The following is a 71609-nucleotide window of genomic DNA, read 5'->3' on the forward strand; positions in this document are numbered from 1 at the left end:
TTAGTGGAGTCTCCTCGTCGGAATCCAAGTAGTGATCGTAGTTGTGGTCCTTAATCGGACATGAGTTAGATTGCAACCCGGATAAGGCTGCTTGATAGGTGGAAGCTGCGTTACGGAGTCCGAATGGGAGTTTGCTCGGAATTTGACTTGATTCGGACGATGCAGAACCCGATGGGATAACCTACTGGGGTATTACGTCAATAGATCAACCAAAAGAATGCGCAATAATATCTACCACCAAAGGCAACCCAAAAGCATTATCTACCTTCAGTGCCAGATCAGTCATCAACAAAGATCTATGGAGACCTTGTTTTCTCTTGCTTTGGATTTGGAGATAGCATAGAACAAAAGCCTTGAACCTAAATAAACAAAGAAAAAAAGTACTGCAGTGCTAAAAATAAGAAATACCTCGTAGAAAAATACCAGTAATGGGTTTATGGGTTCCCACTCATCCTTGGGTAGCCACTTCTCTAGAGAGATTCTTGTGTGTTCCGGTGTTGTAGTTTTCTGCGCATGATACATAGCAACATAAGGGCTATTCCCCAACCTCATAATCGATAGTAATGTACATCTTCTGGAAAGGACCTCTTTCTGTTGCAAGTGTGACTGCCACGCTCATGCCATTAAAGAAGTTAGCAGTTCGGTTAGGCAATTAGTTGCCCACAGGAGGAAAGTAAAGCAACCGTGGAGAGTGAAGAGGCGTCTTTCTAGCTCCAGCACCAAGCACACCACACCAGTCATCAGCTAATCTGATGACATGGCAGGAAATTTAAGAGGGGAGAGAAGGAATTAGTTTCATCTAGATGAAATTCTTCTCGCACAAAACCAACTCTGAATGTGTCATGAAATTAAATGTACCCCATGCCGCTTTTTATGCGCTCTTATTAATGTTGCTTTGTCTAAGTTCAATACACTTATCAAGACTATCGCATTTGGTGACTGGCAGTCCACCTAAGGGTACCAAGATGGTTGATTTGTAAACAGAGAGGATCACAAGACCATGAACTACTTTATGGTAATGCAAGGCACAAGACATAGAGATTTATACATGTTCGAGCCGTTAGTGTAGCGTAATACCCTACGTCCTGTTTTGGGGGATTGTATTGCGCTCTGCACTTGGGTGTTGGTTGTTGTGTTGAGGGATTGGCCGTCCTCCTAGGGGTACCCCTACGTACCCTTATATACTCCCCTAATAACTCTTCTTAATAGGATAGACTACCAAGTAGAATTAATTATGCATGCACGCTTGCAGTAATTGTCGCACCTATTAGCCTTCCTTATTTAGCGAGACTTCCTCGGGCATCGATGGTGTGCCGTTTCTATAGTGAACGGTAATGAATGTGGACACTTTTATGAGTGCTGACATGAAAGGTTCAATTTGTATGAATGATCTTCTATAGGTACACTAACCGCGCTTACGTTACGTTAACAAAAGGTTAGAGAATTGACTAGTTATTATAGGAAGAGCCGTAAACTGTTGCCTCGCCACCAGCACTAACCCCGTAAGTCCAAGTAATTGGCAGTTTTTTCATTTGTGAGGACGCATAGGTCATGCATGCATCATGTTAAAAACTTGCAAATTGGAAATTGGAACAACTTTCCTATAGATGATTGGGAGGACTAATGTCACTCTCAAAAAAAATTTTGCCAAATCACCTAAGGATTTTCTAGTTGTCTCGAACTGCAGCTAACTACTGTCAGAATTTTTTTTCTCCGAGCTCTTAAATGGTCTTGGTTCCAGAATTTAGTAAATGATATGCTGTAAAAATTTCATAAATTTTGGTCAAGTGAAACTCGAGTTATGCTTCAATAAATTCCCGGGTTGACTCGTACCCAAAGGAGGAAGTTGCAGAGGTTAAGGCTGCAGGAGAAGAGGGAACAGAAGCTGGAGAAGCGAAGGAATGAGGCATTCAACACGAATAGACCCATAGTCCCTCAGAAGAAGGAGTGGAGAGTTAAGGCCGATACTCCCAACTCCACCAGTCAGACCTGCAGAAGGACCGGTCGGACCTAGTACGGTCGGCACGGTCAGGGCGGTCACTGGCGCAGTCGTCGTGGTTGATGACTCGGTCGGCGCGGTCGACGGCGCAGTCAGACCGGTCGAGGGGTCGGCGAGGAGCGGCAGCGGGGTGACAAAGTAACTGCGAGCGCGGCGGGGCGGAGCTTGAGCGACGGAGGCGGATGGGAGGGGTGGAGGTGGCGGTGGATGTGGAGGGGAGGTAGCGGAGGGGGAGGAGGAGGAGGAGGCAGAGGAGGCCGACGGTGGGCGGAGGAGGTGGAGGAGGGTGAGGAGGAGGAGGAGGCGGAGGGAGGTCAGGGCTGGCGGGGGAATTTTCTTTTTTTAAGAACGTTTAGCCTTATTATCACCTAGCGGAGGCGGATGGAGTTCCACAACATGGTGTGTCGGACGGGCATTTCATTGAAGTCCCTAGGGGCGTCCAATGGGTGGCTGTAGTGGGTGTACATCACGACGAGCGTCTGTAGCCATTGCGACAGCCTAGAGCACGACAACGAGGCGGAAGACCCCGTCACGGGTGCAGATGGCCAGCGTTTTTTTAAAAAAAAACTTACAGGTGGCCAGTGTGGTGGGCGTGATTGGGCTTATCACCAGTGGCGGAGGAGGCGGACGCACGAAGCGACAGGAATGGCGCCGAGTTTGGTCGAACCATCTGGAAACCAGAGTTGTAACGCTTGCACTGGACGGCTGAGATTTACGATGCTCGATATCTGACAGGCGAAAAAGGGAGAGACTTGGCCCAATCATTGCAGAGAAACTTCACCGGAGTTAGGTCTTTAAAGAAGATTGTAAGGCCTGATTGGTTTGGGGATCAAAATGTATCAAACCAAAATCAGGGTAAGCCTAATAATTTTGGCAGCTGTGTATATTTAGATGCATATAAACATTTATAAACCTAAAAAATTAAAACGACCTGCAATTAAAAATGGAGGGGTAAAAAAGAAGGCCCCGACAAACGCGTCAGCACATTCCTGCCTTTCTCCCCCGAATGAGTAAACTCCAATCCAAAATTTGACTGTATTTTGTTAACGGTTATATATCATAAGTTTCATAACAATAACCAGCTAGGGCTAATGATGATATGAATTTGGCCACAATTTTTGTTCTTGGGAGGTATCTGTGAGGTGAGAAAATGGGCAACATGTGTGGAAAATGCTAATACGCCTACTGTGTGGCATATTTTGCGTTGTATCATATACTTTCCGGAACAGTTGTAATTACCACATCTTTTTTCCCCAGCGGAGTCGCCAAAATGTGTTGGCGCCTTTTCCGACCAACACATGAGTGCGCTAGCTCGCGTGTAGATTGGAATTCTCCTCGTTGAAGCTCCTGCACCTGGCCGGTCAGATCGGTCAGGGGGTCCGATCGGGCCGGTCCTCGTAGGGGCACCATGAAAACCTACGTCCACCACCTCGGGAGGGACCCTTTCGGAGATGGCGAACCTAGGGTTGCTCTGAGATCGGCAGGCCAATTTAAACGTTCTCAAACGCCGCCGGGACAAAAGATGAAAGCAAGTGGGTTGGAAAAGCTAAGGTTTTGAGATAAAAGGGTAAAAAGATATGTTTGACGATTAGGTGATGCCCCTCAATCCAACTTACCAATATTGATACAAGATATGCTCAACTTGTGAACTTAACTGAGGTATATGCTTCCTATGTTCGTCCGTTCCAGTAATTGTCTAAGGCAACGCGAAATCCAGTTACTGTGGGCTAATAACAACCTATCTGTTGGTGTTTCTTGGTGTCTATGGGTGTGCTTCTGATTTGCATGCTTTTTTTGTTTGTTGTGTGATGAAATAAGGCACTATGTACATCTTTGCTTATTATTTCCCACTGATATATGGGTACGGACGTGTAATCATTAATTGTGCTATTCATTCAGCTGACGACAGTCAGTTGACATCACTTGAAAGTATGCTTGAATTCGTAAGGTGTCCCGTGCAAGTAGCGTGGCTACAACCGCAGCAATATTTTTTTCTGATCAAAATCGATCGTCCTTTTTTGTTGAAAACATAAGTATGATATACTTCACGTGATGTTAGACTTGAAAATTTTTGAGTGCAATATATGAGTAAGTATTCAATACTAACATTTTTTCTCTAAACATTAACTACCAACATAGTTTATCAGATAATGCAGCATTGTTTATCCGACATGCATAACCTCCTAACACTCAGACACTGAGACACACCATCCATTACCGTCACTGAATCTATGTCAGCGTGCTGAGCCAGGGTTAGGAACCTCCACTAACTCGTTAGAGGCAAACCCAAGATCTAGACTGCTTCTGCTTAATTCCATCACTAGCTTAATCCACTATGAAATGTAAATGCACAACACTCTTAGCAATTCGCTCATAAGATTCTTGAATTTGGCAAATTTTTGGTGCAATCTTCACTGCGAGAAAAACGACCTTTTGTCCAACATATTAGTACCGGCCACATTTCAACCCGTACTAATACCAACATTAGTATCGGATCCAATTTAGTAGCCACCGGAGACCTTTTAGTACCAGGTCATAACACCACCCAATACTAAAATGTTGAAGATAGGTTGCCAATGGTGAGGTGGAGCGTGGGGTCGATGACGGTAATAGCGGCGGGGAACTTCAACCCCCAGCCGAAGGGGCCATGGCAGGTGGCAGGGAGAGGTTGAGGCTGTAGAGGAGAGGGTGTTTGAGCTTTGGGGGTGGCGATTTGGATTTGTTGAAGGATAGCGGTGGGATTTGCTGCTCATTGTGGTTCAGGTGGAGGAACAAAGTAGAAAGAAAGAGACGAAAATGTGGCCAACACTTTCAAGGAAAAGCATGAGGTGACATGGAGGAATGCATGAGCGAGGGTGTGGATAGGCAACCCTTGAAATGGATTTCCAAGGACGGATCACGGGATGAACCATCCCTGGAAATGGGGCTATTTTTAGGAGCGGAGGGAAACATGGCCTGCATCTATAAATAAGTATTTTTAGGGGTAGGTCTTGTTTCTGTTCGTTCTAGGAAATGTACATTTCTAGGGGTACCCCACCCCATAATTGTAACACCTGGTTTTAAAACAAAACCAAGTGTTACCTATATGTATGCCAGGATCTAGTTTCATATATATAGTGATATCATCAGTGAATAATAGTAACAATATCACGTAAAAAAATATAAATAATGACTTACGAGTCTATCAGAGATATACAACTTAATCATGGAAATCAAGGCTCCAAACTTCACAAGCAATCGACTGTGGGTTGCGTACATCTAGAACTCAGCATCATCTTGAGAAAACATCACACACCTTCTTCTGAGCAGCAGTAAGTAAGGGTGAGTACACTTATGGTTGGTACTCAGCAAAACCATATTGTGCCAATCATGCACTCATCACACTACCGAGGTGTGACTACATAGGGACACTACAAGATCTTTACAAAGATTCCCTAATAAGTGGTAACCCGCTAAGGTTTCATGTCGAAGTAGAGCATAAACCTCTCTCAAGATTGCGAAGCTAACATAGAGCAGATCAGACTGAGGGTCGGGTTACACCTCATCAACGCCTCCCCTCTTGTCCTTTCGGTAAGATTACCTCAAGCTGGAGTCTCTAATTAATTAGCCAAGACCAGAGCCATATAGTCCTTGTAGTTGCACTATTTTCCTGGGTGGTTCTTCATGTTCCAATTAATGCATGGTATTCTTGTAAAATAAGAATAGATAGAAGGATGGTTAAGGACACCTACCTTTATCCAACGAAAAGTTACTCTTACTGCTCTTTAGCTCTTGCTCTCTTGAAACTCTTAATCTTCAAATCTTTTGAACAACTATCCTTCTATTTGAAGAAATCATCGGCACAAACATATAAGCAAACAAAAAAAGTACAATTAAGAACAATACACCAAAACAAAAAAAATCTTGAAAAGAGTATAAAGGATATGGCTCAATTCTAAGATCGCGAGGATGTAAGAAACGCTTAAAACCAAACTAAGGTTGAAAAGACAAAGCTATTGAGAGATTTGAATTATAAAAGAAAAAGAAAAGCCTACGTGCTTCATATATTTTAATAAAGAAAACAATGTAAAGATATTTTAGAGAAAAATCCTTATCAAGTTATATTTATATATGAAAAGATCAAGGTAGAACTTCGTCAAATTTTTATTTATAAACATTAAAGTACAATTTAGGCAAATTAAACATTTAATTTGAAAATAAAGTAAGAGCCGCAAGACTCAAGGAACAAGCTAAACCATTCAGTGGATCTTCGGGGGTCTAGATGCAAAAAGCTCAGAACTTTCTTCCTCATGGCCGACGGTAGCTTGTACAGCCAAATCACTGGCGCTACGGCGGCTGGGGTCTCCGGCGGACGGCACAGGAGGTGGAGGAGGTCCAGGGGATCTAGTGGAGGCTCTTACCGGTGGCGGAGGTGAAGGGGGGCGGCCGAAATTCGGAGGCGACAATGACCGCAGCGGTGGCTCGAGCTCCGCGCGGTGGCAACGCTCCGGTGATGGAGGGGCGTCGAGGGCTGGCGTCAGTTCTTCATCTTGGTGCAGGGACACTCCAGGTGGCATCAGCATGCTCCAGTTCGAACGTCAACCGCGACGAAACGGGCGGCCAACTCCTACGGCACTTTGGCTCTGGCGATCGATGGCGCACGGCGCTGCGCGAGCAGGCGAGGTGAGGCGCGAGGGAGGAAGAAGGGATGATGCGGAGCCTCAAGCTTGCTATTTATAGGGGCGTGGGAGGTGTGCCTTGGAGTGGCACGCACGATGAGGAAACGACGGCAGTGGCGCAGTCCGCTTGGTGGCCGGGCTTAGAAGGGCCAAGCTGGGCCAACTAGTGGCGGACGGGTCAGAGCGGGCTGACGCGAGTCAAGCCCATAGCCTCGGCCCAAACTGATAGGATAGGTTTTTTTATTATTTTTAGAAAATAATTTCCCGTGGAAGGAAAATCCAGATAAATCAAGATAATTCAATAAAAGCTACAAAAAATACTCTAAAAATTCCCAAAAATTTTAGGAAAAATCCTAGTCGTAGATTGGGACATGAGGAATCCAAATAAAATACTTGGAGCCCATGAAAAAGGAATTAGAGCCTTCTACTAAATAGATTTATTTCTAGGAAAATGAGAATAAATACCAGAAAGATCTGGAAAATTCTCAGGAGAATTTGGTCGTCGTCTAAATGCATTTTTGAAACTTTTTCACTCATGAAATACTATAATGCATCGGCAGGAATGCAAAACACGTAGAAACATTTTATTTCTTTCAAAATCAATGAATTGTTTTTCCTATACTACATTTCCTGTCAAAAAAATAAATGTTGAAATTTTTTTAAAATTATGAGAAAATCATTGTTTAATTATTATTTTTATTTAATCACATCCTAAAATCTAAAAATTTCAGGGTGTGAATAATCCACCCCTATAAATCCATTTTTAGAGGTGGATGAATTGCTACAGTAACACCTATTTTTTGGTTGGGGGGCTTCTCATCCAGCCAAAAAAATCAAGTGGCACCTAAAAATCATTTTTTAGTAGTGATCGTACACGCGCTTCACTGCCATGAACGCCGCCATGCATACCGCTCAACCAGCCGCCGGCGCCATAGATGGTGGCATTCCGGTTCTTTCCCCAGTGTGGCAGGCTGCCGTACTTGCCCATTGCCATCTGCATCTTGATCTCGTCCACGACGTCCAAGTTTTGCACTGCACTATGGACAAAATAGTGCCCATTATCATGCAGGGTTTTCCATGTGAATTGGCCCAAGGTACATTCAACTTATTTTGGCTGGCTTGGTCCCACAGTTTGAACCCAGATTTTGGATCTTTCCGCATTTAAATTGGTGCTGCTGCTGCATTTATTTGATAATGGTGCAAGATATGGAACCATACAACAAAGGTAACTCATCATTAATTTAGAAGGGTGCACAGATTCATGTAATAAATAATCTACACCACCTAAGATGTGTCTCTACCTCTATATAAACAAGAGCAATCAAAGCAATATGTGCATACTGGAACAAAATATCTACAGGCATACCAATAGTGTTCCTTTTCATATGGCAGTGATCAAGAGCAGCGCAGTGAGGTCTATGTGTGCTGCACTTTGCATTCTTTTGATAATGTCTTCAGCCCTCTCAGAGCTGGTGGAAGTTGTGTATCTAACTGCTTTTCTACTTCCCATGGTTTCATTATATTCGTGGGGTTTACTAGGTGCGATGTGGATTTCACGCACATGATCACGCTGAGTGTGACCCTATGGACTGATGCACTGATCCGAAATGCGAGGATGAATGTCAGAACAAAAATACTGACCTACCTATTGAACCTGAGTGCACCACACCTAAGGAGTGTTGCTGCACATTTTATCGGGAGGAAGATAATTCACTTCTTTGAATAGATTAAAATGGTTGCCGATGGCTAGATTCATTTCATGGATGCAGCCGATACCAGAATAGTACGCTTGCATGTAATGCATCCATAATATGTTTCTACCCAAATCTAATAAAATAAATGTGTCCCATTTGTCCTCTTTTCCTCTAGTGTTTTTTTTACTCCCAAATTCCATGCTAATAAATGCTGCATACATGATTTTATTTTAAAAACATTTCTGAATACATTTAATTTGATAAGTTCAAACACCGAGTGAGTCTTCTATCTATTGTAGGCTTATGTTTAGTGAAGTGTGCCGGGCCTACTACTTCGGTGTTGGGCTGAGCCCACATGAGAGCAGCTCCAGCGTTGCTCTTTTGAGGGTGCTCCAAGGAGAGAGAAAAATATTCTCCGGCAGCTTCACGCTGGATCAGAGGGTGCTAGGGAGGTGCTAGGGAGCAGCTGATGATGAGTTTTGCACCAGGCGCTACGCATTCAATATATTTTCTGAAGTAACGTGGTTGGATGGATAGGTGAGATAGTGGGAAGAAAAGCTAGATCAATGATTCTTTATTCAGCTGGATCAATGATTTCTGAGATGAGGTACTCAGCAGATTGAACCGCCACAAGTGCCCTTCTCTTCTTATCAGCCCGGTGTGCCTTGGTATTGTCTTCCTGAATAATGGCCTTATTAACCAGATTACTAGAGCTGTCGTAGTAACAACCAAACGAACTGCAGCTTAGTACCGAGGCCCCTTCTCAAGCAAGCCTACTTTTTAGCATGACAGCTGGCGTACCGAGCAAGTTGATTAACACTATTAGCATATTGGAACACAGTTTGATTTCTTTGTTTAAGTGACATGACCTCTGACGGTTTTCTTTAGGCTGTGGAAAACGGCTCGTACCAACTCTGCCCGTTGAGATGACCACACCCTGTTTCCATTACCCCGTTAGGAATGGAAACACAAACCATTATCTTGTACCCTATCTTAACTCTGAAGTCTTCTTGGAATAATTTTCCGATAACGGAAGTTTTATTGATTTAATAAATGTTACATCACGGTGATATAATTAACTTGAAATCCTCCCAGCATGTGCAAGCACAGAGCCTTACAGGCAGAAACAAATGCAGATGCGCTAATGACCATCAATCCGAGGACTCCGCCACCCATGCACTTAGGTAAAAAAATTCCTCGACCACTTTCACCAAGCACTGAGATGAGATGCCGCTGCAACGGACACATATGCCGTAGACTTTTGGAGCATAGCCCATGTACGAAGCTAGTGGATAACTCTAAAGATAACCTGCATTGGATGAGATAAGGGTTTGTTTTCAAATACCATAGCATTCTTGCAGAGCAACAATAACAACATAGTAGCAATCACCCCAAGTAAATAATGCCCGTCAACCAAGTGCCGAAAATATTTTCTAGGCTAAGGGGCTTGAGAAAGACTTCAGTTGCAAACATATCCGTATTATCCTCACTGAATGGTCATAAGTGTTTCCCTTCCGTTGCCGACACAAGACCATCCGACGGCGAAGGGTGACTAACGCCACTAGCTGGTAAACTAAGTATGCTGGAACTTGTCCACTAAGGTTAGAGTCTAGCTAACTCAGCATGGGTGCCCATATTTCTTAATTATGTTTCCGTTGGTTGATAACATACCCATCGGCATCCTATCGTCATGACTTAATGAATCCCAATATCTTCTAGACTAACGTTTACTTACATGAGTAGGGTGTGTATGCATGTGTGGTTAACAGGTATTTACTTTAAGGTCGGCTGGGCCGGCTTTCTCGATGTGTCTAATTATGCTTAAGAAAAAGAACCACTAGTGGAAAACTGAGTTTTAGTCCCGGTTGCAGACACGCATAGATGTCAAAAATCCAACCGGAACTAATCATTCGGACTGTAATAATAAAATTTGTTTGAAATTAAATACATTGCATTTAAATTTTCATGGGCATTTAAACCTTTTTCAAAATAAATTAATGAATCATAGGAGTTCGTTGTTGCATTCACGATGGTGCATTATTTTTGGTTGCTTGAATTCAAATTTGTGTTTGAATTCATCTGTTTGACTCTTTTAAACAAATAGGAAACCCCTTTTCTTTTCCCTCCCTTTTCTTTTCTTCCTTTCAGCCTGTTTCTTTCTTTGGGCCCACTTCCTTCTCTTTCGCCCAGCAGCAAAACTGAATATGCACTTTGAAGATAAACATGCGAACCATCAAAGGGCAGCAGACAACTTACATACGCGACGGAGCGTTCTAAATGGCAGAGTAGCCTTGCTGCCACGATCCACTAAGATCCAGCCCCACGTCGCATGAATTCCTCCCTCCCCCCTCCACCCCCGACAACGGCTTCAGGCTTGGACCCGCTACGACGACCAAGGACAAATGCGCTCAAGGCTTGGGAAGAAATTAACTTCCATTGTCGGAACACTTGTTAAGGATTACAAGAGACCATATCGCAAGTTTATCTTCTTAGGTATGGTCCACAATGGAAGAGAGATCTCCTAACTTGACCAAGCGGATGTACACACTATCATTTGGCACGAATCAGGCCAAGTCAGATAGGTGCTAGTGGAGTTCCATATTCCACTACGTCCGGTATGTAACTCATAATCGACCACCGGGGAGGGACATGTGTGGGATGGATCGAAGACAAGACAATGGCCAACACACGCATGGACATACCGGCCACAGGGTACCATTACGTGTTTGTTGGACCCAACACATGAAAATAGCTGCGTTGGCCATGAAAATGTTTCCTATAGGTCACACCTAGTGGCATCAAAACCATTTAGTGCCACTAACTGGTTGTGATGATTGATGTCACAAACGGTTCTTTGTGCGTAGCGAGTTTATAGCTGTAATTCAATTGAACCTGTTCTAGTACCTTGAACAACTAGTTCTTGATGAGTAGCCAGGAGTGACGTTCCATTTGTAACTATTTATTCTCTATTAGTCTAATGTTGTGATAAATGATTTGCGTTGTCAGTTTATGCACTTTGGCAGCCTGGATGTATGTCTTTTGAAGTATGTGTAACTTTCTCTAGAATTGAGGAACTTTAATTGACTAAGTGGTCTTGGATTTACAGCATCAACCACTATAATTAGCCATTGCTCCAATGGCCCATTTTTTCCGTTAATGCTATATGATCCGACACCAATATGTGTACAAACATAAGAGCATCTGACGAGTATCATTTTACGGTGAAGACATTGGATCCCCACTCGCACTAACACATTGCAAATGCGAAAAGCAGGACCGGGTCTCCCCCCTGCAATAAATGCCATTTTAACTGGTCCTATAAACTGTTTTCTAGTGGTGTGATGTAGTCTGTTGGAATCAGCACCGTGGAACCATCTGACATTCATACATTAGCTTCACCAAACAAATATTCTTCTGTGCATTAAAGCTTCATACTTCAACATGTACAAGTTCTCTATGTAGGATATTTCAGCTAGAAGATCTTCCCTTTCTTGAACTAGCCATTTGAGCATTATTCATTCTCAGGCCCATTGTTCCAACGGCTTGCACGTTCTTGGAATGTGTTATCATGGAATGCTAGGGGTATCGATTCGTAGACAAGATGGAATGTCGTCAAGAGCAAAATATCTGAATCCAACTGTGATATTGCCTGTTTACAAGACACCAAAAGGGAGTTTTTTTATGCTAGATATATTAGGAACTTCTATCTCCCACAGTTAGATTCTTTCGATTTCCTCCCATCTATTGGCAACTCAGGGGGAACTATTATAGTGTGGAATGGTTCCAAATTCAAGGGGGAACCTATCTTTCAAAATCTTTATGCCCACTTTGTAGATTTTCAGTGCAAGCTATCAGGGGAACGTTGGATCCTCACGAATATCTACGCCCCATGTACTCCGGAGGGGAAGCTATCCTTTATTGACTGGTTCAAAAGGGTTGAAATACCAGAGGAAAAAAATTGGCTAATAGTTGGGGACTTCAACCTTCTTAGGAAGCCGGATGACAGAAACAATCCGGGGGAAACAATCCGGGAGGAAATGTTCAGGAAATGCTTCTCTTCAATGAAGCTATTAGCAGGCTTAGGCTCACAAAAATTCAGCTCAAAGGATGCAAGTACACTTGGTCCAACAAACAGCAGAATCCTCTTCTGGAGAGGCACGATTGGTTCTTCATATCTAACCCTTGGACCATCTCCTATCCCAATACTTATGCCTCATCGCTGTCCAGTGACTCCTCATATCATGTTCCTTGTGTAGGCTCGATCTCTAATAGCATTCCACAGCCACAAGTTTTTAGATTTGAGAATTATTGGCTAGAACATGATCGGTTCCCAACCATTCTCCAACAAGGTCGGGCAACTCCACTTCTAGGCACAGATAGGGCAAAGAACATCGGGGCCAAGTTCAAAAACCTGAGGAAGGTTTTCAGGATCTAGAAAGCATAGCTCCCCAGTTTGGCGAAAGCAATCCAGAGCACCAAAGACACCATTCAACTCCTTGACATCATCGAAGAACTTAGAGATCTTACCCTGCAAGAATGGAACTTTAGAGAAGTCATCACATCACATCTGAATAGCTTGCTCCACCAACAAAAAGTCTATTGGCAGCAAAGAAGCTCCATCAATTGGGCCAAAATGGGGGATGAATGTACAAAATTCTGCCATGCAAGGGCCTCAGTCAGAAATAGAATCAATTATATCACTTCTTTAGTTGATGCCAATGGACAAATTGTCTCTAAACATGAAGCTAAAGCCAGGATTCTTTGGGAAGCTTATAAGGAAAGGATGGGGAGATTTGAATTTACTCACATGTACTTTGATCTTTCTACTATCTTGACATCAGATCCAAATTTGGAATGGCTAGAATCTCCCTTTATGAAAGCAGAGATCGACACAATTACAGGGGAACTTCCAAGTAACAAGTCCCAAGGCCTAGATGGCTTGAATGGAGAGTTTCTCAAGAGATGTTGGGACTTGATAGCTGAAGATTTTTATAGACTGTCTGAAGGTTTTCTTGACATAAGTGTGTGTGTTCAGAGCATTAATGCTTCATACATCACACTAATCCCCATGAAAGACTGTCCCTCTCAAGTGGGAGACTTCACGCCAATCTCCCTCCTAAACTCAACGAGCTAATAACTAAAATTCTAGCAGAAAGGCTACAACAGGTTATCTTAAGACTAGTGTATAAAAATCAGTATGGTTTCATAAAGTCTAGATCCATACAAGACTGTTTAGCATGGGCTTTTGAATATCTTCACATCTGTAAAGCCTCAAAGAGAGAATTAATCATCAGCAAGCTGGACTTTGAAAAAGCCTTTGATAGGATTGAGCACCAAGCCATTTTGGATATCTTAAAACATAAGGGCTTTGGGGACAGATGGATTGGGTGGATAAAGGACATTCTCAACACTAGAACATCTTCAGTACTCCTCAATGGTGTGCCAGGGAAAGTCTTTCATTGCAGAAGAGGTGTCAGACAGGGGGATCCTCTATCCCCACTTCTATTTGTGCTAGCACCGGACCTTTTTCAGTCAATCCTAAATAAAGCCAAAGAGGAAGGAAGCTTACACCTACCGATCCCTGAAAGAGCTGGACCTGACTTCCCAGTTATACAATATGCAGATGACACCCTTCTGGTCATGGAAGCAGATCCTTCCCTGTTGTTGCATCTCAAGCATCTGCTTAATCAGTTTGCGGAGTCAACTGGTCTTAAAGTAAACTACAACAAGACTGTTATGGTACCTCTGAACACTTCTGAGGATAAACTCCGACAACTTTCGTCAATGTTCGATTGCCATGTCGGAAGCTTGCCACTCACCTACTTGGTGCTACCACTTGGTGCAACAAAGCCTAACATTGAGGAATTCCTTCCATTAATACAGAAGGTGGAGCGAAGATTGGGAGGCATCTCTAACATGTTATCTCAAGGGGGCAAACTCGAACAGGTAAATTCAGTCTTTTCTTCCTCACCAATGTTTCATATGGCAACCTTAAAGCTTCACAAGGGGGTTATCACACAATTAGATAAATATAGGAAACACTATCTCTGCAGAGGATCTAATTTGAATTCTAGGAAACCCTCCAAGGCAGCTTGGCCTATGGTGTGCCTACCAAAACAGCAAGGAGGACTTGGGGTTATTAACCTGAACAGTCAAAATGATGCCCTTCTTCTCAAGTTCCTACACAAGTTCTTCACCAGAGCTGATACTCCCTGGGTTCATTTATTCTAGGATAATTATTATTCTAATGGGAAACTGCCTGGACAGCACAAAAAGGGCTCATTCTGGTGGAGAGATTTAGTCAAGCTACTGGACAAATACGAAGGAATAGTGTCGGCATGGGTATCGGATGGCTCTACTGTATTGTTCTGCATGGACACATGGATTGAGCAGGTCCTCTACCTGGAATTCCCCCAGTTATTCTCTTATGCCAAAAACAAACTGGTATCATATAAGGAGGCTACAAGCAGAATATCACTGTCTCAAAATTTTCACCTGCCACTCTCAGAAGAAGCTCATCAGCAGTTGCTGATTCTGCAGAATAGATTGAGGAATACTGTGAGAGCTCAAGGCAGAGATCAGTGGACTTACATTTGGGGAAGCCCCCGCTTTTCGGTAGCAAAAACTTATAAAGTCATAACAGGCACAAGAACCATACATCCAATTCATAGATGGATATGGAAATCTAAATGCCAAAAGAAGCACAAGATATTTTTCTAGCTATTAATTAAATTCAGACTGAGCACCAAAGACATTCTAAGCAGAAAAACAATGTATTTGGATACTTATGCTTATGTGCTTTGCATCCTCCAGAAAAAGGAGACAATGCCGCACTTATTCTTGAGATGCAACTTCTCGAAAGCTTGTTGGAGCACTTCCTCCAGGCCACCCTTTCGGATTTTTAACTCAATCAAGGATAAACTGAACGTTCCCTTCTACATGGAGATCATTATTTTAATGGCCCGGAGCATTTGGTCCGTGAGGAATGACTGGACCTTCAACAATGTCCCCCCTCGGTACAGAGCTGCAAAAGGAAATTCATGGAAAAAATGAATACCGTCTGTCTACATAGAGCGAAATCTTCCCTAGCTCTTGCCATGATGGAATGGTTGTAATCTTTTCTTTCTTTTTTCTTCCTTTGTTGTTGCCTTTTCTACCTTCTACTTCTGTTGTTTCTTGGACTCGCCTTTCATTTAATATATTTCAGTAGGAGCTTGCCCCTCCCGTTCCTTCAAAAAAAAAACTTCGAGCACTTCTCCATGGGCTTCATCACCATAGTTTCGATTTGGGCAATTTCATTGCACCGAACCTTCCAGCTTGCATTTTCTTAACTGAATCTCGAGCATGGGGCAATATTCTGGCATCTACAACGGACCTGCCATCAAGCATTCCAATGTATAGATCTATCCTGTTTGTTTGCCTAATATTCGGATGCAATACTCCGCCGTGTGTAAAAAAATCCAAGGCCAACGGACCATACCGTGTTAACAATTTTAGTGCCTAATCCAATACAAAATTAGTTCCAGTTTGTACGGCTACTCATTCATTGCAGTCTTCAGACCAAATCTACGGTGACATATTTTTGGAAATAAGCTTGTCGAAATCACTATATTGTAATTCAATCACCAAAATCTGAACTATGGTCTGATGGAGCCAATTCTCCGTGGGCTTTATTACCAAAGTTTCACCTTAGGCAATTTCATTTCACCTAACCTTCCAGCTTGCATTTTCTTAACTGAATGTTAAGCACGGTGCAATACTCTGGCATGTGCAACTGACCTGCCACCAAGCACTGCGATGCATGGTTCTATCCTCTTTGGTTGCCTAATATTCTGTAAAAAAAATATTCAAGGCCAACAGACCATACCGTGTTAAAAATTTTAGTGCCCAATCCGATACAAAATCAGTTCCAGCAATGACGGCTATTCATCCATTGCAGTGTTTGGAACACCTCCACAGTGACTATATTGTAATTCAATCACCAAAATCCGAAACTATGGTCTAGTGAAGCTATATTGTGTACGAAATATTAATTCATGGGATTTGTCAACGATTTTATGAAGCTGTATATATGATACCTTCCACTACGGGATTTGTGTACAAAATATTAATTCATGAGATTTGTCCATGATTTTAGGAAGCTATGATATCTTCAACTACCGGATTGCGTATATAAGATAATCTTCACCAGTTATCACAGGAGGAAGCACGCATTAAATAATAAATAACTAATGCTGATTCAACTCTGAGATGAAAAGGATTCCGTTCTCAAAAATCGAAAAAAAGGTAACGTGCTCATAACAATGTCGACTCTTCACATCTGAGAAGCTTATAAGTGAACTACCTACCGTATGTTATTAAAACATTTTTGCTGCCTATAAATTGGGCATCATTTCAGCAGACCACCACGGCACCTGAGCTTGCCATCTTTTCCTGCTCATCATATGTCCCGTAGCTACTAGCTACTAGCTAAGCCATCTTTTCCTGCTCATCATATGTCCCGTAGCTACTAGCTACTAGCTAAGCCATCTTTTCCTGCTCACTCATTTGTCCCGTAGCTACTAGCTAAGCCACCATATCATCCATGGCTTCTGGTGCCTCCACCACGCTGAAGATGGCCTCTATCGCCGCTTGCATCCTGCTGGTCCTGCTGTCCAATGGCCACCCTACCGCGGCAGCCGTTGATTGTATTGCGGCTTGCAAAGAACCGTGCCAGGGTTTTTCTAACGGGCTCTGCGCGGGTGGAGCCACCAGCGGTTGTACGACTACGGCAGCAGCTACAGCATGCCGCAATTTGGCGTTCTCGCAGTGTGCGAACACCTGCTTCACAGTTTGCACTGCTGTGAGCATCGCGCCTTGCACTTGAAGATGCATTCGTGTTCCTACTTCCACATTATTGTTACTGCAGAATAATATGGGTCAGTGCACACAAGCATACATGATGAGCCACTGTCGTTTTTCCATTTTGTCATTTATTTATTGAAGGCAATGTACGTTTTTCCATTTGATCATTTACTTATTGAAGGCAATGTACGTGTCTATCTCCTGTGTGGTTGAGCATGTCATCTTGGAATTCTGTCCAAAGTTTTACATACCACCTTGTATTGTTGTGTGTGGGTATCAATATAATTTATGAACTATCTTCCTTTATCATAGACATATCAACTTTCCACTGCAAGAAACTATTTAATCTGTGACGAAACAAAATTGTCACATATCACTAAAAAATCGTCATAAAGCAATGCCCGTGATGATTTCAGATAACGTCATGTATTGAGCGTCACAGATTAAATCGATCGACGTTTTCTTCGAAATCGTCACAGATCAACACAATCTATGATGTTTTTTACCTGTCACAAAACACCCTTAGGCCCGTGCAGCAGCCCAGGCCTAGTGTTTGTGACGAAAATAAACATCACAGATGGTTGCCACGTGGCTGGTGATGTGGTTGATGACGTGGACGAGGACATGGCTAGTGACGTCATTGATGATGTGGCCAGTGACGTCGATGACATGGAGAGGCTTCACCATAGTATTTTGTATCGCCGTTAGACCTATCGTTTATTTCCGCTGCTTTTGAACTCTGAACGCTACTTTTATGCATGTGAACTATAGGCTTGTAATAACTTAATGTGGGACCTGTAATAATTTATCTGGATTGTTGTAATCTTTGGACTCGTCTTCGTGCGAGTATACTTTGTTTCGATCCGAAACACATGGTTGCATCGGGTGAAACCCGACAGACTACCAATTTAATTCGATTAAAGTGTCTATTCACATTTAAGGCTATGTTGAATATACTTTAGCCGGGTTAACTTGGATGGTTCTACCACACTGGCGCATCCCTGAGGATTCCTATCTGCTTGCTCGATGTCATCTGTATCTGGCCCTGTGATAAGGGCGAAGAGTTCATTGTCTAGAGAGAGGCTTCCAGAACTTTGGGTGATGACTTATTTAGAGTCATTGTCTTCATGGATAGAAGACAAAGGTGATCCCTCCTAGTACGGAAGAACGTTGAGATGGGCCATGAAGTGTGATTCGTTGTCCTGGGCGAGGGTAGGTAGCCTCATGCCAGGCTAGTAGATGAATCTGCCTTGAGGGGTTGAGGTGATCACCAGGCCCTGCTGCGAACCTGTTAGTGGAGTCTCCTCGTCGGAATCCAAGTAGTGATCGTAGTTGTGGTCCTTAATCGGACATGAGTTAGATTGCAACCCGGATAAGGCTGCTTGATAGGTGGAAGCTGCGTTACAGAGTCCGAATGGGAGTTGGCTCGGAATTTGACTTGATTCGCACGATGCAGAACCTGACAAGATAACCTGCTGGGGTATTACGTCAATAGATCAACCAAAAGAATGCGCAATAATATCTACCACCAAAGGCAACCCAAAAGCATTATCTACCTATAGTGCCAGATCAGTCATCAACAAAGATCTATGGAGACCTTGTTTTCTCTTGCTTTGGATTTGGAGATAGCATAGAACAAAAGCCTTGAACCTACATAAACAAAGAAAAAAAGTACTGCAGTGCTAAAAATAAGAAATACCTCGTAGAAAAATACCAGTAATGGGTTTATGGGTTCCCACTCATCCTTGGGTAGCCACTTCTCTAGAGAGATTCTTGTGTGTTCCGGTGTTGTAGTTTTCTGCGCATGATACATAGCAACATAAGGGCTATTCCCCAACCTCATAATTGATAGTAATGTACATCTTCTGGAAAGGACCTCTTTCTGTTGCAAGTGTGACTGCCACGCTCATGCCATTAAAGAAGTTAGCAGTTCGGTTAGGCAATTAGTTGCCCACAGGAGGAAAGTAAAGCAACCGTGGAGAGTGCAGAGGCGTCTTTCTAGCTCCAGCATCACCAAGCACACCACACCAGTCATCAGCTAATCTGATGACATGGCAGGAAATTTAAGAGGGGAGAGAAGGAATTAGTTTCATCTAGATGAAATTCTTCTCGCAATAAACCAACTCTGAATGTGTCATGAAATTAAATGTACCCCATGCCGCTTTTTGTGCGCTCTTATTAATGTCGCTTTGTCTAAGTTCAATACACTTACCAAGACTATCGCATTTGGTGACTGGCACTCCACCTAAGGGTACCCAGATGGTTGATTTGTAAACACAGAGGATCGCAAGACCATGAACTACTTGATGGTAATGCAAGGCACAAGACATAGAGATTTATACATGTTCGAGCCGTTAGTGTAGCGTAATACCCTACGTCCTGTTTTGGGGGATTGTATTGCGCCCTGCGCTCGGGTGTTGGTTGTTGTGTTGAGGGATTGGCCGTCCTCCTAGGGGTACCCCTACGTACCCTTATATACTCCCCTAATAACTCTTCTTAATAGGATAGATTACCAAGTAGAATTAATTATGCATGCACGCTTTCAGTAATTGTCGCACCTATTAGCCTTCCTTATTTAGCGAGACTTCCTCGGGCATCGATGGTGTGCCGTTTCTATAGTGAACGGTAATGAATGTGGACACTTTTATGAGTGCTGACACGAAAGGTTCAATTTGTATGAATGATCTTCTGTAGGTACACTAACCGCGCTTACGTTACGTTAACAAAAGGTTAGAGAATTGACTAGTTATTATAGGAAGAGCCGAAAACTGTTGCCTCGCCACCAGCACTAACCCCGTAAGTCCAAGTAATTGGCAGTTCTTTCATTTGTGAGGACGCATAGGTCATGCATGCATCATGTTAAAAACTTGCAAATTGGAAATTGGAACAACTTTCCTATAGATGATTGGGAGGACTAATGTCACTCTCACAAAAAATTTTGCCAAATCACCTAAGGATTTTCTAGTTGTCTCGAACTGCAGCTAACTACTGTCAGAAATTTTTTTCTCCGAGCTCTTAAATGGTCTTGGTTCCAGAATTTAGTAAATGATATGCTGTAAAAATTTCATAAATTTTGGTCAAGTGAAACTCGAGTTATGCTTGAATAACTAACCCACTGTTTGCAAACTGCCACTAAGGTTCACAGGTAGCTCTGAATGTTCGCTTCTCTGTTGAACATTACTCTGAAACCTAGCAGAAAAGGGTCGAACAGGGACAGCCAGTGCAGCCAAGAATCCATGAACTAAGGTCAATATCAAGAAGTATGTCTGAAGCTAGTAGCAGTGGTTCAGGCTCCAAGTACTTCTTGCCAAAATTGTGTCCTCCCGGGTTGACTCGTACCCAAAGGAGGAAGTTGCAGAGGTTAAGGCTGCAGGAGAAGAGGGAACAGAAGCTGGAGAAGCGAAGGAATGAGGCATTCAACACGAATAGACCCATAGTCCCTCAGAAGAAGGAGTGGAGAGTTAAGGCCGATACCCCCAACTCCACCAGTCAGACTTGCAGAAGGACCGGTCGGACCTAGTGCGGTCGGCATGGTCGGGGCGGTCACTGGCGCAGTCGGCGTGGTTGATGACTCGGTCGGCGCGGTCGTCGGCGCAGTCAGACCGGTCGAGGGGTCGGCGAGGAGCGACGGCGGGGCAACAAAGTAACCGTGAGCGTGGCGGGGCGGAGCTTGAGCGGCGGAGGCGGATGGGAGGGGTGGAGGCGGCGGTGGATGTGGAGGGGAGGTAGCGGAGGGGGAGGAGGAGGAGGAGGCAGAGGAGGCCGGCGGTGGGCGGAGGAGGTGGAGGAGGGTGAGGAGGAGGAGGAGGCAGAGGGAGGTCAGGGCTGGCGGGGGGATTTTCTTTTTTTAAGAACATTCAGCCTTATTATCACCTAGCGGAGGCGGATGGAGTTCCACAACATGGTGTATCGGACGGGCATTTCATTGAAGTCCCTAGGGGCGTCTAATGGGTGGCTGTAGTGGGTGTACATCACGACGAGCGTCTGTAGCCATTGCGACAGCCTAGAGCACGACAACGAGGCGGAAGACCCCGTCATGGGTGAAGATGGCCAGCGTTTTTTTAAAAAAACTTACAGGTGGCCAGTGTGGTGGGCATGATTGGGCTTATCACCAGTGGCGGAGGAGGCGGACGCACGAAGCGATGGGAATGGCGCCGAGTTTGGTCGAACCATCTGGAAACCAGAGTTGCAACGCTTGCACTGGACGGCTGAGATTTACGATGCTCGATATCTGACGGGCGAAAAAGGGAGAGACTTGGCCCAATCACTGCAGAGAAACTTCACCGGAAATCAGGGTAAGCCTAATAATTTTGGCAGCTGTGTATATTTAGATGCATATAAACATTTATAAACCTAAAACATTAAAATGACCTGCAATTAAAAATGGAGGGGTAAAAAAGAAGGCCCCGACAAACGTGTCAGCACATTCCTGCCTTTCTCCCCCCAATGAGTAAACTCCAATCCAAAATTTGACTGTATTTTGTTAACGGTTATATTTCATAAGTTTGATAACAATACCCAGCTAGGGCTAATGATGATATGAAATTGGCCACAATTTTTGTTCTTGGGAGGTATCTGTGAGGTGAGAAAATGGGCAACATGTGTGGAAAATGCTAATACGCCTACCGTGTGGCATATTTTGCGTTGTACCACATACTTACCAATACTGATACAAGATATGCTCAATACCCCTCAATCCAACTTACCAATACTGATACAAGATATGCTCAACTTGTGAACTTAACTGAGGTATATGCTTTCTATGTTCGTCCGTTCCAGCAATTGTCTAAGGCAACGCGAAATCCAGTTACTGTGGGCTAATAACAACCTATCTGTTGGTGTTTCTTGGTGTCTATGGGTGTGCTTCTGATTTGCATGCTTTTTTTGTTTGTTGTGTGATGAAATAAGGCACTATGTACATCTTTGCTTATTATTTCCCACTGATATATGGGTACGGACGTGTAATCATTAATTGTGATATTCATTCAGCTGACGACAGTCAGTTGACATCACTTGAAAGTATGCTTGAATTCGTAAGGTGTCCCGTGCAAGTAGCGTGGCTACAACCGCGGCAATATTTTTTTCTGATCAAAATCGATCGTCCTTTTTTGTTGAAAAGATAAGTATGATATACTTCACGTGGTGTTAGACTTGCAAATTTTTGAGTGCAATATATGAGTAAGTATTCAATACTAACATTTTTTCTCTAAACATTAACTACCAACATAGCTTATCAGATAATGCAGCATTGTTTATCCGACATGCATAACCACCTAACACTCAGACACTGAGACACACCATCCATTACCGTCACTGAATCTATGTCAGCGCGCTGAGCCAGGGTTAGGAACCTCCACTAACTCGTTAGAGGCAAACCCAAGATCTAGACTGCTTCTGCTTAATTCCCTCACTAGCTTAATCCACTATGAAATGTAAATGCACAACACTCTTAGCAATTCGCTCATAAGATTCTTGAATTTGGCAAATTTTTGGTGCAATCTTCACTGCGAGAAAAACGACCTTTTGTCCAACATATTAGTACCGGCCACATTTCAACCCGGTACTAATACCAACATTAGTATGGGATCCAATTTAGTAGCCACCGGAGACCTTTTAGTACCAGGTCATAACACCACCCAATACTAAAATGTTGAAGATAGGTTGCCAACGAAAAGTTACTCTTACTGCTCTTTAGCTCTTGCTCTCTTGAAACTATTAATCTTCTAATCTTTTGAACAACTATCCTTCTATTTGAAGCAATCATCGGCACAAACATATAAGCAAACAAAAAAAGTACAATTAAGAACAATACACCAAAACAAAAAAAAGCTTTAAAAGAGTATAAAGGATATGGCTCAATTCTAAGATCGCGAGGATGTAAGAAACACTTAAAACCAAACTAAGGTTGAAAAGACAAAGCTATTGAGAGATTTGAATTATAAAAGAAAAAGAAAAGCCTACATGCTTCATATATTTTAATAAAGAAAACAATGTAAAGATATTTTAGACAAACATCCTTATCAAGTTATATTTATATATGAAAAGATCAATGTAGAACTTCGTCAAATTTTTATTTATAAACATTAAAGTACAATTTAGGAAAATTAAACATTTAATTTGAAAATAAAGTATAGGTAAACATCTAAGCGCATAACTTTATGATTCAGGTTGAACTAACCAAATATAATTAAAAAAACACATTTCTATTTATATTTGTCAAAATAAAATTTAATAAATAAAACTTGAGATATAACCTATGTAGCTTTTATTTATAAAACAAAATCAAGACACATTAATCAAGTTGAGTTTAATTGATGAAAAGCTGAGGTATATCTCTAATTAGCTTTTAGTTGGAAGAGTTGCTTAAATAAGCATTAACCAAATTTACATTAGTTATCAAAATACGAGGTTGAACTTTAATTAGATTTTAATTAGAAAAGCAAGTATATAAATACTTAATCATATTAATATTTTAAATAAATTATAAAATAGGGAACATGATTAACATTGCTTCTAACACATTGTGTTAAGTTGATATGAATCTAACGCAATAAGAACGAGGTTAAACGGAGGTAAAACATGGAATCTATGGATTAAACAAGGTTCTAAGGATCTAAATAGAATTAACTATAGATCTCAGGGGCTAGCAGAGAAGATTCACAAGACATGGAAATGTGCTTCAAAAAGGCTGAAAGATCAAGGTTAGATTCATAAATGGAGCTTGGGTTGGACTAGGTTGTAGGAACCTCATCTAACCAGGGGGTTCTATGTAAGAGCCGCAAGACTCAAGGAACAAGCTAAACCATTAAGTGGACCTTCGAGGGTCTAGATGCAAAAAGCTCAGAGCTTTCTTCCTCATGGCCGACGGTAGCTTGTACAGCCAAATCACTGGCGCTACGGGCGGCTGGGGTCTCCGGCGGACGGCACAGGAGCTGGAGGAGGTCCAGGGGATCTAGTGGAGGCTCTTACCGGTGGCGGAGGTGAAGGGGGCCGGCCGAAATTCGGAGGCGACAATGACCGCAGCGGTGGCTCGGGCTCCGCGTGGTGGCAACGCTCCGGTGATGGAGGGGCGTCGAGGGCTGGCGTCAGTTCTTCGTCTTGGCGCAGGGACACTCCAGGTGGCATCAGCATGCTCCAGTTCGAACGTTAACCGCGACAAAACAGGCGGCCAACTCCTACGGCACTTCGGCTCTGGCGATCGACGGCGCACGGCGCTGCGTGAGCAGGCAAGGTGAGGCGCAGGGCGAGGGAGGAAGAAGGGACGACGCGGAGCCTCAAGCTTGCTATTTATAGGGGCGTGGGAGGTGTGCCTTGGAGTGGCGCGCACGATGAGGAAACGACGGCAGTGGCGCAGTCCGCTTGGTGGCTGGGCTTAGAAGGGCCAAGCTGGGCCAACTAGCGGCGGACAGGTCTCAGCGGGCTGACGCGAGTCAAGCCCACAGCCTCGGCCCAAACTGATAGGATAGGTTTTTTTATTATTTTTAGAAAATAATTTCCTGTGGAAGGAAAATCCAGATAAATCAAGATAATTCAATAAAACCTACAAAAAATACTCTAAAAATGCCCAAAAATTTCAGAAAAAATCCTAGTGGTAGATTGGGACACGAGGAATCCAAATAAAATACTTGGAGCCCATGAAAAAGGAATTAGAGCCTTCTACTAAATAGATTTATTTCTAGGAAAATGAGAATAAATACCAGAAAGATCTAGAAAATTCTGAGGAGAATTTGGTCGTCGTCTAAATGCATTTTTGAAACTTTTTCACTCATAAAATACTATAATGCATCGGCAGGAATGCAAAACACGTAGAAACATTTTATTTCTTTCAAAATCAATCAATTGTTTTCCTATACTACATTTCCTGTCAAAAAAATAAATGTTGAAATTTTTTTAAAATTATGAGAAAATCATTGTTTAATTATTATTTTTATTTAATCACATCCTAAAATCTAAAAATTTCAGGGTGTGAATAATCCACCCCTATAAATCCATTTTTAGAGGTGGATGAATTGCTACAGTAACACCTATTTTTTGGTTGGGGGGATTTCTCATCCAGCCAAAAAAAATCAAGTGACACCTAAAAATCATTTTTTAGTAGTGATCGTACACGCGCTTCACTGCCATGAACGCCGCCATGCATACCGATCAACCAGCCGTCGGCGCCATAGATGGTGGCATTCCGGTTCTTTCCCCAGTGTGGCAGGCCGCCGTACTTGCCCATTGCCATCTGCATCTTGATCTCGTCCACGACGTCCAAGTTTTGCACTGCACTATGGACAAAATAGTGCCCATTAGGTTTTCCATGTGAATTGGCCCAAGGTACATTCAACTTATTTTGGCTGGCTTGGTCCCATAGTTTGAACCCAGATTTTGGATCTTTCCGCATTTAAATTGGTGCTGCTGCTGCATTTATTTGATAATGGTTCAAGATATGGAACCATACCACAAAGGTAACTCATCATTAATTTAGAAGGGTGCACAGATTCATGTAATAAATAATCTACACCACCTAAGATGTGTCTCTACCTCTATATAAACAAGAGCAATCAAAGCAATATGTGCATACTGGAACAAAATATCTACAGGCATACCAATAGTGTTCCTTTTCATACGGCAGTGATCAAGAGCAACGCAGTGAGGTCTATGTGTGCTGCACTTTGCATTCTTTTGATAATGTCTTCAGCCCTCTCAGAGCTGGTGGAAGTTGTGTATCTAACTGCTTTTCTACTTCCCATGGTTTCATTATATTCGTGGGGTTTACTAGGTGCGATGTGGATTTCATGCACATGATCACGCTGAGTGTGACCCTATGGACTGATGCACTGATCCGAAATGCGAGGATGAATGTCAGAACAAAAATATTGACCTACCTATTGAACCTGAGTGCACCACACCTAAGGAGTGTTGCTGCACATTTTATCGGGAGGAAGATAATTCACTTCTTTGAATAGATTAAAATGGTTGCCGATGGCTAGATTAATTTCATGGATGCAGCCGATACCAGAATACTACGCTTGCATGTAATGCATCCATAATATGTTTCTACCCAAATCTAATAAAATAAATGTGTCCCATTTGTCCTCTTTTCCTCTAGTGTTTTTTTACTCCCAAATTCCATGCTAATAAATGCTGTATACATGATTTTATTTTAAAAGCATTTCTGAATACATTTAATTTGATAAGTTCAAACACCGAGTGAGTCTTCTATCTATTGTAGGCTTATGTTTAGTGAAGTGTGCCGGGCCTACTACTTCGGTGTTGGGCTGAGCCCACATGAGAGCAGCTCCAGCGTTGCTCTTTTGAGGGTGCTCCAAGGAGAGAGAAAAATATTCTCCGGCAGCTTCACGCTGGATCAGAGGGTGCTAGGGAGGTGCTAGGGAGCAGCTGATGATGAGTTTTGCACCAGGCGCTACGCATTCAATATATTTTCTGAAGTAACGTGGTTGGATGGATAGTTGAGATAGTGGGAAACAAATGCAGATGCGCTAATGACCATCAATCCGAGGACTCCGCCACCCATGCACTTAGGTAAAAAAATTCCTCAACCACTTTCACCAAGCACTGAGATGCCACTGCAACCGAAACATATGCCGTAGACTTTTGGAGCATAGCCCATGTACGAAGCTAGTGGATAACTGTAAAGATAACCTGCATTGGATGAGATAAGGGTTTGTTTTCAAATACCATAGCATTCTTGCAGAGCAACAATAACAACATAGTAGCAATCACCCCAAGTAAATAATGCCCGTCAACCAAGTGCCAAAAATATTTTCTAGGCTAAGGGGCTTGAGAAAGACTTCAGGTGCAAACATATCCGTATTATCCTCACTGAATGGTCATAAGTGTTTCCCTTCGGTTGCCGACACAAGACATCCGACGGGGAAGGGTGACTAACGCCACTACCTGGTAAACTAAGTATGCTGGAACTTGTCCACTAAGGTTATAGTCTAGCTAACTCAGCATGGGTGCCCATATTTCTTAATTATGTTTCCGTTGGTTGATAACATACCCATCGGCATCCTATCGTCATGACTTAATGAATCCCAATATCTTCTAGACTAACGTTTACTTACATGAGTAGGGTGTGTATGCATTTGTGGTTAACAGGTATTTACTTTAAGGTCGGCTGGGCCGGCTTTCTCGATGTGTCTAATTATGCTTAAGAAAAAGAACCACTAGTGGAAAACTCAGTTTTAGTCCCGGTTGCAGACACGCATAGATCTCAAAAATCCAACCGGAACTAATCATTCAGACTGTAATAATAAAATTTGTTTGAAATCAAATGCATTGCATTTAAATTTTCATGGGCATTTAAACCTTTTTCAAAATAAATTAATGAATCATAGGAGTTCGTTGTTGCATTCACGATGGTGCATTATTTTTGGTTGCTTGAATTCAAATTTGTGTTTGAATTCATTTGTTTGACTCTTTTAAACAAATAGGAAACCCTTTTCTTTTCTTCCTTTCAGCCTATTTCTTTCTTTGGGCCCACTTCCTTCTCTTTCGCCCAGCAGCAAAACTGAATATGCACTTTGAAGATAAACATGCGAACCATCAAAGGGCAGCAGACAACTTAAATACGCGACGGAGCATTGTAAATGGCAGAGTAGCCTTGCTGCCACGATCCACTGAGATCCAGCCCCACATCGCACGAATTCCTCCCTCCCCCCTCCACCCCCGACAACGGCTTCAGGCTCGGACCCGCTACGACGACCAAGGACAAATGCGCTCAAGGCTTGGGAAGAAATTAACTTCCATTGTCGGAACACTTGTTAAGGATTACAAGAGACCATATCGCAAGTTTATCTTCTTAGGTATGGTCCACAATGGAAGAGAGACCTCCTAACTTGACCAAGCCGATGTACACACTACCATTTGGCACCAATCAGGCCAAGTCAGATAGGTGCCAGTGGAGTTCCATATTCCACTACGTCCGCCATGTAACTCATAATCGACCACCAGGGAGGGACATGTGTGGGATGGATCGAAGACAAGACAATGGCCAACACACGCGTGGACATACCGGCCACAGGGTACGATTACGTGTTTGTTGGACCCAACACATGAAAATAGCTGCGTTGGCCATGAAAATGTTTCCTATAGGTCACACCTAGTGGCATCAAAACCATTTAGTGCCACTAACTGGTTGTGATGATTGATGTCACAAACGGTTCTTTGTGCGTAGCCAGTTTATAGCTGTAATTCCATCGAACCTGTTCTAGTACCTTGAACAACTGGTTCTTGATGAGTAGCCAGGAGTGACGTTCCATTTGTAACTATTTATTCTCTATTAGTCTAATGTTGTCATAAATGATTTGCGTTGTCAGTTTATATATGCACTTTGGCAGCCTGGATGTATGTCTTTTGAAGTATGTGTAACTTTCTCTAGAATTGAGGAACTTTAATTGACTAAGTGGTCTTGGATTTACAGCATCAACCACTATAATTAGCCATTGCTCCAATGGCCCATTTTTTCCGTTAATGCTATATGATCCGACACCAATATGTGTACAGACATAAGAGCATCTGACGAGTATCATTTTACGGTGAAGACATTGGATCCCCACTCGCAGTAACACATTGCAAATGCGAAAAGCAGGACCGGGTCTCCCCCTGCAATAAATGCCATTTTAACTGGTCCTATAAACTGTTTTCTAGTGGTGTGATGTAGTCTGTTGGAATCAGCACCGTGGAACCATCTGACATTCATACATTAGCTTCACCAAACAAATATTCTTCTGTGCATTAAAGCTTCATACTTCAACATGTACAAGTTCTCTATGTAGGATATTTCAGCTAGAAGATCTTCCCTTTCTTGAACTAGCCATTTGAGCATTATTCATTCTCAGGCCCATGGTTCCAACGGCTTGCACGTTCTTGGAATGTGTTATCATGGAATGCTAGGGGTATCGATTCGTAGACAAGATGGAATGTCGTCAAGAGCAAAATATCTGAATCCAACTGTGATATTGCCTGTTTACAAGACACCAAAAAGGAGTTTTTTGATGCTAGATATATTAGGAATTTCTATCCCCCACAGTTAGATTCTTTCGATTTCATCCCATCTATTGGCAACTCAGGGGGAACTATTATAGTGTGGAATGGTTCCAAATTCAAGGGGGAACCTATCTTTCAAAATCTTTATGCCCACTTTGTAGATTTTCAGTGCAAGCTATCAGGGGAACGTTGGATCCTCACGAATATCTACGCCCCATGTACTCCGGAGGGGAAGCTATCCTTTATTGACTGGTTCAAAAGGGTTGAAATACCAGAGGAAAAAAATTGGCTAATAGTTGGGGACTTCAACCTTCTTAGGAAGCCGGATGACAGAAACAATCAGGGGGAAACAATCCGGGAGGAAATGTTCAGGAAATGCTTCTCTTCAATGAAGCTATTAGCAGGCTTAGGCTCATAGAAATTCAGCTCAAAGGATGCAAGTACACTTGGTCCAACAAACAGCAGAATCCTCTTCTGGAGAGGCACGATTGGTTCTTCATATCTAACCCTTGGACCATCTCCTATCCCAATACTTATGCCTCATCACTGTCCAGTGACTCCTCATATCATGTTCCTTGTGTAGTCTCGATCTCTAATACCATTCCAAGGCCACAAGTTTTTAGATTTGAGAATTATTGGCTAGAACATGATCGGTTCCCAACCATTCTCCAACAAGGTTGGGCAACTCCACTTCTAGGCACAGATAGGGCAAAGAATATCGGGGCCAAGTTCAAAAACCTGAGGAAGGTTTTCAGGATCTAGAAAGCATAGCTCCCCAGTCTGGCGAAAGCAATCCAGAGCACCAAAGACACCATTCAACTCCTTGACATCATTGAAGAACTTAGAGATCTTACCCTGCAAGAACGGAACTTTAGAGAAGTCATCACATCACATCTGAATAGCTTGCTCCACCAACAAAAAGTCTATTGGTAGCAAAGAAGCTCCATCAATTGGGTCAAAATGGGGGATGAATGTACAAAATTCTGCCATGCAAGGGCCTCAGTCAGAAATAGAATCAATTATATCACTTCTTTAGTTGATGCCAATGGACAAATTGTCTCTAAACATGAAGCTAAAGCCAGGATTCTTTGGGAAGCTTATAAGGAAAGGATGGGGAGATTTGAATTTACTCACATGTACTTTGATCTTTCTACTATCTTGACATCAGATCCAAATTTGGAATGGCTAGAATCTCTCTTTATGAAAGCAGAGATCGACACAATTACAGGGGAACTTCCAAGTAACAAGTCCCAAGGCCCAGATGGCTTGAATGGAGAGTTTCTCAAGAGATGGTGGGACTTGATAGCTGAAGATTTTTATAGACTGTCTGAAGGTTTTCATGACATAAGTGTGTGTGTTCAGAGCATGAATGCTTCATACATCACACGAATCTCCCTCCTAAACTCAACCATCAAGCTAATAACTAAAATTCTAGCAGAAAGGCTACAACAGGTAATCTTAAGACTAGTGCATAAAAATCAGTATGGTTTCATAAAGTCTAGATCCATACAAGACTGTTTAGCATGGGCTTTTGAATATCTTCACATTTGTAAAGCCTCAAAGAGAGAATTAATCATCAGCAAGCTGGACTTTGAAAAAAGCCTTTGATAGGATTGAGCACCAAGCCATTTTGGATATCTTAAAACATAAGTGCTTTGGGACAGATGGATTGGGTGGATAAAGGACATTCTCAACACTAGAACATCTTCAATACTCCTCAATGGTGTGCCAGGGAAAGTCTTTCATTGCAGAAGAGGTGTCAGACAGGGGGATCCTCTATCCGCACTTCTATTTGTTCTAGCAGCGGACCTTTTTCAGTCAATCCTAAATAAAGCCAAAGAGGAAGGAAGCTTACACCTACCGATCCCTGAAAGAGCTGGACCTGACTTCCCAGTTATACAATATGCAGATGACACCCTTCTGGTCATGGAAGCAGATCCTTCCCAGTTGTTGCATCTCAAGCATCTGCTTAATCGGTTTGCGGAGTCAACTGGTCTTAAAGTAAACTACAACAAGACTGTTATGGTACCTCTGAACACTTCTGAGGATAAACTCCGACAACTTTCGTCAATGTTCGATTGCCAAGTCGGAAGCTTGCCACTCACCTACTTGGGGCTACCACTTGGTGCAACAAAGCCTAACATTGAGGAATTCCTTCCATTAATACAGAAGGTGGAGCGAAGATTGGGAGGCATCTCTAACATGTTATCTCAAGGGGGCAAACTCGAACAGGTAAATTCAGTCTTTTCTTCCTCACCAATGTTTCATATGGCAACCTTAAAGCTTCACAAGGGGGTTATCACACAATTAGATAATTTTGGCAGCTGTGTATATTTAGATGCATATAAACATTTATAAACCTAAAACATTAAAATGACCTGCAATTAAAAATGGAGGGGTAAAAAAGAAGGCCCCGACAAACGTGTCAGCACATTCCTGCCTTTCTCCCCCCAATGAGTAAACTCCAATCCAAAATTTGACTGTATTTTGTTAACGGTTATATTTCATAAGTTTGATAACAATACCCAGCTAGGGCTAATGATGATATGAAATTGGCCACAATTTTTGTTCTTGGGAGGTATCTGTGAGGTGAGAAAATGGGCAACATGTGTGGAAAATGCTAATACGCCTACCGTGTGGCATATTTTGCGTTGTACCACATACTTACCAATACTGATACAAGATATGCTCAATACCCCTCAATCCAACTTACCAATACTGATACAAGATATGCTCAACTTGTGAACTTAACTGAGGTATATGCTTTCTATGTTCGTCCGTTCCAGCAATTGTCTAAGGCAACGCGAAATCCAGTTACTGTGGGCTAATAACAACCTATCTGTTGGTGTTTCTTGGTGTCTATGGGTGTGCTTCTGATTTGCATGCTTTTTTTGTTTGTTGTGTGATGAAATAAGGCACTATGTACATCTTTGCTTATTATTTCCCACTGATATATGGGTACGGACGTGTAATCATTAATTGTGATATTCATTCAGCTGACGACAGTCAGTTGACATCACTTGAAAGTATGCTTGAATTCGTAAGGTGTCCCGTGCAAGTAGCGTGGCTACAACCGCGGCAATATTTTTTTCTGATCAAAATCGATCGTCCTTTTTTGTTGAAAAGATAAGTATGATATACTTCACGTGGTGTTAGACTTGCAAATTTTTGAGTGCAATATATGAGTAAGTATTCAATACTAACATTTTTTCTCTAAACATTAACTACCAACATAGCTTATCAGATAATGCAGCATTGTTTATCCGACATGCATAACCACCTAACACTCAGACACTGAGACACACCATCCATTACCGTCACTGAATCTATGTCAGCGCGCTGAGCCAGGGTTAGGAACCTCCACTAACTCGTTAGAGGCAAACCCAAGATCTAGACTGCTTCTGCTTAATTCCCTCACTAGCTTAATCCACTATGAAATGTAAATGCACAACACTCTTAGCAATTCGCTCATAAGATTCTTGAATTTGGCAAATTTTTGGTGCAATCTTCACTGCGAGAAAAACGACCTTTTGTCCAACATATTAGTACCGGCCACATTTCAACCCGGTACTAATACCAACATTAGTATGGGATCCAATTTAGTAGCCACCGGAGACCTTTTAGTACCAGGTCATAACACCACCCAATACTAAAATGTTGAAGATAGGTTGCCAACGAAAAGTTACTCTTACTGCTCTTTAGCTCTTGCTCTCTTGAAACTATTAATCTTCTAATCTTTTGAACAACTATCCTTCTATTTGAAGCAATCATCGGCACAAACATATAAGCAAACAAAAAAAGTACAATTAAGAACAATACACCAAAACAAAAAAAAGCTTTAAAAGAGTATAAAGGATATGGCTCAATTCTAAGATCGCGAGGATGTAAGAAACACTTAAAACCAAACTAAGGTTGAAAAGACAAAGCTATTGAGAGATTTGAATTATAAAAGAAAAAGAAAAGCCTACATGCTTCATATATTTTAATAAAGAAAACAATGTAAAGATATTTTAGACAAACATCCTTATCAAGTTATATTTATATATGAAAAGATCAATGTAGAACTTCGTCAAATTTTTATTTATAAACATTAAAGTACAATTTAGGAAAATTAAACATTTAATTTGAAAATAAAGTATAGGTAAACATCTAAGCGCATAACTTTATGATTCAGGTTGAACTAACCAAATATAATTAAAAAAACACATTTCTATTTATATTTGTCAAAATAAAATTTAATAAATAAAACTTGAGATATAACCTATGTAGCTTTTATTTATAAAACAAAATCAAGACACATTAATCAAGTTGAGTTTAATTGATGAAAAGCTGAGGTATATCTCTAATTAGCTTTTAGTTGGAAGAGTTGCTTAAATAAGCATTAACCAAATTTACATTAGTTATCAAAATACGAGGTTGAACTTTAATTAGATTTTAATTAGAAAAGCAAGTATATAAATACTTAATCATATTAATATTTTAAATAAATTATAAAATAGGGAACATGATTAACATTGCTTCTAACACATTGTGTTAAGTTGATATGAATCTAACGCAATAAGAACGAGGTTAAACGGAGGTAAAACATGGAATCTATGGATTAAACAAGGTTCTAAGGATCTAAATAGAATTAACTATAGATCTCAGGGGCTAGCAGAGAAGATTCACAAGACATGGAAATGTGCTTCAAAAAGGCTGAAAGATCAAGGTTAGATTCATAAATGGAGCTTGGGTTGGACTAGGTTGTAGGAACCTCATCTAACCAGGGGGTTCTATGTAAGAGCCGCAAGACTCAAGGAACAAGCTAAACCATTAAGTGGACCTTCGAGGGTCTAGATGCAAAAAGCTCAGAGCTTTCTTCCTCATGGCCGACGGTAGCTTGTACAGCCAAATCACTGGCGCTACGGGCGGCTGGGGTCTCCGGCGGACGGCACAGGAGCTGGAGGAGGTCCAGGGGATCTAGTGGAGGCTCTTACCGGTGGCGGAGGTGAAGGGGGCCGGCCGAAATTCGGAGGCGACAATGACCGCAGCGGTGGCTCGGGCTCCGCGTGGTGGCAACGCTCCGGTGATGGAGGGGCGTCGAGGGCTGGCGTCAGTTCTTCGTCTTGGCGCAGGGACACTCCAGGTGGCATCAGCATGCTCCAGTTCGAACGTTAACCGCGACAAAACAGGCGGCCAACTCCTACGGCACTTCGGCTCTGGCGATCGACGGCGCACGGCGCTGCGTGAGCAGGCAAGGTGAGGCGCAGGGCGAGGGAGGAAGAAGGGACGACGCGGAGCCTCAAGCTTGCTATTTATAGGGGCGTGGGAGGTGTGCCTTGGAGTGGCGCGCACGATGAGGAAACGACGGCAGTGGCGCAGTCCGCTTGGTGGCTGGGCTTAGAAGGGCCAAGCTGGGCCAACTAGCGGCGGACAGGTCTCAGCGGGCTGACGCGAGTCAAGCCCACAGCCTCGGCCCAAACTGATAGGATAGGTTTTTTTATTATTTTTAGAAAATAATTTCCTGTGGAAGGAAAATCCAGATAAATCAAGATAATTCAATAAAACCTACAAAAAATACTCTAAAAATGCCCAAAAATTTCAGAAAAAATCCTAGTGGTAGATTGGGACACGAGGAATCCAAATAAAATACTTGGAGCCCATGAAAAAGGAATTAGAGCCTTCTACTAAATAGATTTATTTCTAGGAAAATGAGAATAAATACCAGAAAGATCTAGAAAATTCTGAGGAGAATTTGGTCGTCGTCTAAATGCATTTTTGAAACTTTTTCACTCATAAAATACTATAATGCATCGGCAGGAATGCAAAACACGTAGAAACATTTTATTTCTTTCAAAATCAATCAATTGTTTTCCTATACTACATTTCCTGTCAAAAAAATAAATGTTGAAATTTTTTTAAAATTATGAGAAAATCATTGTTTAATTATTATTTTTATTTAATCACATCCTAAAATCTAAAAATTTCAGGGTGTGAATAATCCACCCCTATAAATCCATTTTTAGAGGTGGATGAATTGCTACAGTAACACCTATTTTTTGGTTGGGGGGATTTCTCATCCAGCCAAAAAAAATCAAGTGACACCTAAAAATCATTTTTTAGTAGTGATCGTACACGCGCTTCACTGCCATGAACGCCGCCATGCATACCGATCAACCAGCCGTCGGCGCCATAGATGGTGGCATTCCGGTTCTTTCCCCAGTGTGGCAGGCCGCCGTACTTGCCCATTGCCATCTGCATCTTGATCTCGTCCACGACGTCCAAGTTTTGCACTGCACTATGGACAAAATAGTGCCCATTAGGTTTTCCATGTGAATTGGCCCAAGGTACATTCAACTTATTTTGGCTGGCTTGGTCCCATAGTTTGAACCCAGATTTTGGATCTTTCCGCATTTAAATTGGTGCTGCTGCTGCATTTATTTGATAATGGTTCAAGATATGGAACCATACCACAAAGGTAACTCATCATTAATTTAGAAGGGTGCACAGATTCATGTAATAAATAATCTACACCACCTAAGATGTGTCTCTACCTCTATATAAACAAGAGCAATCAAAGCAATATGTGCATACTGGAACAAAATATCTACAGGCATACCAATAGTGTTCCTTTTCATACGGCAGTGATCAAGAGCAACGCAGTGAGGTCTATGTGTGCTGCACTTTGCATTCTTTTGATAATGTCTTCAGCCCTCTCAGAGCTGGTGGAAGTTGTGTATCTAACTGCTTTTCTACTTCCCATGGTTTCATTATATTCGTGGGGTTTACTAGGTGCGATGTGGATTTCATGCACATGATCACGCTGAGTGTGACCCTATGGACTGATGCACTGATCCGAAATGCGAGGATGAATGTCAGAACAAAAATATTGACCTACCTATTGAACCTGAGTGCACCACACCTAAGGAGTGTTGCTGCACATTTTATCGGGAGGAAGATAATTCACTTCTTTGAATAGATTAAAATGGTTGCCGATGGCTAGATTAATTTCATGGATGCAGCCGATACCAGAATACTACGCTTGCATGTAATGCATCCATAATATGTTTCTACCCAAATCTAATAAAATAAATGTGTCCCATTTGTCCTCTTTTCCTCTAGTGTTTTTTTACTCCCAAATTCCATGCTAATAAATGCTGTATACATGATTTTATTTTAAAAGCATTTCTGAATACATTTAATTTGATAAGTTCAAACACCGAGTGAGTCTTCTATCTATTGTAGGCTTATGTTTAGTGAAGTGTGCCGGGCCTACTACTTCGGTGTTGGGCTGAGCCCACATGAGAGCAGCTCCAGCGTTGCTCTTTTGAGGGTGCTCCAAGGAGAGAGAAAAATATTCTCCGGCAGCTTCACGCTGGATCAGAGGGTGCTAGGGAGGTGCTAGGGAGCAGCTGATGATGAGTTTTGCACCAGGCGCTACGCATTCAATATATTTTCTGAAGTAACGTGGTTGGATGGATAGTTGAGATAGTGGGAAACAAATGCAGATGCGCTAATGACCATCAATCCGAGGACTCCGCCACCCATGCACTTAGGTAAAAAAATTCCTCAACCACTTTCACCAAGCACTGAGATGCCACTGCAACCGAAACATATGCCGTAGACTTTTGGAGCATAGCCCATGTACGAAGCTAGTGGATAACTGTAAAGATAACCTGCATTGGATGAGATAAGGGTTTGTTTTCAAATACCATAGCATTCTTGCAGAGCAACAATAACAACATAGTAGCAATCACCCCAAGTAAATAATGCCCGTCAACCAAGTGCCAAAAATATTTTCTAGGCTAAGGGGCTTGAGAAAGACTTCAGGTGCAAACATATCCGTATTATCCTCACTGAATGGTCATAAGTGTTTCCCTTCGGTTGCCGACACAAGACATCCGACGGGGAAGGGTGACTAACGCCACTACCTGGTAAACTAAGTATGCTGGAACTTGTCCACTAAGGTTATAGTCTAGCTAACTCAGCATGGGTGCCCATATTTCTTAATTATGTTTCCGTTGGTTGATAACATACCCATCGGCATCCTATCGTCATGACTTAATGAATCCCAATATCTTCTAGACTAACGTTTACTTACATGAGTAGGGTGTGTATGCATTTGTGGTTAACAGGTATTTACTTTAAGGTCGGCTGGGCCGGCTTTCTCGATGTGTCTAATTATGCTTAAGAAAAAGAACCACTAGTGGAAAACTCAGTTTTAGTCCCGGTTGCAGACACGCATAGATCTCAAAAATCCAACCGGAACTAATCATTCAGACTGTAATAATAAAATTTGTTTGAAATCAAATGCATTGCATTTAAATTTTCATGGGCATTTAAACCTTTTTCAAAATAAATTAATGAATCATAGGAGTTCGTTGTTGCATTCACGATGGTGCATTATTTTTGGTTGCTTGAATTCAAATTTGTGTTTGAATTCATTTGTTTGACTCTTTTAAACAAATAGGAAACCCTTTTCTTTTCTTCCTTTCAGCCTATTTCTTTCTTTGGGCCCACTTCCTTCTCTTTCGCCCAGCAGCAAAACTGAATATGCACTTTGAAGATAAACATGCGAACCATCAAAGGGCAGCAGACAACTTAAATACGCGACGGAGCATTGTAAATGGCAGAGTAGCCTTGCTGCCACGATCCACTGAGATCCAGCCCCACATCGCACGAATTCCTCCCTCCCCCCTCCACCCCCGACAACGGCTTCAGGCTCGGACCCGCTACGACGACCAAGGACAAATGCGCTCAAGGCTTGGGAAGAAATTAACTTCCATTGTCGGAACACTTGTTAAGGATTACAAGAGACCATATCGCAAGTTTATCTTCTTAGGTATGGTCCACAATGGAAGAGAGACCTCCTAACTTGACCAAGCCGATGTACACACTACCATTTGGCACCAATCAGGCCAAGTCAGATAGGTGCCAGTGGAGTTCCATATTCCACTACGTCCGCCATGTAACTCATAATCGACCACCAGGGAGGGACATGTGTGGGATGGATCGAAGACAAGACAATGGCCAACACACGCGTGGACATACCGGCCACAGGGTACGATTACGTGTTTGTTGGACCCAACACATGAAAATAGCTGCGTTGGCCATGAAAATGTTTCCTATAGGTCACACCTAGTGGCATCAAAACCATTTAGTGCCACTAACTGGTTGTGATGATTGATGTCACAAACGGTTCTTTGTGCGTAGCCAGTTTATAGCTGTAATTCCATCGAACCTGTTCTAGTACCTTGAACAACTGGTTCTTGATGAGTAGCCAGGAGTGACGTTCCATTTGTAACTATTTATTCTCTATTAGTCTAATGTTGTCATAAATGATTTGCGTTGTCAGTTTATATATGCACTTTGGCAGCCTGGATGTATGTCTTTTGAAGTATGTGTAACTTTCTCTAGAATTGAGGAACTTTAATTGACTAAGTGGTCTTGGATTTACAGCATCAACCACTATAATTAGCCATTGCTCCAATGGCCCATTTTTTCCGTTAATGCTATATGATCCGACACCAATATGTGTACAGACATAAGAGCATCTGACGAGTATCATTTTACGGTGAAGACATTGGATCCCCACTCGCAGTAACACATTGCAAATGCGAAAAGCAGGACCGGGTCTCCCCCTGCAATAAATGCCATTTTAACTGGTCCTATAAACTGTTTTCTAGTGGTGTGATGTAGTCTGTTGGAATCAGCACCGTGGAACCATCTGACATTCATACATTAGCTTCACCAAACAAATATTCTTCTGTGCATTAAAGCTTCATACTTCAACATGTACAAGTTCTCTATGTAGGATATTTCAGCTAGAAGATCTTCCCTTTCTTGAACTAGCCATTTGAGCATTATTCATTCTCAGGCCCATGGTTCCAACGGCTTGCACGTTCTTGGAATGTGTTATCATGGAATGCTAGGGGTATCGATTCGTAGACAAGATGGAATGTCGTCAAGAGCAAAATATCTGAATCCAACTGTGATATTGCCTGTTTACAAGACACCAAAAAGAAGTTTTTTGATGCTAGATATATTAGGAATTTCTATCCCCCACAGTTAGATTCTTTCGATTTCATCCCATCTATTGGCAACTCAGGGGGAACTATTATAGTGTGGAATGGTTCCAAATTCAAGGGGGAACCTATCTTTCAAAATCTTTATGCCCACTTTGTAGATTTTCAGTGCAAGCTATCAGGGGAACGTTGGATCCTCACGAATATCTACGCCCCATGTACTCCGGAGGGGAAGCTATCCTTTATTGACTGGTTCAAAAGGGTTGAAATACCAGAGGAAAAAAATTGGCTAATAGTTGGGGACTTCAACCTTCTTAGGAAGCCGGATGACAGAAACAATCAGGGGGAAACAATCCGGGAGGAAATGTTCAGGAAATGCTTCTCTTCAATGAAGCTATTAGCAGGCTTAGGCTCATAGAAATTCAGCTCAAAGGATGCAAGTACACTTGGTCCAACAAACAGCAGAATCCTCTTCTGGAGAGGCACGATTGGTTCTTCATATCTAACCCTTGGACCATCTCCTATCCCAATACTTATGCCTCATCACTGTCCAGTGACTCCTCATATCATGTTCCTTGTGTAGTCTCGATCTCTAATACCATTCCAAGGCCACAAGTTTTTAGATTTGAGAATTATTGGCTAGAACATGATCGGTTCCCAACCATTCTCCAACAAGGTTGGGCAACTCCACTTCTAGGCACAGATAGGGCAAAGAATATCGGGGCCAAGTTCAAAAACCTGAGGAAGGTTTTCAGGATCTAGAAAGCATAGCTCCCCAGTCTGGCGAAAGCAATCCAGAGCACCAAAGACACCATTCAACTCCTTGACATCATTGAAGAACTTAGAGATCTTACCCTGCAAGAACGGAACTTTAGAGAAGTCATCACATCACATCTGAATAGCTTGCTCCACCAACAAAAAGTCTATTGGTAGCAAAGAAGCTCCATCAATTGGGTCAAAATGGGGGATGAATGTACAAAATTCTGCCATGCAAGGGCCTCAGTCAGAAATAGAATCAATTATATCACTTCTTTAGTTGATGCCAATGGACAAATTGTCTCTAAACATGAAGCTAAAGCCAGGATTCTTTGGGAAGCTTATAAGGAAAGGATGGGGAGATTTGAATTTACTCACATGTACTTTGATCTTTCTACTATCTTGACATCAGATCCAAATTTGGAATGGCTAGAATCTCTCTTTATGAAAGCAGAGATCGACACAATTACAGGGGAACTTCCAAGTAACAAGTCCCAAGGCCCAGATGGCTTGAATGGAGAGTTTCTCAAGAGATGGTGGGACTTGATAGCTGAAGATTTTTATAGACTGTCTGAAGGTTTTCATGACATAAGTGTGTGTGTTCAGAGCATGAATGCTTCATACATCACACGAATCTCCCTCCTAAACTCAACCATCAAGCTAATAACTAAAATTCTAGCAGAAAGGCTACAACAGGTAATCTTAAGACTAGTGCATAAAAATCAGTATGGTTTCATAAAGTCTAGATCCATACAAGACTGTTTAGCATGGGCTTTTGAATATCTTCACATTTGTAAAGCCTCAAAGAGAGAATTAATCATCAGCAAGCTGGACTTTGAAAAAAGCCTTTGATAGGATTGAGCACCAAGCCATTTTGGATATCTTAAAACATAAGTGCTTTGGGACAGATGGATTGGGTGGATAAAGGACATTCTCAACACTAGAACATCTTCAATACTCCTCAATGGTGTGCCAGGGAAAGTCTTTCATTGCAGAAGAGGTGTCAGACAGGGGGATCCTCTATCCGCACTTCTATTTGTTCTAGCAGCGGACCTTTTTCAGTCAATCCTAAATAAAGCCAAAGAGGAAGGAAGCTTACACCTACCGATCCCTGAAAGAGCTGGACCTGACTTCCCAGTTATACAATATGCAGATGACACCCTTCTGGTCATGGAAGCAGATCCTTCCCAGTTGTTGCATCTCAAGCATCTGCTTAATCGGTTTGCGGAGTCAACTGGTCTTAAAGTAAACTACAACAAGACTGTTATGGTACCTCTGAACACTTCTGAGGATAAACTCCGACAACTTTCGTCAATGTTCGATTGCCAAGTCGGAAGCTTGCCACTCACCTACTTGGGGCTACCACTTGGTGCAACAAAGCCTAACATTGAGGAATTCCTTCCATTAATACAGAAGGTGGAGCGAAGATTGGGAGGCATCTCTAACATGTTATCTCAAGGGGGCAAACTCGAACAGGTAAATTCAGTCTTTTCTTCCTCACCAATGTTTCATATGGCAACCTTAAAGCTTCACAAGGGGGTTATCACACAATTAGATAAATATAGGAAACACTATCTCTGCAGAGGATCTAATTTGAATTCTAGGAAACCCTCCAAGGCAGCTTGGCCTATGGTGTGCCTACCAAAACAGCAAGGAGGACTTGGGGTTATTAACCTGAACAGTCAAAATGATGCCCTTCTTCTCAAGTTCCTACACAAGTTCTTCACCAGAGCTGATACTCCCTGGGTTCATTTATTCTAGGATAACTATTATTCTAATGGGAAACTGCCTGGACAGCACAAAAAGGGCTCATTCTGGTGGAGAGATGTAGTCAAGCTACTGGACAAATACAAAGGAATAGTGTCGGCATGGGTATCGGATGGCTCTACTGTATTGTTCTGCATGGACACATGGATTGAGCAGGTCCTCTACCTGGAATTCCCCCAGTTATTCTCTTATGCCAAAAACAAACTGGTATCATATAAGGAGGCTACAAGCAGAATATCACTGTCTCAAAATTTTCACCCACCACTCTCAGAAGAAGCTCATCAGCAGTTGCTGATTCTGCAGAATAGATTGAGGAATACTGTGAGAGCTCAAGGCAGAGATAAGTGGACTTACATTTGGGGAAGGCCCCCGCTTTTCGGTAGCAAAAACTTATAAAGTCATAACGGGCACAAGAACCATACATCCAATTCATAGATGGATATGGAAATCTAAATGCCAAAAGAAGCACAAGATATTTTTCTAGCTATTAATTAAATTCAGACTGAGCACCAAAGACATTCTAAGCAGAAAAACAATGTATTTGGATACTTATACTTGTGTGCTTTGCATCCTCCAGGAAAAGGAGACAATGCCGCACTTATTCCTGAGATGCAACTTCTCGAAAGCTTGTTGGAGCACTTCCTCCAGGCCACCCTTTCGGATTTTTAACTCAATCAAGGATAAACTGAACGTTCCCTTCTACATGGAGATCATCATTTTAATGGCCCGGAGCATTTGGTCCGTGAGGAATGACTGGACCTTTCAACAATGTCCCCCCTCGGTACAGAGCTGCAAAAGGAAATTCATGGAAAAAATGAATACCGTCTGTCTACATAGAGCGAAATCTTCCCTAGCTCCTACCATGATGGAATGGTTGTAATCTTTTCTTTCTTTTTTCTTCCTTTGTTGTTGCCTTTTCTACCTTCTACTTCTGTTGTTTCTTGGACTCGCCTTTCATTTAATATATTTCAGTAGGAGCTTGCCCCTCCTGTTCCTTCAAAAAAAAACTTCGAGCACTTCTCCATGGGCTTCATCACCATAGTTTCGATTTGGGCAATTTCATTGCACCGAACCTTCCAGCTTGCATTTTCTTAACTGAATCTCGAGCATGGGGCAATATTCTGGCATCTACAACGGACCTGCCATCAAGCATTCCAATGTATAGATCTATCCTTTTTGTTTGCCTAATATTCGGATGCAATACTCCGCCGTGTGTAAAAAAATCCAAGGCCAACGGACCATACCGTGTTAACAATTTTAGTGCCTAATCCAATACAAAATTAGTCCCAGTTTGTACGGCTACTCATTCATTGCAGTCTTCAGACGAACTCTACGGTGACACATTTTTGGAATACTCTGGCATGTGCAACTGACCTGCCATCAAGCACTCCGATGCATGGTTCTATCCTCTTTGGTTGCCTTATATTCTGTAAAAAAAAATATTCAAGGCCAACAGACCATACCGTGTTAAAAATTTTAGTGCCCAATCCAATACAAAATCAGTTCCAGCACCTCCACAGTGATTATATTGTAATTCAATCACCAAAATCCGAAACTATGGTCTAGTGAAGCTATACTGTGTACGAAATATCAATTCATGGGATTTGTCAACGATTTTATGAAGCTGTATATATGATACCTTCCACTACGGGATTTGTGTACAAAATATTAATTCATGAGATTTGTCCATGATTTTAGGAAGCTACAATATCTTCAACTACCGGATTGCGTATATAAGATAATCTTCACCAGTTATCACAGGTGGAAGCACGCGTTAAATAATAAATGACTAATGCTGATTCAACTCTGAGATGAAAAGGATTCTGTTCTCAAGAATCGAAAAAAAGGTAACGTGCTCATAACAATGTCGACTCTTCACATCTGAGAACTACCTACCGTATGTTATTAAAACATTTTTGCTGCCTATAAATTGGGCATCATTTCAGCAGGCCACCACGGCACCTGAGCTTGCCATCTTTTCCTGCTCTATCTCACTCATTTGTCCCGTAGCTACTAGCTAAGCCACCATATCATCCATGGCTTCTGGTGCCTCCACCACGCTGAAGATGGCCTCTATCGCCGCTTGCATCCTGCTGGTCCTGCTGTCCAATGGCCACCCCACCGCGGCGGCCGTTGATTGTATTGCGGCTTGCAAAGAACCGTGCCAGGGTTTTTCTAACGGGCTCTGCGCGGGTGGAGCCACCAGCGGTTGTACGACTACGGCAGCAGCTACAGCATGCCGCAATTTGGCGTTCTCGCAGTGTGCGAACACCTGCTTCACAGTTTGCACTGCTGTGAGCATCGCGCCTTGCACTTGAAGATGCATTCGTGTTCCTACTTCCACATTATTGTTACTGCAGAATAATATGGGTCAGTGCACACAAGCATACATGATGAGCCACTGTCGTTTTTCCATTTTGTCATTTACTTATTGAAGGCAATGTACGTTTTTCCATTTGATCATTTACTTATTGAAGGCAATGTACGTGTCTATCTCCTGTGTGGTTGAGCATGTCATCTTGGAATTCTATCCAAAGTTTTACATACCACCTTGTATTGTTGTGTGTGGGTATCAATATAATTTATGAACTATCTTCCTTTACCATAGACATATCTATGTTTATTTGCAAGCGTTAGCTAAATTTTTCCTTGATTGTGTATTAATCCCAACTGAACAGATCAACTTTCCACTGCAAGAAACTATTTAATCTGTGACGAAACAAAATTGTCACATATCACTAAAAAATCGTCATAAAGCAATGCCCGTGACGATTTTAGATAACGTCATGTATTGAGCGTCACAGATTAAATCGATCGACGTTTTCTTCGAAATCGTCACAGATCAACACAATCTATGATGTTTTTTACCTGTCACAAAACACCCTTAGGCCCATGCAGCAGCCCAGGCCTAGTGTTTGTGATGAAAATAAACATCACAGATGGTTGCCACGTGGCTGGTGACGTGGTTGATGACGTGGACGATGACATGGCTAGTGACGTCATTGATGACGTGGCCAGTGACGTCGATGACATGGAGAGGCTTCACCATAGTATTTTGTATCGACGTTAGACCTATCGTTTATTTCCGCTGCTTCTGAACTCTGAACGCTACTTTTATGCATGTGAACTATCGGCTTGTAATAACTTAATGTGGGACCTGTAATAATTTATCTGGATTGTTGTAATCTTTGGACTCGTCTTCGTGCGAGTATACTTTGTTTCGATCCGAAACACGTGGTTGCATCGGGTGAAACCCGACAGACTACCAGTTTAATTCGATTAAAGTGTCTATTCACATTTAAGGCAATGTTGAATATACTTTAGCCGGGTTAACTTGGATGGTTCTACCACACTAGCGCATCCCTGATTGGTCTGGCGCCTTCAGGTTGTCGAGCTGAAGGAGCTGTAGGGGCTCTATAGCTACTGTCGTGTTGACTTCGGTGTAGTTTGTATCAAATCTTGCATGTCGAGTAGTTTGTAGGTGTGTTCTGTCAGCGCTGCCAACTGTTCTGTGTATCTGTTCTGGGGCATGGCTCGAGTGATGAGATCAATGGAAGCAATGGTGGCGAGAGGAGTATGGTGCTGCTGCGTCTGGACTGCTTTGAAGGCGTTGTCTAGATTCATAATCGGGAGCCTCTCTGCCAGCCGGTGGCGACAATCCGCTCTCGTTGCGTTCCTTGCTCGTCGTCGGGTTCTCTGAGCTTCGGTCTCCTTCCCGACAACATTGGCAGATAGTTCATCTTGCGAGACATCATCTGGATGATGCTCGTGTCGAGGATTCATATCTGCTTGCTCGACGTCATCTGTATCTGGCCCTGTGATAAGGGTGAAGAGTTCCTTGTCTAGAGAGAGGCTTCCAGAACTTTGGGTGATGACTTATGTAGAGTCATTGTCTTCATGGATAGAAGACAAAGGTGATCCCTCCTAGTACAGAAGAATGTCGAGATGGGCCATGAAGCGTGATTCGTTGTCCTGGGCGAGGGCAGGTAGCCTCATGCTAGGCCAGTAGACGAATCTGCCTTGAGGGGTTGAGGTGATCATCAGGCCCTGCTGCGAACCTGTTAGTGGAGTCTCCTCGTTGGAATCCAAATAGTGATCGTAGTTGTGGTCCTTAATCGGACCTGAGTTAGATTGCAACCCGGATAAGGCTGCTTGATAGGTGGAAGCTGCGTTACGGAGTCCGAAGGGGAGTTGGCTCGGAATTTGACTTGATTCGCACGATGCAGAACCCGACGAGATAACCTGCTGGGGTATTACGTCAATAGATCAACCAAAAGAATGCCCAATAATATCTACCACCAAAGGACAACCCAAAAGCATTATCTACCTTCGGTGCCAGCTCAGTCATCAACGAAGTTCTATGGAGACCTTGTTTTCTTTTGCTTTGGATTTGGAGATAGCATAGAACAAAAGCCTTGAACCTAAATAAACAAAGAAAAAAAGTACTGCAGTGCTAAAAATAAGAAATACCTCGTAGAAAAATACCAGTAATGGGTTTATGGGTTCCCCACTCATCCTTGGGTAGCCACTTCTCTAGAGAGATTCTTGTCTGTTCCGGTGTTGTAGTTTTCTGCGCATGATACATAGCAACATAAGGGCTATTCCCCAACCTCATAATTGATAGTAATGTACATCTTCTGGAAAGGACCTCTTTCTGTTGCAAGTGTGACTGCCACGCTCATGCCATTAAAGAAGTTAGCAGTTCGGTTAGGCAACTAATGTTGCCCACAGGAGGAAAGTAAAGCAACCGTGGAGAGTGAAGAGGCATCTTTCTAGCTCCAGCATCACCAAGCACACCACACCAGGCATCAGCTAATCTGATGACATGGCAGGAAATTTAAGAGGGGAGAGAAGGAACCAGTTTCATCTAGATGAAACTCTTCTCGCACAAAAACTAACTCTGAATGTGTCGTGAAATTAAATGTACCCTATGCCGCTTTTCATGCCCTCTTATTCGTGTTGCGTTTTCTAAGTTCAATACACTTAGCAAGACTATCGCATTTGGTGACTGGCAGTCCACCTAGTGGTACCTAGATGGTTGATTTGTAAGCAGAAAGGATCACAAGACCCTGAACTACTTGATGGTAATGCAAGGCACAACACATAGAGATTTATACAGGCTCGGGCCACTAGTGTAGCGTAATACCCTACGTCCTATTTTGGGGGATTGTATTACGCCATGTGCTCGGGTGTTGGTTGTTGTGTTGAGGGATTGGCCGTCCTCCTAGAGGTACCCCTACGTACCCTTATATACTCCCCTAATAACTCTTCTTAATAGGATGGATTACCGAGTAAATTAATTATGCATGCACGCCTGCAGTAATTGTCGCACCTATAAGCCTTATTTAGCGAGACTTCCTCGGGCATCGATGGTGTGCCATTTCTATAGTGAACGGTAATGAATGTGGACACTTTTGTGAGTGCTGGCACGAAAGGTTCAATTTGTATGAATGATCTTCTGCAGGTACACTAACCGCGCTTATGTTACATTAACAAAAGGTTAGAGAATCGACTAGTTATTATAGGGAGAGCCATAAATTATTGCCTTGCCACAAGCACTAACCCCGTAAGTCCAAGTAATTGGCAGTTCTTTGATTTGTGAGGACACATAGGTCGTGCATGCATCATGTTTGGAAATTGGAACAACTTTCCTATAGATGATATGTTAACCTAATGTCACTCTCACAAAAATTCTTGCCAAATCACCTAAGGATTTTCTAGTTGTCTTGAACTGCAACTAACTACTATCAGAATTTTTTTTCTCCAAGCTCTTAAATGGTCTTGGTTCCAGAATTTAGTAAATGATATGCTGTAAAAATTTCATAAAATTAATGATATGCTGTAAAAATTTCATAAAATTTGGTCTAGTGAAACTCGAGTTATGCTTCAATCAGTAACCCACTGTTTGCAAACTGCCACTAAGGTTCACAGGTAGCTCTGAATGTTCGCTTCTCTGTTGAACGTTACTCTGAAACCTAGAAAAAAATGGTGGAACAGGGACAGCCAGTGCAGCCAAGAATCCATGAACTAAGGTCAATATCAAGAAGTATGTCTGAAGCTAGTAGCAGTGGTTCAGGCTTCAAGTACTTCTTGCCAAGATGGTGTCCTCCCGGGTTGACTCGTACCCAAAGGAGGAACTTGCAAAGGTTAAGGTTGCAGGAGAAGAGGGAACAGGAGCTGGAGAAGCGAAGGGATGAGGCATTCAACACGTATAGACCCATAGTCCCTCAAAACAAAAAGTGGAGAGTCAAGGCCGACACCCCAACTCCACCAGTCAAACTGGCAGAAGGACCGGTCGGACCTGGTGCGGTCGGCACAGTCGCTGGCGCGGTCAGGGCGGTCGCTGGCGCAGTCGGCGTGGTCGATGACTCGGTCGGCGCGGTCGCCAGCACAGTCAGACTGGTCGAGGGGTCGGCGAGGAGCGGCGGCGGGGCGGAGCTTCAGCAGCGGAGGCGGCGGCGGATGTGGAGGGGAGGTAGCGGAGGAGGAGGAAGAGGCGGAGGGGTTTGTGTCGTGCACGTTAATCAGAGTACGAGCATCTTTTTATAGACACAAGAGAAAAAGATTCAACGAACTTGGACACTGTCACAGGTGATTGATAGTCATTAACCAGCCATCAGTTAGCAGTAACCTCCAGCCGTTACTAGTCATTAGGGTCAGCCTTTTAAACCATGTCAGTTACTAGTCACTAAACACAGCGTCAGTTACTAGTCATCAACTCGTGATTAAAAACGTCAGCTCGGCTCGGCTCGGCTCGGCACGGCTTGGCTCGGCGAGCGAGCATGGCACCCTTTCTCTCTTTCTCAACTTCTCAATTAGTGCAGAGATAGTGCACCTATTTAAGTTGGTTAAGATACTCCTTAACTACACATTTGGAATTAACCACGTTAACCACCTAGCGTTAATTGTGGGCCTTGATACTAAATGAAATAAATGGGCCTAGCCCAAATATTCCAACAATTCCCACCAACATAGCGTTAATTGTGGGCCTTGATACTAAATGAAATAAATGGGCCTAGCCCAAATATTCCAACAATTCCCACCAAATTTCTAGACACACGAGAAATGCTTTCATTTCCACTACTGCTTTTATATACCAGTTTTCGATGGAGACTGTCAAGTTGAACATCCACTTAGAGGAGAGGCTACACTTATTCACAACTAATCAATGGACTATGTCTTGAATTGACATTCTTGTGCAAACAAGCTTTACCAAAATCCTTTTCTGGTACAGGCTGCTTAAAAGCATCCCCGCGATTTGGAGCGTATAAGTCATACTCCGACCTTTCATGAGTATCTAGAGATTACCCAATTCTCATAGACTGTGTCCAGCAGTCGAACTCATATAGGTGCAATCCTTGGACTGTGACCAGCAGTCGAACTCATATAGCTGCAATCCTGACAAGATGTAAGCAGGACCGAGATGTAACAATTTCGCTCAGTTCAATAGCGCGGGCTACTTCATTCTGCGGATGAACATTTGACAGCAACAGAAGAATATAAAGTGATAAGCAAACGCATTTACATGGTTTTAGGGAAGGCAACACAGCTGCAGGAATACGATGGCTACCTCCTTGAGTTTCTTGTTAATAAGATCGGATATGAGATTGGAGATGAAACCACCAGCAGCCGACAGCAACTGCACAACTCGAGGGGCGACAGCTCTTGGACGGTTACCCCAGTAGGCTGATATGATTTCTGGGCTATACACAAGTGGCAGCCCCTCCCTCATTGTTGTCCGCAGTTTCTACCTTGAACCAAGGAAGAAAAACAACAGAATTCAGTAACAACCTACTGTGTACTAATTTTCTGCTGGAAGTGATTCTCTTTTGTGATTGGGTAAAGACAAGAGCACTCTGTGTGAGAGGTTAATGGAAGTGGATCAAAGGGGTTGCAGTTCGGACCTCGACGAGGCGAAGGCGGACATTGTCGTCGGCGAACTGCTCGTCCCGGAGGTTCTGGACGCGGAGGCCACGCATGAGCGTGGCAAGCTGCTCGTCCTGCTCCATCTGCTTGCGCACGCGCTGGATCTCCTTGGACACCCCTCCGAACCTCTGCGCCATTCACAGGCAAGCAAACATGTCAGCGAGGTCACAGCGACAACAGTGAAGGGGAAAAGCAGCAACGTTGGAGTGGCTCGAACTTACGGTGTTGGAGAGATCATTATGGGTCCTGGGGCGAGAGGAGGAGGAGGAGGAGGTGGACGGTTTCGGCTCCGTGGCGACGGCGCGGACGCAGGGGAGCTACTGTCCTCGGCGGCGGCGGCGGCGACCGGGGAGCGCCGGGAGGTGCGCGACGCGGCCGAAACCGCCGTAGTGCAGGAGATGCGGCGCCGCCGCCGCGGCCTCCATGCTCAGCCGCGCGGAAGGCTCCGAGAACCTGGCCGCCGCGTCTCTCGTGGGATGGTGTGAACCGAAGCCGGCGTGGCAGGCATGGAGGGGGTGGGCGGTGGATGCAACCAAAGAAGGTAACAAAGTGCGAAGTGGTGGTTGGGGAAGAAGAAGAATTGGGGCCGGTCGGTCAATCGGTGGTGGGAGCGGACAGCGGAGGCAGCAGTGCACTCAGGCCTCAGCGCCGTGGGGTGGGGCGGCTGGCTGGCGCGCGGCCACGATGGCCTGCGCTTGTGGTTGGCGCGCGCGCTCCCTTCCCGAGGCCCGCGTGCGCATGGGCGGCGCACAGAGGCCGCGCCGGACAAAGACCCCACCGTGGGCTCACGCTTGCGATGTGTCCGCGTCCCATTCGGACGTTCAGATCTCCAACCACAAGCTACCAGCTGCATTGTCTGTTGATCGATAGCATTCGCCGAGCCAATTCAACAACAGCTGACGATAGCTGCAGGATCAAACCCAGTTGTGGGGTTGGAACTGTTCCAGATGCAAATCTGTCGAGCCCGTGATGCCGAGCAAATTTTGTTTCCTGGGTGAACAGTTTGCCTGATAGCAGATGGCAGGCTCTACGGTGAGTTTGCTTTTGTCGCCATCACCGCTCAAGAGTGGTGGACACTTTCGTAAAAAATAAAAATAAAGAGTGGTGGACACAAAAATTCAGTCTCACAACTAAAATGGATAGAATGTGAACCATTTGCTAGCGCCTCCTAACACGCCTTAATAAAACTATAAAATGTTGTAATATTATACTATTATACATGAGCAGGGGAAAGGTAACCTTTTTTATTTTTTACAAATAAAATTGATACTGATACATGCTGCTTAACACACAACAACATGGAAAATAACTTGGTAAACTTTCACTTCTACAACAACACAGTGCTACAAGTAAATTTACAGACATCGGAGAGACAGACACCGCAGCTTCTCTCGCGCACTCGAGGATGCCGGATGCGCCCGTACGTCGAGGTCCGAGTCCCGGGGGAGGAACTCGTCGAGCAGGCTGGCCACGACGTCGTCATCGTCAGGTTCCTCCTGTTCTTGGAACCGCTGGTGGTGCTGGTACTGGGGCGGAACCAACCAGATGAGGGTGTCGCGTCGGCCATGGTGCTGTTGCAGTGTAGTGCATCCGGGAGACGTGTTTAACGAGCTGCTACTGTTGCTAGCGTCACTACGGGAAAGCTAAAAATTGCCAAGCGTATTTTTTTTCGAGTGTTTTTTTTCGAGCACTCGGCAAACAAGCTCTTTGCCGAGTGCCAAGCCAAAAACATTCGGCAAAGAAAAAACACTCGGCAAATCGGGACTTTGCCGAGTATCAAATAAAAAACACTCGGCAAACCACAGTGTTTTTTTTTTGACACTCGGCAAAAAAAAAATTCTCTTTTCACCTTGAAATTTTTTCTACTCCCCACATACAACATGTGGTACTCCATGTTAAAATTTGGTATATTTTTGAATTTATTTGCTATATTTATTTAATTAATTGCATTTCAAGGGAATTTTTGGTATAAGTCAAATTTGAATTGCAAGTGATTCAAATTATGGAACAAAATGAGTAGAAAAATGATATTCATATTATTTGGCCCAATTTGAGACCTGACCCATGAAATAAAAAGAAATTTTGAACATCTTGTTCAGGAAACACGACCATGAACGTGTGGCAGTAGTATTTTTAAATTGTAAAAAAAACAAGCAAAGTCTGAAAATCATGAGATTTGTCATGATGTGATGATATAATACGTGGAGGCTGTGGAAAAAAATTGAGAAGGTTTTGCACATTTCATCATGTACGATGATTACAAACCGAAGCATTTCAGAAGAAGAATAGTAACTTTGAGAAGGATTCGATAAAATTTAGAGTCGAAGTGACGATCGAGTTCGGTTTGACTACAAAACTTTTTGTATAGTTAGTAGAGAACACATATTGTTTCGTGTGAAAATTTGGTATTTTTTTGAAACTGTTAGATATTTTTTAATTTTTTTAAAAAAAACTTTGCCGAGTGTCCTAGGGTGAACACTTGGCAAAGAAACCCTTTACCGAGTGTCCACACTGGACACTCGGCGACGTTTTTTTCCCTGTACCGGCCGGGCCCGCCTCCTCTCACCGCCCCCGCCTACCCCCCCTCGAGACACCCCCTGCCCCCCACCCCCCACCCCGCCCCTCCCCCCACCCGCGCCTCCCCTTCACGCCGCCCCCCGGCCTCCCCTCACGCCGCCCCCCTCCTCCCCTCACGCCGCCCCCCCTCCTCCTCCCCTCCCGCCGCCCCTTCCCTCCCGCCGGACGCCGCCTCCCCTCCCTCTCCTCCGGCGGGCGGCGCCCCTCCCCTCCCTCTCCGGCGGGCGGCGCCCCCTCCCGGCCCCGATCCCCACCGGTAGATCTGGCGGCCGGGGCGGCCTCCTCCCTCCCTCCCTCCGCCGCCGGTCAGATCCGGGCGGCTCGAGGGGAGGGGGCTCCGGTGGGGGCCAGATCCGGGCGGCGGTCGCGGATCGAGGGGAGGGGGCCTGGCGGCGGCGCGCCCCTGCCCCTCCCCTACCCCTCTCCGGCGGATCCGGCGGCGCCGACCCTCCCCTCACCGGATCCGGCGGCGCCGGCCCTTCTCTCACCGGATCCGCAAGCCTGCTACTCCCATAAGACCGTGGCTGCTGCTGCGGCCGTGGGCCTCGGCGGCTGGAGCGCGTCGGCGGCGTTGACGAGGCAGGACAGTTCGTCCACTTCCACCACCGCCGGCGACGGGTGCAAGCTGACGGGTTACAGGTACCCCTACTACTCCGAGCTGGGTTCGGTCGCCGACGGCGTCATGATGGTCGACGCGGACAACTTTTGGAATGTCGTCGACAACTTCTGGGTGCGGGCGGAGCTAGCGGTGGTGGCGGCCGGTGGTGGCGGAGCTGGCGGCTGGTGGTGGCGGCGGCAGCGTAACAGGATTTTTTTTTATGTTTTTCAAAAATTGAATGCCGAGTGTTTTCTGGCCACTCGGCAACGACTTTGCCGAGTGCGCGACACAAAACACTCGGCAAATCCAGGTTTGCCGACTCGAAATTTGCCGTGTGCCATTTGCCGAGTGTTACACTTAGCAAACAGTTCGCCGAGTGTATTTTGCCCTTCGCCGAGTGCCCCTGGCACTCTGGTAATTTTCCTGTGTCCCGTAGTGCGTTGAGTTTGGTTTCCGAATCGGCAACTTAATTTGACACACACGACTGCTCGTGCTTGTAATAAAATCGCAACGGAAGTGTTACGAATCCGACACACGACAACATGCGATGCGATGCGATGCGCGAATCCGGGTTAATTATTTTCTTCTCGAGTCCGATAAGCGCGGGATTCATATTTTTAAGTGGGCCGTGTAACCTCGAGCCCAGTAATAATGGATGGGCTAACCAGCCAGGCCTTGAGTGGATTGTAGCAGTCAGTGTACTGGGCTGGGCTAGACTGGTGGTGACAGGCTGCCTGCCAGCAGTGTATCTATAGAGCCGGCCCAAAGGTACAAATGACTCAAGCGAATTTAACGGGCCTGAAAAAAAATGCAGAGGATCAAAGCTTATTCCGATCGAGTTGAAGTTGCAACCAGCCCGGTATGCCTGTATGACTACAGGATATACGGTCTATATAGCAGGATCGGAATTCAGAGCAGACTGCACAAGTGCAGATACTGGTATATACGCTCGGGACAACTTCCTCGGCTGTTGCAATAATGGATCAGTTATCATGCTTGCTTACTCGTCACTTGGCATGCTAGGTGCTAATAGCTCACAGGTTGACACCTGAGGTGCTGCTAGGTCGGAGCCTGACATCTTCTCTTTCTGAACACCGTCACACCCGCCACTTGCTGGATTAGTTCCATTTTCCAGTTCGATGCCACTACGCTTTGTATGGTCACCGTCACCGTCAACAATCGATGGAAACAAGTTAAACCGCGTCGTCCTGCCTAGCTAGCTAAGAGTTGAAAAGCTGAAAGCCCGAATTTTTTTTTTTACCTTCGGAAATTCACCCGGGCTCTCAAATCTGGATGAAAACCAGACGCACTTGTCGAAAAACACGTACGGCCGGAGTGCTACACGCAGACGCCTAGCGCATGTTTATATCCGGCCGTATGTATACATGTATATGGCATGCATGTACTTTGCGGCGCTAGGTGTGGTACGGCATCCGGATGTGCACACATGCCGGCCACTGCTTGGCATGGCCGGCCACTCAGTTCTGACCTGCATGCCACTACATTCACGTTGACCATCATGCATGTTTATCCTAACGCCCTAGCTACTGATCTATGCTACGTACCCAATGCAACCACCACTGACCAAATTAACTGAATTTTCCGGTCCCCTGCAAAGACAGGCATGATCTACGAGCACTACAGTGTGCAAGATCGATCTCGATCTCTGTCTGTCTGTCCGTGTGCACGAGGGCCGGTTGGCCGGGATCGGATAGTAGATGATTGTGCGGGCAAAAAGTGGTCACACCAATAGCAACTTTGCAAGTGGCCGGCCTCTTTGCTTGTTCACATTGACGGCCTGCCGGAAAAGAAGCAACTGCAACAAAGTGCCCATCGTTTGATCTATAGCATATGTACTACATACTATACAAACATCTAGTGCAATAATTAAGCTGGCATGCTGCTTTAACCAATAAAACCCCAACCCTGCGCACTATAGCCTGAGCTGCTGCCCCAACCCTGCGCACTCTAGCCTGAGCTGCTGCCTCTAAACTAGTATCCCTCCGTCCCAAATTAATATTCGTTTTGAGTTTTCTAGATATATGATTTTTGCTATGTATCTAGACATAGCATATATCTAGATGCATAGCAAAATTATGAATGTAGAAAAGCCAAAACGAATAGTAATTTAGGATGGAGGGAGTGCTAGAATTAAACAGTAGTACAGGGGACTGATGAGGTCACTAGCTGAGCAGCTAGCTAGTAGCACTACTGATGGTCACTCACTGTGCGCTTAGCTTGATCAGATAATGGAGTGGGCACTATTGGCCATTGGCCACTCGACCTGCACAAACCATAGGCATGCATTTCCAGCTAGGATGATTTCAAGTAAACAAGTGATGGCACTACAACTCCCCTTTATCAGTAGCAGTGTAGGTTGGTACTGAAGCAAGTAGGCCGTCTGGAAATGGAACATGTCCACTCAGCTGGCAACCTTGCAAAGTGCTGGCACATGGTGTTTCACTTTCATATATACTATCACTTTGACTACTACTCATAGCTCGAGGGCTTTCACAGATACCACGGCGCAGTATCTTCCTTTGTGAACAAAAAAAAGGTTGAGAAAAGCTTAATCAGCTTGATACTATGCAGTTTGCAATCCAGTAGTACTACTCCTTGTGTGAAAAACAAAATGTGAATGATTGCCATGGCTGTCATGTGGGGACTGACGACTGATCTGGTCTGAGGAGCATCTTTGCATGTCTCTCTTTGCCGCAGCAGTCAAGAGCCTTAGGCATAAGAAAATGATGAGCTGTAGCGGCACGGTGCCATGGTGTTGACTTTTTATGCTCCGACCATCATGTGGAATCTCGGGGATAATTTAGTACTGTAGAGTGTTGAGTAGCCACTGTAGCTTGATCAACCACGATGTTTGCTTTCTTGGGCTAGTAATAACAAAATGGTTATTTTCGTGGAAGAAGATCAGGGACAGGTAGAGAGAGGGAGAAACTGTTTACAAGAAGGAGATCATCAGAGAATCTGACAGGGGTCGCAGTCTCACAGACCCGGAGGCGGGACAGGGAGACAGACATTCAGGCGCACCCACCATAAAACAAATTAACACAAGTGTGCGTAGTATACTAGGGTAATTACCATTTAATTAAGAAGAAAACCACGGTCATGAATCTGCTCATAACTTGAACTCCATCTTTTTTTTTTACAAGGAGAACTACCGATTATATTAAAAATAACATTAAAAATAACGAGGAGAACTACTGATTATATTAAAAAGAGAATGAAGTCAAGACCGGATGAAACAAACAAAAATGAAAAAAAAAACACTACAAACACCGACAGGTTAGATTGGGTCATCAACATATACCGCACCACGCCATCGCACTTAACTCAACTTAACAACACATCGACCAGTTAGATTGGGATATCAACGTGACCGTACCACTCCACTCGACAACGGCAGCTGAACCGAAACCTAAATGCGGCCATCACCAACATTCCCGCTTTTATGTAGTGGCCGAAACCTGTGTTAACAGGGACCGAGAGAAACAGACCGCACCACACTGAGAAGGCCATCGTCATGCGGGATCCTTCGCCATAATACCGCTGCAACATCACACCCCACCCGTCAGAGTGATACCACCAGATTCGGACCTCTTTCATGTTGCTTCACAAACACGCGGGGGCCTCGTCGCATCCGCCGTTGGCACCTCGCTCTTGTCACCTCGAAGACACACCGCGCGCAGGGGTCTCGTCACGCCCACCACAGTACTCCATGTCACGGATCCGTTTCTTTTGTCGCCATCAAAATGGCGAGCAATGTTGCCGATCTCCATCAAACAGCCAAGCTGCCGCCGCAAGTCGACTTTGCCTCGTTGCTCCACCCACGCACATGCCTCCACCGTTGTGTCAGCAAGTCAAAGTAGTTGCTTGCGCTGTCTTCCGACGATGTATCGCACCGGAGTAGCCCAGCAAATCTGAGAAACCCGACACAGTCCGCTGCAAGCCTAGTCGTCTCATGATATCGTCCTTCAATGTAGTCCCACACCGCACTGACAGTTGCTAAGCAACACCAGCCGCCGCGATCTGCTGCAAGCAGCTCACCCGATAAAGAAAGCAACGACCCCTGGCCGCCATCAGAACTGCGATCCCCTCAACGTGAGCTTAGCAACCCTCGTCAAGCTTTCCATCCTACACATGCCACCTTGCTGAGCCGCAAGCCCGTCACGGCGAGGCCGCTGCCACCACGATCGCGTCACCAACAATGGCACAAGTTGAGTTGAGCCTCTAGAGATGACGCTAGTGGTGCCGCCATCGCTCATTCAGAAACTAGACAGAGTTTTCACCCAGAGATCCCGTGCAGCAGGGATAGATCTCCAAGGTGACACCCCAACAGGGAAAATGACGCCCTAGGGCGCCGTTGCCATCACCACCAGCAAGATACCGGCAAAGGCTTTCACCCGAAGCATCCCACCCTTAACTTGCACGGACACAACCCAGCACTCCCTAAACGACAAGCATGGAAACCCACCCGGGGCGGCGCCACCCCCGCCGTGCCTCCTTGCGCCGCGCGTAGACCACCTTCGACTGCGCCACCACCTGGCCAGCCTCCTTCCAGCCACACCGCCGCCGCCAGCAACCACCCATCGCGTCGCTCTCCACAGTGGCCTCGTCGCCCCTCGCCAGGCCACGCCCACGCCGACCGTCACCTCCCACACTCACCATCCTCAACTGCCCCTTCTCCTCCGTTGCCGGGTCGGCCACAGGACCCCTTGGCTTGCTCCTCCGCCGCCGCAGGTGCGCCGCCGTCAGGACCCCTGCTCCCCTGCTTCTCGCGCCGCCGCATGGGCTGGCCAACGCACGCCTACTCCTCGCGTCGCCGCTGAGCTTGGTCGACACGCCCCCTCCCCTACCCCATGCACCGTCGTGCGGGGCCAACCGGAGGTCCCCTGCTCCTCACGCCTTGGCCAATGCCTCCACCGCCTCGCGCATGCATAGGTTGCAGAGCCACCGGATCCGGCCGACGCCATGCTGGATCTGTGGCCCCTCATGCTCCGCCACCGCGGGATGCCGCCCACGCTAGCAAGCCCCCTCAGGCTGCTCTGGCGGCCGCGCCAACCCAAATCCACCGGAGGAAGGGGAAGAGGCCCTGCCGCCACCCTCATCGTGAGCCGCAAGGGCTTCCGGCAGCCCGCTCGGTGGCGGCTCGGCGAGAGGGGGCGGCAGCTAGGGTTTCAGTAACCGCGCGAGTCGGGGGCGACGCAGTTGGCTAGCCCTTGCTAGGATGGCCCCCTTTCCAGTAACTTGAACTCCATCGCACCAACACAAACCAAATAAGTAGAGCTAGGCAGTAGGCACTCCTACATTTGTTAGAAGCCACTCGCATGGCATGGCAGTATGGCACACATGAATAAACCTGATCAGCTTTACAATCTCATACTGCGCCGATTACAATCAAAAGCCTTGAAGAAAATAGTGGTAACCCATGCATGTATTATAGACGACTAAGAGATGTACAAACGAGGTGACGGATCGGACACACGCGTATACTAATCCTAGAGATGGATCACGGATACTAATTAGTGGCAGAACTTATAATTAACCTAGCAGAAGGTAGATGTACTAGCTAGATGAGATTCCCTGTGTCAACTTTGCAGCATGTACTCGTCATCAGAGACTCAAGTCCCAACCAACCGAGATGAGGATCTGCAGCTGCCGGTCCTCACCCTCACACGTACGTCACACGGGTTCACGGCTTGCCCTTGTGCTGGGTGTAGATGTAGTCGAGGTGCGCGTCCCGGAGCAGCCGCCTCTGCATGCAGTCATCGTCGTTCCCCTCCTCGCACGCCGGCTCCTCCGCCTCCTCCTCTGCTCCCATCACCTCAGCCTCAGCGACCGATGAGAGCTCATCGCCACTACCAGCGGCGCCTTTCTGAATCACCGGCTCATCATCTGCAGCCACCTTGGCTCCATTCTCTGCAAAAGAGGTTCACAAACATTAATTAGAGCAACTCTGAGCAGGATCGGTCAGCAAAGAGGTTCAGAAACATTAGAGCAACGCACCTTGGTTAACCAGAGGAGGAACAGAAACAGGCAGGGGGCGAGCCGCTGCCGCGCCGTGGAAGAAGATGAGGAGGAGGAGCAGGGCAAGAGCCGCGAGCGGCGAAGTGATACGGCAGCTGCAACGCCTCATCTCTGCCGTGGCTCCAACAGTTGAAACTGCCTGCTTGGATAGAGCGCTAGCTGGTTGGCTGCTGGTGGATTTGGCCTCTGGGTGATGGTGGTGGGCTGGTGGCGCCGAGCTCTATTTATAATGCGAAAGCGGCGAGCGAGGAGCCGAGGAGACGGGAGGCATCTTGCAAATCGCAACGCCGGCACAGGGCACATCTTCAAGTCGCACGCGCACTCGAGTCGGCAACACGTTTGTCCATAACACGTATTACTAGTAGATGTAGAGATTTGGCCGGATGTGTGGTTCCAACCTTCCACTACCACAGTGTGCCAAACAAAATAGTGCCTAAAAAATAGCTTCCATACCAGCGCTTCTTGCAGAGATAAAAAATTGACATTAATTTGAAAGAGACCAAATAACTTCCTTTCCTTAGGGTTAAGTTGAGAATAAAAGGATGAGTAGGCTACACTTTCGTTTCTCAATTGGCTAGAATTGTCACGCCAACAAGAGCAAATGAAAATAGGGTAGGAAAAAAATTACTAGAAGTACTTTGAATATGGGACTGAGAAGTACTGTTGTACACCTTCAAACGCAAAGTAATGGTCCTGTTTGGATATACTTCTCCTAGTCACGCTTGGATTATAATCTAAGCGAATATTTTCTCGCTTCTCACTTTTCGCTTATCGTAGTTCAAATCTCTGAAGCGACTTACCACATAAGCGAGAATCGGTGAAAATAAGCAAAATGTTTGGCGGGATTCTCGCTTATTTCCGCCGATAAGCCGCTTATAAGCGGAAACAAACGGACCTATCTTTTGCTCTAACTTTTTAGCAACGCGGAGAAAAAGGAGGACGAAACAGCAGGCAAAAATGGTGAAAGACCTAGAAGTCAAATGTTTGCACATGGTGTGTTAGTCTGATTCTAGAAATTCCAGAACAGAAACGCTTACGCACAGCTGCCGTCTTATCGATGGATGCCAGCATTTGACGCGGAGAAGATGGGCTTGAAAAGCCAAGAGTTTTTCCTCTTCGCTCTCTCCCTTCATCACTGCATGAATGCAGGAAAAACCGCATCATCCCTTTGCTCGTTTTTTGCATCAAAGAATATTCTTGCTTAGTGTGCGTGTCACTTTTTACATTTTTTTGTGAACCAATCGGAAACGAGTAGAGCTTGTGGTGCTGATCAGAATATGGAACTGGTGAGTACTGCTGTACACCTTCAAACGCAAAGAACATCCTTGCTTTAACTTTTGTAGCAACTCAGAAAAAGGAGGATAAGGCAGTAAGAAAGAATGGCGAAATACATCTGGTTAGAAGAGAACTAAACTCCTCATCCACTAGAGATTCCAGAAACGCTTACGTCTCATAGATAGATGCAGGCATGGCAGCACATCAGAGGCGGAGGAGGTGAGGAGGAGGAGCTTGAAAAGGCAGGAAGTTTTGGACCTTTTTCCGAACTTGGAGCCACTCAAGTCGCGTAAAGCCTGATGCGTGGTGTGCCGTGTGCGAGAGCAAGTTCGCCTTCGCCCGCGTCGACCCTGCCCTTTTAGTGTCAACAGAAACCCATGGCCTCTCGCATTGCTATCAAGAGACGTGCAGCATGTAGTCTTGCAGAAGTGCAGAAACTCGGGAAGCGTTTTTCCGCCCTCTGTTCGTTTGCAAGGGAGGAGGCAGGCGATGAGCAGATTCAGGAACTGCAAGCGTAATCGCTGCTGCGATGCTGAGCTGAATCCGCCGAGTGTTGACATCGATCGTATACTATTCTAGTGCATGCATGTTGCGTGGACCCCCCATGCACCATTGACCACCATGTGTGTCCTGAGGGCCCAGAGAGGGGGTACGTCCCACTCTCACATGCACAGCAAACCCATGCCACGTATAGCAAAGTCTTTTGGCACTGTCCACTCAGCTGGGCACTAGACTAGCTACTGGCAGGGCCGCCATGCTGTGTCCTGCTGCTGCATCTGCGGACTGCGCTCTACCTCCCCCCACTCGCTTGGGGCCATCGGCCACCATTTCCCTGCAACATCATCCATCATTTCCTGGATCGGCGCCACTTTCTGGCTCCAGTCTCCTCGATCTCGTGCGTGCTCACTGCTCGGCGATCGGCGGTGCCCACCACCCACGGTGGGGCGACGAGCTAGAGACCGAGACGAGAGAGAGGAAGAAGTTGCGTGCATCACTGCATCAGCACTCGCGCGTGTGCGTTCCGGCCGTTCATGCATGTTCGTGCTCGTCATTGTCGTCGTCTCCCAGCCAGCCAGACTGGGAAGTCAGTGCATGCGGTCGCCTGCTGCTGCTGCTGGTGGTCTTACTGTGCTGGCGCGGCGCGTGATCGAGGACGGACGGTGCGCTCGGCTGCTTGCCCGGTCTTTTCGCTCACCGTCGTCGTCTCGATCGTCTTTTCGGGCCGCTGCTCGTACGAGTCAACGGCTCCTGGATCGATACGTTCCATCCGGCCTCTGTAGCTTTCTGCAGGATTCCACATGTGCATACAGCTAGCTGATGAGAGCTAGCTGAGCGAGTCCGGGACGCTGGACGCGGACGTGGGTGCGCTGAGAGACAGCCGCGGCGCCCCACACGACGAGATCGATCTCATCATCATCTTCATTTCATCTTGTTGCCGAATCCTCGCACGGTCACGCCGGAGCTGACGCGCGTATTTTGGTGGAAATTAAAGGGGACCAAGTCCAATTCCTCCGGCTATCTATACCCCGCGAAAGAACTTCTTACCCTATTCTTTCCTACTGCTACGGTGGTTTGCCGGCGGCGGCCGCACCCTTAGGCTGGGGTGCTCAGATCCGACACCGGCAGGTCCGGATCCGGCATCGTCCATGACGTTTAGGGCTTTCCCTGGTTGATCCATGGGGCACTAGCGGAGTCGGATGTTCAGATTCGCAGCGGTGTGGCTCGTGGCGGTGATGGCCCGCTACGGGGCGGCAGCACCGCGTCGGCGACGACCGAAGGCGGCGGGCCACCCACACTTGGAGCCTACCTCTCCTGGGCTAAGCTCGGGGAGGGCATCTTAGACTCTGGTGACCGCCACCGTTGGGAGCTCGCGGTGGATCCGCCCGTACGCGGTCCGTGGCGGCTACAGACGAGCATGGCTCGGCTCTATGGCAGCAGCGGCAGACGGAGGGCGGCGACGGTGGGCGACCAGCTTTGGCAGCAGCCAACAAAGTTTGGTGGTTGTCAAAGTATCGTGTTCCCCAGGCGAAAGCTATGACCGGTCAGACTGGGAACTACAAAGTATGATGCATCATGCTTCTTGTTGAAGGTGTTGCGGTGAGGAACTTGACCGAGGACTTTTTCCAGGTGAAACCAAAGAACTGAAGTAGGTTCCGACGGCGGCGGCATCTTGATGTCGCTTTCCTCTGGAGGTGCCGTTTTGGAGTCCTTGGATGGCAGCGGTACCCGTTCAGCTTGGAGGGATGGCGATTTCAGTGTAATACCAGTGTGCATGGTAGAGTTTAACCAAGTGCAGTTTCTACGTGACGGGAAACAATTGGCCGTCAAGCAGGATAATCCTAACTTCTAAAGTTTCTAAGAAAATGATAGATGGGAGGGATTAGTTGCTGCACAAGACCCATGGCTAGGTGGAAGCAAGAGCATAGAAGAAGTTTGAAGCTTAGTTTTTATAGCTTGCTTTCTTATTTTCTTTGACCCTTATGTTGAGGTGTGGAGCCTAAGTACTCATGTACCTCCGGACTAGATGGTCGGATTTGTTTTTTTGTGGTCGTAGATATTCACTTGTAAATGTTTAAAATCGGATAATTTCCTTAATTAAAGAAATCTATCTATCTATCTATAGATATATAGTTTATAGTTGGGCGCCATTCTTGTTCGTTCTAGGATTAAACAGTATCGCTCCAGCGTCTCGCCAATATTCAATATGCATGATTCAATCCAAGCGTGTTAGCACTAGCGATTCGCTAGTGGATGGATGCTTGCTTGCTATGCGTGCATGCATGTCGGCTCCGCGGCCGCGCCGCGTGTGTGTCACTGTTACACACCGAGTCTTAGCTCCAGCGTGCTGCTTGTAGTCTACAATGGCGTCCGGCTGCATGCACGGAACGGTTATTCCTTATCCCAACTGGTGGGGGCATGCATGCGTGTGCATCCGAGCATGCGATTATTGCGCTCTCATATTCATAAGCTGAAAGAGACACGACGGACACGGATATGCAGACGCGTGCCCACAACCCCAACGGGAATGCTGCTAGCTGTATGTGTGCAAACGATGTAAAGGTAACCAATGCAATGATCGAAGATCGTGCGTTGCGTGCCCATCTCAGATTGCCATGCATGCACCAAAACACACTAAAGCTATGTGGAAGGCTGGAAGCAGATTACCAACTCCATCGACCGTGGCATCTCATCACTCCAAGGTGAAAGTACTAGTAGATAGACCAGAGAATGCATGGAATCGTAAAAGAAAGGAGCACATATACTGTACTTGTACGGCTACTGACTAATGGATGATCCGTGATCGCGGCTGGTAGAGGATTAGTGGGGATTGACGAATAATTGAACATGCCATCGATCCATCGGCTCATCGCCTCAACTCAAAACGTGCTCAACTTATTGCCATGTCATTTTCATCTCGTGTCGTCCGATATCATTCCTCTCACATCCGTCTAGCATGCCTGCATGTCGGCTTGGCGGCCGCGCCGCGTGCGCGTCACTGTTACATGCACGCCGTCTAGCTCTGGCGCACGCACTGCTGCCTGCTGGTAGTCTAGTCTAGTCTCTACGATGGCGCGCGCGCGGTTGCATACGCCGGTTTCCTTATCCCAACTTGAACTGCTGGTGGGTGGTTGTACATGCATGTATCCAACCATGGATAGTGAGAGATCAGAGCCTTCAGTCCAACCATTGTTGTACGTACATGCATGTATCCAACCATTGTTGCTAAGCCGATGAAAGAGGAGATACGATGGGCATGGATATGCCGACGCAGGAACACATATCCTGCAAAATGATGCAAAAGGTAGCCAATGATCGGAGATCGTGCGTGCCCATGTCAGACGACGATTATGCCGTATGCCGTTTGCCGTGCATGCACCAGCACTAAAGTTAAGGAGCTAGTAGCATATTGTACGGCTCGTGACCAATTTCTCGCCGCTGGTGTATATGCCATAGTGGAGATCTCGATCACAAGTTAAACTAAACGTGCTCAACTTATTGGCACGTACGTCATTTTCATCTAGTGTGCGATACCATCCTTTCGATCCCTTTCACATCCCTATACGAGCTCAAGTCCTGCACGCGCGTGAACAAGATGCGGCCACAATCCTGTGACCGTGACGTGTGCGATCAAAAAGGGCCCAATGATATCTTCCGACCTAACTAGTTCCTCGAACAAGATCACGCACGCTAGCTTTTGGGTTTCACGACATGGACGATCATATAGCTTTCCCGTTTCCTCCGTCCATTGTATCCACACGACGCGGTACGCACCACGTACGGCTCACCAATCCTTTGCAAAAGAACACCGCACAAGATCCAACGCATCACTTCTAAATCCGGTTCGACAAAAAAAAAGGGAACAATGCATAGAGATATATCCTGCTAGCTATATACCTTGCACACGGTTGGTGATCCAGTTAGGAACTTGTCAAGTTGCAACCTACGTCTAGTACAGGCACACAACTACATAGTACACACGCACGCACGCACCAAGCCAAGCCAAACTGGTATAGTTCCTCGTCAACTTTCACCTTTCATGCTGAACGCTAAACAAAATCCTAGTTGGGTCAAAATGGAAAACACTGGATTCAAAGACATTCAGCGTCTTCTGTTCTCACCCCCGAGACTGAAAGCTCGTCGCCATTGACCGCGGCGCCTTCCTGAAGCACTAGGCCATCTGCAGCACCAGCCTTGACACCATTATTCGGGTTCAGAAACATCAATAGAGCAGCACAAAGCTGGTAGGATCGATCAGCATAGAGCTTCAGCAACAAAGATATCCATGCCAATAGTGGAGCACACGTACCTTGGTGAACAAGAGGAGGAACAGCAGGGAGGAGCCGAGCCGCGGCCGCGCAGTGGAAGAAGCAGACGAGGAGGAGGAGGAGGAGCAGGGCAAGAGCCGCGAGCGGCGAGGAGGTGTTGCAGCTGGGACGCTTCATCATCTCTGTGGCTGTGTGTGTTGTCGGAGCCTCGAAGGTCAAGAGAAGAAGCTGTGTACTGCTGGAACAGAGGAATTAGTGAACAAGTGTTGGGTTACTAACGTGCCTAATTATGACGTGTGTGTGTTTTTGTTTCCTCTCCACCACAGCTGCTGTTGTGTGTGCTGCTGCGTCTGTGGCATGCATGGTTCATGGCCCCGCGCACATTGACATGCCCGGGAGTGGCCCAGTGGGCCCTGCCTCACATGCACAGCATGCCCACGTTTGGTGGTATACTGGTATGGTCCACTCCACTCCGCAGTCCACTCTACTGGGGCACTGGCCATTCGATCCATGGCCACCATTTTCTCCTGCATCATTGGCGCCACTTTCTCCTCTCCTCTGCTCTAGGGTAGGGTGTGCAGGGTAGTTCCCGTGACTCCCTTTGCAGCCAGCGACCCGCCCACTGACGACCCACGATGAGAAGAGAAGAGAGAGGGAGCTGCGTCATGCTCGTCGCTGTCGTCGCCGAGCTAGGCAGCTTGGCCAGCCTAGTGCATCGTCGTTCGTCAGTGCGCTTGATTGCCGGGTCGTTCGTCAGTCGAGTCGAATCCTCGCCCGGACACCACCCGTGACGTCGTTTTCCGTCCTAGAAAAAAAAACATTAAAAAACGGATTGTTTGTTCGGTGGATTTTTTTTGAAAGATTCAGTGGATTTTATACATATGGAATTAAAATTTTCACGTACTGACCCAGGTCACTTGAAAGCTCTCTTCTTTTTTCATGGCGTGCCAGGCAGATTATAGCACAAAAATATATTATTATCGGGAAAGATGAGCAGAGCGTTCACACAATCACACTTTCACCATTTGATGCTCTACATGGTGTACACGTATGCTCTGCCAATAGATACTCAGCATCTTTAAGACTTGTTTACTAGCGATAACAACTGGTACTTTTTTGTCAAGTTCGAGAGGCTTAGATTCTTTCTTCAATTAGAAGGCCCCTAGGTTCCTAGCCAAACATGCATGTAAACATATTCCTTATACGTATTTGATTCGAACCGATCGATCTACTCAAGCACAAATGCAGCCCCATGCATTCCACGTGGACGATACTAAATCCTGAGGCTAGCTTAGCTAGCTAGTGGCTAGGCAAATCATTCAGATATCCCACGATGCAATCACCAGCGACTTCATTCGTGGACACAAACAGTTGCCTGCAGTTGAGCAAAGAGGACAATCATTCACATCATTTTTTCCTTCTTTTTGAACACAAGCTCCTCACTTTCTTTGAGATACCGAAACAATGGAATCGGGATATTTGGGAGTACGTGCTGATGCCCTTGGGCACTGGATGGATACAACTAATGTTATCATGCTAACACAAAGCAAAGAATACATTATAGCACATGACACACGAAAGTCGTCAGAAGTCGAGCAATGCCGCATCTACGCGTCCACTTTTTGTCTTTGATGTGGATTAAGCATTGCCCATTGGCCTTCTAATTGCAGGGGAAAAAAGGGGGAAAACTACATGTTCTATGCTTAGCAGTAGCACCATGACTATTTAACTCATGGAAAAGCAATCGAGCATGCATGCCTGAACATGATTACTTGGCAGATTCTCTCTGACGAGCTTTGGACGGGCATGGCAGCCTTGCAAAGATATGCTGCCGTGTTCCTTTTCCCTGCCTCAAAGCTTGCAGCAGATCAATACTAGCAATGGTAAACTTGCTGCTGAAAGACATGCTTGTAGGTCAGGCCTCAGCAGCCTTAGTTTACAGGGAGATAAGCTCGATCAAGCATGTGCCCAGGTAAAAGCTCCAAAATGCCGTCGCTTTAGACAAGAGTTTCACTGGCGGCGGCCAAGATCAGCGAGATGCTTGTGATCCGAAAAAGGGAATACGAAAGGCCGAAGCGCTCCAATGGAGCCAACCCGTCCATTGGAAAATATTTGGTCACGACATCCTTCATCTGTAAGCGTGCATTCATGATCGTGGCACTCAAGATCAGAAGGAACATTTCACTGCAGCATTTGGTCGCCACGACAGGCTTCAGCTTCAAGCTTGCAGTTGCAGCTCATCAAGATCAGAACGAACATTTCATCGAGCAGTTACAGAAACACGATGAAGAAGTGTGACTGCTATCATTTCAGATGAATCAAGAAAGCCGAGTCACCAAGATCTTCCACTGCCGATCAGCATCCAGCCATAGCTCTCCGTTCGCAAAGCTTTCGTGGTGCGAATGCAAGGACCAAAGCGACACGACGACAAAGTCTGCTGGACGGTGCACACAGCTCCTGGACCCTTTAGTTGTTGCCACCAACTCAGCAGCAAGTCAGCTGAAGAATCCATTGAGCTGACAGCAAGAGAGCAAGCTGATTGAGTACGGTAAAGATGAAAAGGGTGCTTGATTAAAAAGCAGCCTATGTCTTTGACATCTCGATGCACTTTAAAGATCTAGAGACATATCCCTTCGGAAAGAGAAAGGGAAGCAAATGGCGGTCCCTGGTGACCGTCCCTCTGACAAGTTTCAGAATAATTGAGGCCGGCAAACCTGTGAACTACAACTGAACCACTCGATCCTTCCAGAAAAAAAGCATTCACATTTCACAGGAAGAACTAGTGTAGTACATTAGGCAGAGGCTTGAATATCACTGTGGTGCTTACAAATGAGAACTACATCCAGGAAGAAGGCAAGAATGTCAAAAATGATTGGTGACAAGAAGTGCCATGAATGGCGGCAACTATACCCGAATCACCATGATATAATCTGGCTACTTTGATAGGGTAATCAAGTCTGCTATCAAGACTCCAATTTTTTGAGAAATTCAGGCACCACCTGGCTGCAGTTTGCAAGAAGCTCAGCCAAAGGTTTCGCAACAGGAGCATCAGTGTTACAAAAGACACTATGGACCTCCCCTCCAATCGTCTGACGAGCAACCCCAGTGAGGATCCCACTGTATTCATCAACTGAAGGAGGCAAATCAACAACCAACACAATGTCAAACCCCTCTATATCTGTCATCACCAGGTTCTCCCGGTCTTTAATATGTAGGTTCATCAGCCCCACACTGCACAGATACAGATACATTTAAGATGTCAAAGTTCCTGCGTATTCTCAGTCAAAAAATGATGTCCTGATTAAAATTCTCTACGACTGAAACTCAAATTCTTACTTGCAATATGTTATTAAAGTAACAAAATAACTATGCATGCTGAATTGCTGATGCTGCACAAGGTTCAGCCTGCATGAAGATATTGGAAATTGCCAAAAAAAAACTACAATGTTGTTAGGTTCACTGCACCTGCTGCATATGGTAAAAGAGTTGCCATGTGAGCCATCAGTTACTGTGCAATTTTCCAGTTTAAGTGATGATGATAGGTGCTGTGCTTTTTTATCGCTTGCTGCTACTAGCAGAACCTTTGATGACTGTTTAGCATGACTCTGCATAATCTGCTCAAGAATTTCCTTGACCTGAAAATAGAAAGTGTTCATCAGAACATCAAAGTGGCAACGCACCACAATCATCGAAACATTTTGAACAGCTCCTGTTCAATAAACTATCACCCATGAATTCAATACAGACATAAGACGCATTAGAGTAAAGTACTAAATAGCATACAGGTCCAAATGCTTGTTCAGGTTATCAATGTCAGACCACATCACCGTTTGAGGTATGAGTATGACATCCTAAAAACAACGATCTCCAGTATGCAGAGAAACACATTGTGTTACAATTAAGACTGGAGCTCAGTAGCTCACTAGCTATGCATTAATGCCCTCCTGAATAAGTTGCACAACACATAAAAGCAAACCAAACCATGAAAGGTAGCATAAGATAGGCACTTGAGAAATAAGAGATGCAGTTACCTTTGATGTTTTCAGCTTCTCCGATGGACAGAAATGCACATGCTGCGTTACAAAAGCACTCCTTGAAGAAACCGAATCATTGATAGAGAGCTTTGTAATTCTTCCACGGAGTAGATTTTTAACCATAGTTGCAACATTTTTGTCAGATGAGTCAGTGAAGATAGTTATCTGAGGATTGCTTGATATGGCATCTCTAATAGAAAAGATTTTGTCACTAACATTGAGGTCCAGGAAATATTTCAGTCCATCAATGACCTGTCAATTGAAGTTGTCAATCTTTAGATGCAACTCAGTAGTAGGATAGATAACTATATGGAGAAAAGCAATACAGAAAATACAATACAACAACTAAGCATGCTAAGAGCCAAGATAAAAGAGTTGCTTAACTTATTGCAAAATTCATAGTTTGTAACGTTGCAATTGCATAGAACACCAAAACTGATAATTTCAATCAAACTAATACAGCTGATCAAGGATTAGACTCCAATTAGCATATTTACTTACCAGCATTGATACATTTGATATGTCAATTGCCTTTAGTGAAACAAGTTCAAGAAGCCTCTCAGGGGTAGCTATAAGAAACTCCGGCTCACAAGTTTTTAGTCTGATAGGGCAGTCAAAACAAAATGAATTAACACCAATATATCAGCTGCCATTTGATATCTATAGGCACCACGCGTCTAAGGTTAACAGATAACACATTTTACATTTGCAATAGACAGAGGATAACACAAATAGAAGAACAAAAAACATACCCAGAGATCTGATGTTCAACCGAAGCGCCAGGATGCAAGCTCACTGAATGAATCCCAAGAGGCTTCAAGGGTTTGCATATAGATCGCACCTGCCCAAACGACACCAAATTAACTAAATCATTCACATTTCATTCATTACAGCTATACAAATAAATACATGATAAGCATTAAAATGGCAGTACCAACCTGCGCGGCCTTCTCCTGGGACGGGACGAGGTACAGCAGGAAGGGGCAGGAGACGACCATCCCAAGCCTCTCCTTCCTGGCGACGATGTCGCAGGCCGTGGAGACGAGCCACGCCGTCTGCTCCATCGTGGCGCACGCGCCGCTTGTGTCGAGCACGTCGGACGTCGCCGGGGCGGAGCAGGACCTCCAGAGCTCCACGCCCCAGTCGCCGGCGCCGTGGATGCTGCTGCCGCCGCCGTCCTCGGGCGCCACCGCATCCCGGATGGCGTTGAGGCAAACCACCAGGAACTTGGACGGCCGGTCGAAGTCCACGCGGCCCTCTTCCGTTTCCGTCGCTCGCTCGCGTACATCCTTCGACTTGGCCTTGGCCCCGGCCTTCGCCGGCGGCTGTTTTTTAGTCGCGTCCTTCTTCTTGGGTTTGTCGTCCTTGGCTACGGTGGCGGCGGCGGCCGCGTCTTCTGTGTCGTCGGTCGGCTCCTCACCCTTGCGCTTCTTCCCGTGGCGCTCGTTGAAGGGGTCGTCGGGCGTGGGGAGCGAGAAGCACATGCCCTCGCAGCCGCGGCGCTTCCCGGACTTGCGGCGGCGCTTGGAGGCGATGATTGCCGCGACCCGCGCGGAGACGGCGTTCTCGCTGCTGCGCAGGCGCTTGCGGCGCACCCGATTGCGCTTCCGCGCCAACGCGTCGTCGCCTTTCGCCATCTCGGCGGCTTCGTCGACTGGCCCGGTCCGGCGAAGCAAACGCAAACGGCAGCCGCCGGAGGGGGGGTAGGGAACGCAAGCGGTTGTGCGGCGGACCGGCGGTTGTGCCAAAACCTAGCGAAAGCCTCTCTGACAGGGCCGGGCCTTTACAGTTGACCATTCGAGGCCCAGTGGAATTAGTCATGGGCTGGAGTTTTGGCTCAGTGTTCAGTTCAGGTTGCATTGCTGCCCCAAAAGTGAACAGAATATATATGGGCGTTTTCCTGGACTCGGAATATATTGGGCCAATTTGCCGGCCTAGCCGGCCCAAACTGAGCTTTAACCGACTTTAGGACTGTTCTGACTTCTGACGCCAATTTTTTCCGAGGAAAGGGTTCGGATCAAAACTGAGAAAGGTCGAAATTCACGCCACAAATATCAAAAATTGCAAACAATCACGGTTGAACTTAAGAGTTAATTGGAGTTCAATTCACATTCAATTATTGATTGACGATTAGTACACCAAAACACAGTTCCCACCCAAGTTGATTAGCTCCACACGGAGCAAAACCCACATCACGATGAGCTAGCTGAGCAGTGAGCACTGAAGCAACCGGAACTAGCTACTGCTTCTGCTCCTGGAGGAGCTGCGGCGCGACGTCAACCCTGGCGACGCCGTCCTTCTCCTCGGCGACCTTGGCGACCTCCACCTCCCCGACGACCACCTCCTTGGCCGCATCATCCTCAGCCCCGACGGCTCCATCGTCCTCCTCGTAGTTGGGATCATTGGGGTCGATGGCTGGCGGCGCCGGGTCGAGCTCGTCCTGGACGAGGCCGCCCGGGCCCTCCCAGGTGTACTTGCCGCCGCGCCCGGACTTGGGCGGCGGGGTGCCGATGCCGACGCCGCGGGGCGCGTTGGCGGGGTGGCGCTCGAGGCGGTGGAAGCCCTGCTCCTCCAGCTTGCGCTCGAAGTGCTTGGCCGTGTCCGGGCGGCGCGTCTCCGGGATGGGCATCTTCTCCGTCACCTTCTTGCCCTCCTCGTCGCTGTGCGTCACGCGC

At 45.3% G+C, this 71609-nt stretch overlaps 4 protein-coding genes across 5 annotated transcripts in view; all 4 read right to left on the reverse strand.

Annotated features, from left to right (window-relative positions):
• Window positions 1-48785: 48785 nt before the first annotated feature.
• Window positions 48786-50306, reverse strand: LOC117866722 (uncharacterized). Of its 2 annotated transcripts, XM_034750995.2 has the most exons (4): window positions 49867-50306; window positions 49624-49773; window positions 49290-49466; window positions 48786-49185 (listed from the first exon to the last, which is right to left on the reverse strand). In XM_034750995.2, exons 2-4 carry the CDS (start codon window positions 49726-49728, stop codon window positions 49102-49104), a joined length of 366 nt encoding a protein of 121 aa, XP_034606886.1. In that variant the 5' UTR covers window positions 49729-49773; window positions 49867-50306; the 3' UTR covers window positions 48786-49101. The 2 variants fall into 2 exon arrangements, 1 of the variants encoding a protein (XP_034606886.1); XR_011898940.1 differs by having other exon boundaries at window positions 48871-49470; window positions 49867-50289.
• A 7876-nt stretch (window positions 50307-58182) lies between these two features.
• LOC117833236 (phytosulfokines 5) lies at window positions 58183-59068 on the reverse strand. The gene is made up of 2 exons (XM_034712666.2): window positions 58839-59068; window positions 58183-58751 (listed from the first exon to the last, which is right to left on the reverse strand). The coding sequence occupies exons 1-2, from the start codon at window positions 58966-58968 to the stop codon at window positions 58525-58527; spliced, it is 357 nt and encodes a 118-aa protein (XP_034568557.2). The 5' UTR covers window positions 58969-59068; the 3' UTR covers window positions 58183-58524.
• An 8575-nt stretch (window positions 59069-67643) lies between these two features.
• LOC117833057 (uncharacterized) lies at window positions 67644-70667 on the reverse strand. The gene is made up of 6 exons (XM_034712427.2): window positions 69873-70667; window positions 69687-69775; window positions 69436-69535; window positions 68932-69186; window positions 68366-68535; window positions 67644-68131 (listed from the first exon to the last, which is right to left on the reverse strand). The coding sequence occupies exons 1-6, from the start codon at window positions 70569-70571 to the stop codon at window positions 67864-67866; spliced, it is 1581 nt and encodes a 526-aa protein (XP_034568318.1). The 5' UTR covers window positions 70572-70667; the 3' UTR covers window positions 67644-67863.
• A 344-nt stretch (window positions 70668-71011) lies between these two features.
• Window positions 71012-71609, reverse strand: part of LOC117833060 (uncharacterized) — a 1052-nt gene continuing 454 nt past the window's right edge. The window contains exon 1 of the mRNA XM_034712429.2: window positions 71012-71609. This exon is cut by the window's right edge and continues 454 nt beyond it. Coding sequence (XP_034568320.1) covers window positions 71174-71609 — 436 coding nt within the window. The 3' untranslated portion in view covers window positions 71012-71173.

Source organism: Setaria viridis, chromosome 8, assembly GCF_005286985.2.
Source record: "Setaria viridis chromosome 8, Setaria_viridis_v4.0, whole genome shotgun sequence".
Classification (NCBI taxonomy): domain Eukaryota; kingdom Viridiplantae; phylum Streptophyta; class Magnoliopsida; order Poales; family Poaceae; genus Setaria; species Setaria viridis.

Excerpts from the sequence above, each read along its gene's own strand:
- LOC117866722 (XM_034750995.2), bottom strand. The coding sequence starts at position 49,728 with ATGGAGCAGGACGAGCAGCTTGCCACGCTCATGCGTGGCCTCCGCGTC. Across the intron at positions 49,467-49,623 it reads TCCGCCTTCGCCTCGTCGAG|AAACTGCGGACAACAATGAG; the intron begins GTCCGAACTGCA and ends GGTTCAAGGTAG. Across the intron at positions 49,186-49,289 it reads TTAACAAGAAACTCAAGGAG|AATGAAGTAGCCCGCGCTAT; the intron begins GTAGCCATCGTA and ends GTTCATCCGCAG.
- LOC117833236 (XM_034712666.2), bottom strand. The coding sequence starts at position 58,968 with ATGAGGCGTTGCAGCTGCCGTATCACTTCGCCGCTCGCGGCTCTTGCC. Across the intron at positions 58,752-58,838 it reads TCCTCCTCTGGTTAACCAAG|AGAATGGAGCCAAGGTGGCT; the intron begins GTGCGTTGCTCT and ends CCTCTTTTGCAG.
- LOC117833057 (XM_034712427.2), bottom strand. The coding sequence starts at position 70,571 with ATGGCGAAAGGCGACGACGCGTTGGCGCGGAAGCGCAATCGGGTGCGC. Across the intron at positions 69,187-69,435 it reads TATCAAATGTATCAATGCTG|GTCATTGATGGACTGAAATA; the intron begins GTAAGTAAATAT and ends TTCAATTGACAG. Across the intron at positions 68,132-68,365 it reads TCTTTTACCATATGCAGCAG|TGTGGGGCTGATGAACCTAC; the intron begins GTGCAGTGAACC and ends GTATCTGTGCAG.